At 32.0% G+C, this 55,359-nt stretch overlaps 4 protein-coding genes across 14 annotated transcripts; 3 read left to right on the top strand and 1 right to left on the bottom strand.

Moving 5' to 3' along the window:
- Positions 1–645: 645 nt before the first annotated feature.
- Positions 646–2,320, top strand: LOC113864292 (peptidyl-prolyl cis-trans isomerase). Its single transcript, XM_027497848.1, has one exon. It carries the CDS (start codon positions 698–700, stop codon positions 1,214–1,216), a length of 519 nt encoding a protein of 172 aa, XP_027353649.1. The 5' UTR covers positions 646–697; the 3' UTR covers positions 1,217–2,320.
- A 13,481-nt stretch (positions 2,321–15,801) lies between these two features.
- LOC113864443 (ribosomal RNA small subunit methyltransferase nep-1) lies at positions 15,802–41,978 on the top strand. Of its 4 annotated transcripts, XM_027498151.1 has the most exons (9): positions 15,802–15,806; positions 23,814–23,823; positions 39,455–39,734; positions 39,811–39,903; positions 40,076–40,220; positions 40,343–40,453; positions 40,690–40,772; positions 40,856–40,913; positions 41,563–41,978. In XM_027498151.1, exons 3-9 carry the CDS (start codon positions 39,489–39,491, stop codon positions 41,640–41,642), a joined length of 816 nt encoding a protein of 271 aa, XP_027353952.1. In that variant the 5' UTR covers positions 15,802–15,806; positions 23,814–23,823; positions 39,455–39,488; the 3' UTR covers positions 41,643–41,978. The 4 variants fall into 4 exon arrangements, with proteins under 4 accessions (XP_027353952.1, XP_027353951.1, XP_027353955.1 ...); XM_027498150.1 differs by lacking the exons at positions 15,802–15,806; positions 23,814–23,823 and having other exon boundaries at positions 39,432–39,734; XM_027498154.1 differs by lacking the exons at positions 15,802–15,806; positions 23,814–23,823 and having other exon boundaries at positions 39,432–39,734; positions 41,434–41,854.
- On the top strand, positions 25,678–28,546 carry LOC113864444 (peptidyl-tRNA hydrolase 2, mitochondrial). Its single transcript, XM_027498155.1, has 7 exons — positions 25,678–26,001; positions 26,087–26,145; positions 26,404–26,463; positions 26,545–26,614; positions 27,687–27,756; positions 28,015–28,041; positions 28,149–28,546. The coding sequence occupies exons 1-7, from the start codon at positions 25,768–25,770 to the stop codon at positions 28,196–28,198; spliced, it is 570 nt and encodes a 189-aa protein (XP_027353956.1). The 5' UTR covers positions 25,678–25,767; the 3' UTR covers positions 28,199–28,546.
- Positions 28,595–32,462, bottom strand: LOC113864441 (putative pentatricopeptide repeat-containing protein At5g59900). Of its 8 annotated transcripts, none has more exons than XM_027498149.1 (3): positions 29,963–32,395; positions 29,362–29,862; positions 28,649–28,995 (listed from the first exon to the last, which is right to left on the bottom strand). In XM_027498149.1, exons 1-2 carry the CDS (start codon positions 32,364–32,366, stop codon positions 29,849–29,851), a joined length of 2,418 nt encoding a protein of 805 aa, XP_027353950.1. In that variant the 5' UTR covers positions 32,367–32,395; the 3' UTR covers positions 28,649–28,995; positions 29,362–29,848. The 8 variants fall into 8 exon arrangements, with proteins under 8 accessions (XP_027353943.1, XP_027353945.1, XP_027353950.1 ...); XM_027498147.1 differs by having other exon boundaries at positions 28,651–28,987; positions 29,362–31,911; positions 32,104–32,436; XM_027498145.1 differs by having other exon boundaries at positions 28,685–28,995; positions 29,362–29,749; positions 29,915–32,395.
- Positions 41,979–55,359: the final 13,381 nt, after the last annotated feature.

Here is a 55,359-nt window from a genome sequence, read left to right as displayed (position 1 = left end):
TAACTTTTAGTTAAGATTTGTTGAAATAAAACAATGGTATTGGTAGCCTTATTTTTAATTAATATTAAATAAAGATATCATTAACAAAAGAAAGAAAAGAAAGGGTTTTTTATAAAAATCTAACAAGTTAACTGGTTTCAAGCTGACACAGAGGGAAAAAAAATGAATGGACAGTGTTGGGTCATGTCCAATCAAGATGGTCCCTCTAGAGATCAATCCTTGTCCACATTCATTTGGCCCCATCTTCCACTCTTCGTTTTCTCACATCAAGTAATTCTCACGCAATCTCCACCCAAAAATTAAAATTTCTCACCCAACGGATATATCGTAATTTATTATTAACAATTTTCTTCTGAGAAAAAGAGAGTCTTAGAATATAAACTTCTAATTTAATGAGAAGCATGAAGCGGCGTCGTTTGTTGGGGCCTTAAAAAAGTCCACACTTGCAAAAGGCTTCGGCACAATGACAAAAGCATATCCGTGACATCGGATCCGGTCACTAACCCTAGTCAACCCCTAACTCAACCGTAGTTAATTCACTTCACTCAGATACCGCCACGTGTCCCAATCGAACGGTCAGTTGCATAGATATTCAGGTGCACGCGCCACTATAAATATCTCTCCTCGTCTTTCCCGAAGTCCAAACCCTAATCCCCGTTCTCCTTCTTCAGTGTGAGCGAGCTTATATTGTGCAATTATGCCAAACCCTAAGGTCTTCTTTGACATGGCCATCGGTGGCCAACCCGCCGGCCGTATCGTCTTCGAGCTCTTCGCTGATGTTACCCCTCGCACCGCTGAGAACTTCCGTGCCCTCTGCACCGGTGAGAAGGGGGCTGGCCGCAGCGGCAAGCCTCTTCACTACAAGGGCTCAACCTTCCACCGTGTGATCCCTAACTTCATGTGCCAGGGGGGTGACTTCACTGCCGGGAACGGCACCGGCGGTGAATCGATTTACGGCGCCAAGTTCGCTGACGAGAACTTTGTGAAGAAGCACACCGGCCCCGGCGTGTTGTCGATGGCGAATGCTGGCCCTGGCACGAACGGATCTCAGTTCTTCATCTGCACGACGAAGACGGAGTGGCTCGACGGAAAGCACGTGGTGTTCGGCCAGGTGGTTGATGGAATAGACGTGGTGAGGGAGATCGAGAAGGTTGGATCAAACACCGGCAAGACCTCCCGGCCGGTGACGGTCGCCGACTGTGGTCAACTCTCTTAGATGGACGACGTTGACCATAAGGCTCTGTGTTCTGGTGGCTCTGAAATCTGTGTCTTCTATTCGGTGTCGTTTTGCATTTTCTCTTGTCGTCTTTAGGGATTGTGGTGTGACGCATCGTATGGAACCCTTCCCTTTTCATTTGTGTCAGTATGTGGTTCATAGAGTGGAGTCTGTTATAACAAACATAAAAATGATGAGCTACCTTCAATAATAAAATTAGGATTATTCGCGTAATAATTTTTCATTTTCGATCCATGTGTCTTTCTAATTATTTAATTAATAGCCACTTTAATCGATAATTTAAACCAAAAACATATAAGTGAGATTCACGCGCACCAGGCGTCCCAGAAATTTTGTATTTCAGTTTTTATATATCTTCTATGTTCTACTAAAGTTTATATTATTGGCGATTTGTGATGCAAGTCCACCTGGTTTGTTCTTTTGTCTTTTGACGCGACAAGGGAGGTTGTTGATTCAGTGTATTGATGGAGATGACACGTGCTAGTGTCTGGCTACATAGTCGTGTCAAGATTATGTGAACCTAGAGCATGGAACAGTTCAAAATATCTGGTACCACGAATAGATAATGATATAAAATAATAACTTCGATGAAATTGAAAACAGAAGGGGACGTGGCGCCCCACCACAGCACTTTTCCTTGCGTGAGCTTTTTATGATTGGTAGTTTTGTTATTGATATGGGACATGGGTGCACAGAAGAAAGTACTCATTTCTAATGCTTGGTTATATATATAGCTTTGCAATTCATTAAATATTAGTATTCCTGATATTCCTAATTTGAGTTTAGTCATGAATCTTTTGGAAACATGTTTGCATGTGATTACATACGAAATGCTTGTGCATAGTCTATACCCAGCTTATTTAGAGGAATAACAAGGATATATTAACCCTTGGTTTGAAAATGAATGAAACAAAATGGTAAACCTGTAATGAAACCCGCTGTCCCCTTGAATCGAAACAGTTTCTGTTTCCAATAGGTCATTATTAACTATCCAAGTTCTCCTTTTGTAATTAGGTACAGTTTGTACCGCTGTAAGTTAAGACATGTAATATCACACAATGATTATATCAGCTTTGCCCTGTTCTACTTTGACAAAATGGTGATTGTTGGTACAATTAATACTTTGTCCTAGGATTTGCTTGAATTTTGAATTGGGAGAACTCAGTCTGAAAGACTGACTTGTAGATTGATTTTGAAAATTTATGACACGTTGAAGTAGAAAATAATTATGTTACATATGCTTGCTACTTGAATTCTTGGTTGGTGAGGGTTGGTGGTTTCTTGTAAGCAAAAGAGTTGAAGGGTACAAACTTGAGATGAGTTATGGAGTCGGTGGTGGTCGTCAACTTGATCAGGAATAATAACCCTTCTCATAATTGCTTCCTCTTTGGAAATGTATATTTGTAAATTGTTTCACATTCATTCAGAGAAGGAAATTGCGTTACGGGCATGATTCTGCTTTTACTTTAAGTGTTCAGGCAGGTTCTGTGTCAGTGGCTAGCGCTCTTTGGCGAGATGCTGTGCTTTGTTTTTGGAAAGGTCCACAACGGGCGTTTGTCTCCTCATCATAGATAAAACCTCATTGGACAAACATCCACCCAACCTAGCTTTTATCAAAGGGATAACTGCAAGTAAACCATACTTATTAGTGTTGATAGCCCGTGCATATGGGAAAATATTATGTTTAAATAGAGATTTTAAAAAATAATAAAATATTATCAATAAACGTTAAAATAATATAAAATTGAGACTTAAAATACAAGTAGTATAAAAATGAGAAAAATATTTTTTTCAAGAAATTTAAATGTAAAATAAGATAATTTCTTCTATTGTAGCAGGGGAATTGAACTTTCACTTGTCATTAACATCATCATTTGCATGACCTTCAAGGATCTGAATATTCTCTCATTGTGATGAGAATTAAGATATTTTATTTTTATTTAAATAAAAATAAAAAATGACTTTAAAATTTTATAAAATTCACTTAAATAAATTTATGATTCAAGTGAATAAAAAAGCTTAGGCTAAAAATGAGAAGGAAGTAGGTGGAGAGAGAGAGAGGGGTATTGAGATGAGATTTAGCGTGAAAGGAGCAGTGCAAGAGGTGAGAGTTGGGCTGAGAGGAGAGAAGCAGGTCAGTATGAGAAAGGGGGAGTAGGTGGGTGTGAGGGAAGTGAGATGGGGAGTTGGAAGTAGGGATGGAGAGGTGGAATGAGAAGTGGGTGTGAGAGAGTGAGAGGCTCTATATAGTCGGGAAATGAAACATTTGCTTAAGCAAATTTATTTTTACTTAAATAAAAATAAATTTGGATATCAAATTCTCACTATTCTCGATATAATGAAAAGAGATTCAATTTGACCTTTAACAACAAAGTTTAGATCTCACGAGCTTGCAATTAACTTAACCTTCCTTTCTTTATAAGTAAGCTTCTTCAAATTATAAAAGCTGAAATATACAAATAATTACAACAACTTACTCGAGGACTAAATTTTCAAACCAAAAATTTTAAAAGTAAAACAAAAATATAGCAACATCCAAAATATATGGGACATGAATAACTGAAAATACAACCAAAACTAATCTAGCAATACGATCAAATTACAACTCTATTGCCTTTTATATTTGGGGTGAACAATTTACACCAAACTAAATAGTAATAATAATAATAAAATTCTACCAAATCTTTCCCTTTGCATTTTATAGTATAATGTTGAAAAATAAACTATATATACATATAACTAGAAAGCATTTAAATCATATTCATATCTAAAAACAATCAATTTTATGTAATTTAATGTCAAAATGAAAAAGAAAAAGAAAAAGTCAATTAATAAGTAATAAAACCAAATTATCATTTGTTAGCATATTATAACATTAAAAAAATAAAAATACAATTAAATTATCAGTACCCAAAAAATCAAAATCAATCAAATACTTTGTATGAATTTCAATTTACTAATAAAACATTCATAAACAAAAATAAATAATTAAATAAACCTTTCGTATGCACGTCTCTTTTTTTACCTTAGTGTTATTTTGCAAAAGTGCTAACTTAAAATGAATCCCTTGTCATAAGATTTGTACCATCATCTTAATGGTTGATCTTGAAACAACACTGAGTACAAATATAAGTAAGAATTTTTTTTTTAATACAAATACAACTTTAAAATACTTTGTTTAATGATATTAATAAAGATATGGAGAATATCTTACTTTTCTATTTAAAAATATAAGCAAGCACATTAAATAAAAGAAAATAAATTCAATTAAAAAAAAGTTATAGCATACAATCTTCAATAAGTGACTAGGAAGTAAGAATAAGTTTCAAAACCTATTGTAAGAAACTTAAATAATAGTCAAAATATAATATATTAAAACAGATCTAAATCTTTTCCTGTTGTGACCAGAATTGAATGTCCAATTCTATTTCTGTTTAAGTAAAAAGAGAAAAAAAATTCTATAAAAAATTCTTTCAATAATTTTTTTGAATCTAATCTTTTTAAAAAAGCGCGTATAGTACTTTTGTGTTTATGAGCCAAAGTTTTAATACAAGAAAGCTGAAGTATATATTTAATTCAATAATATTTTTTTTTTTGAGGATCCATCGTAATAATGAGAAAAATTTCTGCATATTCGTAAAAATCAGTCAATAATATCAAAATTAGATAAATCGACCCAGACCAACTTACTAAGGGGATGCCCCAATACATTACAAAATTTTGCTTTAACCAATGATCTAATTAAAAGAATAATTGGAACTCTTGTATCAAATTTTTTCATAACAATTTCCATTAGAAATAAATTTTGTAACATTTGACTCTATATCACTGAAAGATTTAGTTGCAAATTTTAAAAATAATCCAAAAAGTGAAATGAATGCTCGGATAATTAGTTTATATGGATCTTTCCATTGAGACCAAACATCAAAATGACATTGCCATAAATGGATAGAATAAGATTTCCATCTATTCATCAAAAGAGGCGTATTCTTTGAAACCAAAATTGATTTTTCTTGATATCTAACATAATGGATGAAAGGATCTTTAAAGAATGATAAAGTATATGAAAAATCCTTAACAATGACTTGTACAAGATTTTCTATTTTTGCAAAATTTATGCAAAATTTGTTTATGCAAATTTAGTTTGCTTAAGCAAATTTTGCATCTTATGAGAGAGAGTGTAATACCTTAACTTAATTTCAAAAATAATAAATTTCATAAAATGGGAATAATTAAAATTTTATTTAAATACATTTTTTCAATACAGAGTTTCATCAAAGTTTTTAAAAATAATAAGGGATTATAAGTTTTATATCAATAACTACTACAGGCCCAATTCAATTACATCAAATTTTTAAAATAAAATCTAAGCCCTATAGTAGTTTTATTTATCCCTTCACTCAGTCCAGTGCTGATCGTCTTAGTCACCTGAAAAATAAATATAAGGGTGAGTACTCTACACTATCCATCACACAAACAACATAAAGACTCACCTTGCACACTCACATGTATTTTAACAGGCAAAACTTTCAAGCAATTCATTTCAATTTACAACCGATGCACTCACAGCATCAAAGCATTTTACACACACATGCACTCACTACACATGACTACACTTATTGTGGCACTGTGATCATAAATTCACACCATGGATAGTTGCCGGTTACCCTCGCTTCACGGATATCACGTGTGCGGTCACGAGAGGTGTTGGTTAGAGGTCTAGTCAGGAGGAGAGTGTATGACCTGTGATGCACCCACGCTCACTATTGGTGTCACCACTACTCTATCTTCTCCAAGATATTTCTACCGTGTCCATCTTCCATACCTTTAGTGTATCGCTGAACCATTCATAGCATGTTCATAGCCGCATTTAACATGCTTCATTCACACATATTTCAATTGCACACAATATTCATGTTTGTACGCGACACACAGGTCCGCATTCATTCACAACACACAACATACAGGCCCATATTCATTCATGACACACGACACATAGGTCCACATTCAAATCACATTATTAAATTACCAATCAATGACATTTCACAATACACAATCACCCACAATGGGTTCAACTATCTCATTACACATCACACTGTATTCAAACACACAATAATTTTTATGAACACACATTTTCTACCCTCTATCTTAGCCACATTGTAATATTTAGCAAAATAAACGGTAAATCAAACACAATGAGATAGAGTAGAGTCTCCCCTTACCTCGAATCGAAGACCCAACATGATTTACCGGTACAAAACATTTTCCACACAAATTTCGTCCCTAAAACACATGAGAACTCCATGAAAAATTAAAGAGAACCTAGAAAACATAGAAGAGGGATGAAAATTAGAACCCTAACTATTAAAACTCACCTCTAAGCGTTCCCAACACAAATCTAACCTTCAATCTAGCTCATGAACGGTTAAACCTTCAACACAAATTGCACTCTGATTTTTACAGAATCTCGCTACAGCAAGACCCTCTCGCTACAACGAGACTGCTCTCAAAATTGCACCCTAAACTATCGCTCTCTCGCTATAGCGAGAGACCTCTAGTTACAGTGAGAAAGCGACAATTTCACGCCTTCCTCCTAGGGCCTTCTCGCTACAGCGAGAATACTTTGCACAAGACACTTAGCCAAATTTTCATCAATCAAACCAACTACAGTCTAACATTCTCAGCGCGCGCACACACACGTATATACTCTTATAATCGTATATTTATCCATACGCATTCATATACATCATCATTCAATATTCATCACGCATTCAAGTATAAATTCCAATATCCATTCACATTTACATATATATATATATATATATATAACAATGGGTGGGTGTGAGGGAAAAAGAGGGATGAGAATGAGTGGTATAAAGGTGGAGATGGGAGAGAAAGGGTAGAGGAGTTGGGTACAAGGAGAAAAGATGAGAGGTGGATATAGAGGTGGGGGTGGAGAGAGGAAGAGGAGAATTGAGTATAAGGTGTGAGTAAGGGTGGGAGAAAGAGAAAAGTTAAGTATGAGAGGAAGAGAAGGAGAGTTGGACATGGAGGTTGGAGAATGGGTGTTAGGGATGGGAGATAGGAAGAGGTGAAGAAGGTTGATGGAGAAGATACAAAATTCGCTTAAGCAAATTTTGCTAAAACATTTTTGGTCGTTTTTCCTATTTTTGCTTGATCGAAGCCATATTTGCTTAAGCGAAAATGGGATTGAGCATCTAGTTTCCACCATAACTAGAGAGGATCTGTATCCTATTAAAAGAGCATATATATGATGTTCAAGCTAGACGTTGACAACAACACAAAAACATAGATACAATGTAACAAAGATAAATTAAATACATACATTTTTAAAGAGCATACATATAAAAAAAATACCATACAATATAACATTCATGTATATTCATCTAATCATAAACCTGATGCATAGATTAAAAAAACTTAAATTGAAATGAAAATGAGAAAAAAGAATAAAAATAATTGAAGAAAATTATAGCACGTGACATTTCAAAAAAAAAAAAAAGTAAATAACAAAACAATCATAAAATTAATTATGTAGTTCAGTAGATATAAAAAAAGAAAAGAAATACATCAAACCTTAAGTAGGTCCTCTTCTACTTTCTTCCTAACTTTTCCTAAGATTCCATAGTTATAACCCTTAGTTATATAAATATGACCAACAAAGCTGAAACAATCTTCAATGGAGAAATGACGTGTATGATCTTTGCTAAGACTGATATCACGAGATTAACATATCAACAAACTTAAACTAATTTCAGTTACTGCTAATATGTTATTTTCATAACTAAATTTTGTTTCTATTACTTTTATTATTTAGTACTTGTATATAAATACATCATTTTGCCTCTTTTTAATTCAATGAAAATCATATAAAAAATTTCATACTTCTCTATTTCTATTTTTTCTTCGTTGCTCTGTACTCTCTATGGATGATGGAATGTTAATATGGTATCAGAGTTCTAGTCCATAAACACTTCCATGATTAAATTTTTTTTCTACGAACAAAAGGTCGTCATCTTGAAGAATTCACCTTTTCTTTATTTTTTCTTCTTCTTACAATTATGGTGTTAGTCATTCAAATGGAGCATTTGAACAATCCAGCCAGTGTATACTACATTCACCCTAACGAGAACCCTACATTGGTTTTTGTTCCTCAAGCTACTTTGCTTTCAGAGAAAATTTATCACACTTGGGAGAGATCTATGAAGAACACATTATTGTCAAAGAATAAATTCCGATTTGTCGACGATTCTCTTCCTCAGCCATAAATTTGTTCCATAACTTCCTCAATTGCTAGCTCTATTATGTAGATAAATAATGATGTTGAAATATGGCGAGACTTGCATGAAAGATTGTCTAGAGGTGATAAATTTCACATAGCTAATATTCAAGAAGAATAACATGATTCAAAGCAAGGAAACCTTAGTGTTTCTTTCTCCTCAATCACAAGGGCCACTGATCATATTTGTTTTTATAAAGATTCTTTCTCCTCAATCACAAATATTCCTAAGATCTAGGTATCTCTACCTAATGGTAATAAACTACGTGTCCATCTTGCTAGAACTGTTAAATTTTTTGAGTTTCTTGAGTTGAATGATGTGTGTTATACATTCTTCTTTCTCGATCAATCTTATTTCTATCTCAAGATTGACAAAAACAATGGGTTGTGTTACTTTTTTTTATTCTTCAAACTGTCTTATTTTTAAGGAAAAGCCATGGAGACTGATTGATATGGCTGAAAGGGTGAAAAACTTATACCAGCTCAAGACTTCAAGTATTTCTCATTCCTTTCACCAAGTTGTATGAATAGAAGTAGAAATACATATTATAATATGACCTTTTCTTTACATTGTAATAGGAATAAAGCTAGGATAGATTCTAAAAAAGCGAAAGTGTGGCATTGCTACATGGTATATGCTTTAGATGATTGCTTGAAAAACATTTTATTCCGTAATATTAATACTTCAATTTGTTATCATTGTGATGTATGTCACTTTGTAAAACAAAGGAAGCTACTTTCTTCTCTTAGCAATAAAAGTCTATAAAATTTCTTAGAAATGCTACATGTTGATATTTAGGGACCACTTAGAATTCCCTATGTAGAAGGTTACAAATATTTTCATACCTTGGTGGATAATTTTACTAGGTTTACTTCGATATGTTTGCTAAAAGGAAAATATGAAGTAAGAACAATCATACAAAATATTATAATTAAACTTGAAAATAAATTTGACAACTAAAAATCTTGAGAAGTGATAATAAACCTAAATTTTTTATGCATGAAATTTTCAACATAAAAGAATACTTCACCAAACTAGTTGTGTTGAGACTCCTTAACAAAATGGTATTGTAGAGCAAAAACACCAGCATATTATGAATGTTGCTTGTGCTCTCATTTTTCAATCAAATTTGCCTATAAATCTTTGGTCATTTGTGGTCACTCACGTTGTTCACTTCATTAATAGGACACTAACTCCTTTTTGAAAAATAAAACACCTTTTGAGATTTTACATGGTCATATAGCAGATCTTAACAATTTAAAAATATTTGGGTGCCTAGCCTTTACTAGTACCCTCAATGCTTCACGTGACAAACTTAATATAAGAGCCTAAAAATGTGTGTTTTTAGGACATAGGAAAGATACAAAAGGTTCTGTTCTTTTCATCTTAAAGAGTTGCAACATTATTGTTTCAAGAAATGTAATATTTCATGAAATATATTCTTCTTTGGCCATGTTAATAAAGACACATCAAGTGCTTCTCTTGAACTGGTGGACCACACTTTTATGAATTCTTTTCTTGAGATTCCCAGGGGTTGTCTTGTGATTCAATCCTTTGCCTCTACACCTAGCAATGACAATTACACTAACATTTCATCTGAGGAAACCATTGGATAAAATCATGTCTCAACAAGTTCAAACAATGAACCTACTAGCTTTATTCCTACTATAGAAATATAAATGGGTTCATTATGAAATGCTTCGTTATATACTTCTACTTACACAAGAAAAAAGCCCGAGTACTTTAAGAATTTTCACACAACTTTTCTCTCTCAATCTACTGCCCATTACTCTTTAGGTACTAAATATCCTATTTAAAATTATTTGTCTCCAATTAATTCTTCTCATTTATATTGTTTTTTGTTCTAACATTTCCTTTCAACATGAGCTCAACTATTTTGCTGAGGCATCGAAATATGATTGTTGGAAAGAAGCCATGAGTAAGGAGGTACTTTCTCTTAAGCAAAACCAAACTTGGTGTTGTTTGCAATCTAAACACTAGCAAGTGCACTAGGATTGCAGCAAGTAATGAGTAAATTTAAGATCCGAGTATCGTCTCCACAGGGAATTAGGAACTCAATTATCACTTCACAGAAAAATAACCATTTGAGCCATACAAATTTGGGAAGAGAGTTGTATCATATAAAAGCAATAATCAGAGCAATCAAAAGTAAAGAACTTGCAGAAAAACAGAGTATAAGATTTGTGATGAAATGAAATAGCAATGAAGGATAGTTAGGAATTTACTTCACAAGAATATCAATATCAATCCAATTAAATCCTCTGAACATTCAAGCAATTGAATAATTGACAATCAGTTTCACATATACCTAGCCAAAGGTTAATTCCTTAACTCATTGACCCTAACAATCCACTAAACCTCCCTAATCCCTTAGGTGAGATTCAATTTCAGGTTGCATTAAGAATTAAAACTATAAGATTGCAGAATTAGGTCTCCTTATCCCTAAGAAATCCCTAAACTCTGGTTGCCAATTCAGATCGGAGCAAACAATCCAATTCCCATTGGTAAAGATTCCTCTTGATTAATCAAATGAATTTCCATTCAAAGATTGCATGAAAAGCAGAATTAACAACTCAATTAATCCAAGAACTTAAAGTTCAGAAGATAAAGTCGAATCAATACATCAATTCGAGTTCCATAAACCCTTAACTATGGGAAATTAAGCACACATTGCAACAAAAACAGAGAAAGAAGAAGAAGAAGATGAAGAAGAATGCAGAGCAGCCATGGCCACGAGCTCCAATCCGATCCCTCTTATTGGAGCTTCAAGCTTCGACCCCAATATTCTCTCCACTCTCTCTCAACAAGAATCTAACTAACAAAACAGAAAATGAGCAAAAGACCCCTAGTTTCGCGCTTCAATTATGTATTTATAGAAACCCCAGTACTGCGCGTTGTCACTTTTCTTCACAAGAGTAACCACGCAGAAGCTTTATGGTTGCGCGTTAACACTTTTATGAGAAAAAGTGTCCACGCGCAACTTTCCTGATACTGAAGGCTCTGGAACTATCACTCTTGCTGATAAAAGTGACTACGCAGAGCTCAAGTGGTTGCGCGTGATCACTCTTATGAATAAAAGTGATTACGCGCAACTCGCCAGGTTGAAAGCTCTCTAGAACGTTCACTTTCGCTGATAATAGTGGTTACGCAGAGCTTTTCCTGATATTTGCCTCTCTAGAACGCTCACTTTTACTGATAAAAGTGATCACGCCCAAGCTTTCTTCTTCTTTGAACTATGGAGTGATCACTTTCACTGACAATAGTGATCACGCCCAGTCTGCATTTTCTTGTTCTTGTGTTTTTGGAGTCCAGACTTGCTTCTTTCCTCTTCCTTGTCATCAAGCCTCCATTTTCATGAACCTTGCTTGAATTATTCCTTCAAAAACAAGATTAAAAACTTAATTCCTAAGCAAAAATTCCACAATTGCTAAGATAACTACAATTTTAAAGAAAACTTCAATTCATTCTCTTTTTCTGAGTTTTTCTGCTTTCTTCATATATTTTTCTTATCAAATGTGTTAGAATTATGCTAAAATATCAGTAAAAATATGGATTCATCACTTGGCCCTTGGTGAATCTTTCTCTAGGAAAGCACCCAATTAGGTGCCAAAGGGTATACATAAATAGAGGCTTTGGACTACTTTGAAACTTTCTCTACAATGGCAAATCTCAATATTGTCTACTTTATTATATCAATTGCAACAACAAAGGGTTGGTTTTTAGAGCAACTTAATGTCAATAATGCTTTTCTTCATGGTGACCTGTAAGAAGAAGTGTACATGATTCCATTATTGAATTTACATCTTGATCATCTGCAACAAGTTTGCAAAGAACAACTAGTAGAGAATAAAATTGTAAACTTACCTCCACTCTTACCTCTTTGGAATTTATTCAAAATACTTTTCATTATTCTTTGTTTGTAAAGATTACAGGTTCCTCTTTGCTTTCTATCCTTGTGTATATAGATGATATGATACTCACTAGAAATAATCTAGTGGAGTTGAATGCTATCAAGAATCATCTAAATACCTTTTTTTTGGATTAAGGACCTTGGTCCTCTTCGTTATTTCTTAGGATTGAAGCTTTGTCCATCTACTAATGGCATGGTATTCAACCAAAGAAAGTATTATCTTACTTACTTTATTACAGTGGCTTGTTAGCTTGCAACAACCCTTAAGGATCCATCATGTATACTATGTGTTGATGAAGGAGGATTGCTGGATAATCCTTCTGAGTATCAAAGGCTAATAGGATATTTGATTTACTTAACTAATACTTGTCCAAACATTTATTTTGTTGTCTAACAGTTGAGTCAATATGTTTCTCAACCAAGGCAACCTCACATGCAAGCTGCTCATTGTGTTCTCAGATATTTGAAGGGTTCTCCTAACATTGGCCTCATTTTAACTTCACAAAATAATTTTATTATTCAAGCCTTTTCATACTTTGATTGGCCCCGTGATGAATCCATATTTTTACTAATATTTTAGTGTATTTCTAACCCATTTGATAAGGAAAATATATAAGAAAAGCAAAAAAATTCAAAAAAATAGAATGATTGAAAGTTTTCTTTTAATATGTAGTTATTTTAGCATTTGTGGAATTTCTGCTTAGATCTTAAAAAATTAATCTTATTTTTGTAGGAATAATCTGAGCAAAAGTCATGGAAATGGAAGATAAATGGAAAGGAAGAGGAAGAATAGTAATTCTCGACTCCAAAACACAAGAATAATGGAATGCAAGTGGGGCGTAATCACTATTGTCAGTGAAAGTGATCACTTTAGACATAAAAAAGGAATACACATTAGGCGTTAACACTTTTACTAGTGAAAGTGATCGTTCCAGAGCTTAAAAGAAGAAGGGAGTTTGGGCGTGGTCACTCTTACCAGCGAAAGTTAGTGTTGCAGAGAAGGCAAAATTTCAGCGAGCTCTGCGTTAACACTCTTGCTGGCAAAAGTGAGTGCTCCAGAGAAGGCAAAATTTCAGCAAGCTCTGTGTTACCACTTTTATCAGCGAAAGTGGATGTTCCAGAGAGAAATGTATCAAGGCAAGTTGTGCGTGGTCACTCTTGCTCTTAAAAGTGATCACGCGCAACCGCTTGACCTCTTGTGTTGCAACTTTTAGCAGCGAAAGTGATAGTTTCAGTTTCTAGAAACTACATGAGCTTCTGCGTGACCACTCTTATCATCAAGAGTGATAACGCACATAATCGAGATTTCTATAAATACCTATTTTAAGCTTAGAACTCGAAGTCTTTTGTTCATTTTCCATTTTTTTTGTTAGATTCTCGTTGAGAGTGAGTGAGAGAGAGGATTGGGGTCGAATTTCAAAGCTCCAAGAAGAGGCATTGGATTAGAGCTCATGGAGATGCCTTCTCTGCAATTCTTCTCTTCTTCTCCTTCTTTCTCTTTCTCTGTTACAATGTTTGCTTAATTCTTCGTAGTTAGGAGTTTATGAACCTTGAATTGATGTATTGATTCAATTTTTGCTTCTGAAATTTGAGTTCTTAGATTCATTAAGTTGTTAATTCTACTGTTATTGCAATCTTTGAATAGAAATTCGTATGATTAATCAAAGAGGAACATTTACCAATAGAAGTTGGGTTGGCTTTTCTGATCTGAATTAGCAACCAGAATTAGGGATTTCTTAGGGATAAGGGAACCTAATTCTGCAATCCTAAGGTTCTAAGCCTTAATGCAACTCAAAATTAAACTTCACCTAAGGGATTAGGGTGATTTAGTTGCTTGTTAGGGTCAATGATTCAAGGAATTAAACTTTGACTATTAATAAGAGAAATTGATTGTTAATATTGACATTCTTGTGAAATAAATTCCTAACTATCTTTCATTCTTGTCTCATCTCAACATAACTGTCATACTCTGCTTTTGCTGCTAGTTTCTTACCTTTTAATTGTTTTTAATTCTTACTTTCTGAATGATACAACTCTTTCAAAATTGTTTACCTCAACTGGTTGTTGTATTGTGAAGTGGTACTTGATTTCCTAATTTCCTGTAGAGACGATATTTTGATCTTAAAAATTACTCATTACTTGCTGCAATTCCTAGTGCACTTGCTAGTGTTTAGAATTGTTACAACAGCCCGTTGTCTTGATAGTAGGCATTCCATTACAGGATATTGTGTCTTCTTTGGGGATGCTTTAGTTTCGTGGAAGTCAAAAAAGCAAAAGACTGTCTCTAAATCCTCTTGTGAGGCAAAGTATAAAGCATTAGCCTCACTCACCAGTGAGCTCCAATGGCTACATTCTTTATGCACTAACTTCAGTATCTTGATTCCTACTCTTTTTGCAACATTCTGTGATAATAGAGCAATTATTCTACATTTCATGAGCGTACAAAACATGTAATAGTTGACTGCCATCTAATTAGAGATAAGCTTTAAGGTGGCTCCTTCACTTTCTACTCATTTCCTCTTACTATTGTCAAGTTGCAAACTTACTATTGAACCCTTCCATCCTTAAGTATTACAAGCAAATCTTTTCAAGCTAAACCTTTGCGATTCCCTAGGTTTAGCTTGCGAGAGGATCTTTGCTTAGACTAATATCACAAGATTAACATGTTCGTGGACAAATGTATCCGTAGAAAAGTAATAAAAAGTTTTAAATAAGCTCTTGAATTATTGTCCCACAAGGATTATTTTCAATTATCAGAAATTTTTTAGTTTAATTGTTTGAACTTAAAGTATGTGAAATTAAATGAAACAAGAATTCAAATATTAAAGAATAAAATATAATTAAAAATAATGCAACTTCTGACAATAAACTAATCAAGAAGAACCTAAGGTGTACGATTTCATCCTTACAATTGTTTATGTTCTCTTTTAGATTAATTTTAATTTTTGTTTTCCTATGGTTGTCAATACTCATACTAAATTTATTAACACTCAATAGTCATACAATGTTAACAGTCTTTTTCCTAAGCTATTACTCCCAATGGTCATGTAAGATAAAAAAATAAATAAAACATAAAGAGCCTATGAGTTGTTAATTTAATAACGATTGAAAGAGAAAGATTAGTTTGTTCCACCTAATCATTTATCTCATTTTATCTTATAGATCCATTAACTAGATGTGGTACGATCACTTACAATATAATTAATTATGATACATTTAGGAGTTGTCAATTTCAAATATACAAATAAGGTAAACACTAATTAAGAAAGAAAATGTGAAATTATTATTAATAAAAAATATCTCATAAAGTCATGTAAAGAATTTACCATAACCCTAGCTATGGGTTTAATCAAATATAATATAAAAGGAAATCAAAATAACACTAAATAAATCTATAAAACTTGAAAAGTAAATACAAACTAGAGGAGTCTCCAATGACGAAGAGACAACAAGAACTCTTGATCTAATGCGCTCTAGAAGCTCTAATAGTTGTCAAAAACTAGCTAATACTGAGGTTGGAAATATGAAAGAGATGTTTGAAAGGCGTGGAAAGGATGAGATGGAAACCAGATAAAAAATGAGATGTGTAAAGTGTAAAACTGGGGTCCTCAATCGTTGCCCCCGAAGTCTCTTTTATAGGGTTTGAAAATCTTAAAACTTCTTGATAGATGGGCTTCCTATAGGTGAGATTGTTAGTGCAGGGCCATAAGCACGACCATGCATGTGGTCGAAGCACTCTTGTGTTGACTGTTGGAGTCTGGGCATATTGACTGTAGCAAAGATCTATTTTTCAACCAATTTGGACAAAAAATGCACCAAAAACCCAATTGTAGCCTTCTTATATGAATATGCATAATAATAATAGAAATTAGTGTAAAAACCTAATAAAATAATAGTTACAAATAAATATATAGACTCTAAAAGCATGTTGATTTACAAACTTATCAATTAACATCTCAACAAACTTAAACCAATTTTGGTTACTACTGTTATGTTATTTTTATAACCAAATTCTATTTCTATTATTCTTTATTATTTAGTAATTGTATATAAATACATCATATTGCCTCTTTTTAATTCAATGAAAATCATATCTCAAATTTCATACGTTTTTATTTCTATATTTTCTTTGTTGCTTTGTACTCTTTATGGATGATAGAATGTTAATATACAATTAAATTTTGAAAATGAACACAACTAAAAATACAAAAATAAAATAACTAAAGATGCAATGTGCCTAGTTACATAATTAAACCAATCTTAGTAGATTGTAGAATGGTCTTTGGAACATGAAACAATTGGAATAAAGTCAAACACTATTTATCACAGAAAACTTTCAAAATTGCGAGTTAAGATTTCATAGCGTTTAAAATGTTATGTTTTAAAACTTTTGAGTGAACAAAAAGCATGAAGGTTATACAATGATGAAAAGTTTCATTAGTAGTATCGTTTGGTAATAGAAAGCAAAGTTAGCGTAAAATAGTTAGTTTAAATGCATATGTGGATATATCTTTCTATGTTTCTAATGAAATCTGTGTTTGTTCTAGAGAAATTATAAAGCAAGGGAGAAATGAGATTAACACACCATTCGCGAATCCACCTTCTTTGGTGAGCTTTACTTTCTTTGCCTTTCTATATCCAAATATTCATGGTCCTCTCAATGCAGAAAAATAATATGATGTTATATTGTTAAAATATTTTATTGATTTTTTAATGTAATTAATAGTTTCAATAATAAGAAATAATTATATGAATATTTAAAATAATTTAAATTTATAAGCAGTGAAAAATAAAAAAAATCTTTAAATGTAAGAAAGACCTCAAATAAAATAATTTTATAAAATTTTATACAAAATTAACAAATAAGTATTTCAACAAATTACTTTATTTCAACGTGTTATATATTTTTAAATATCAATAAACAAAATTTTCAATAATATACATACACATATTCAAATTATATAAATTTTAATATACATGATCATTAATACACGTATGTCTGTATTCTTTATTTTTATTTTTATTCAAATATATTTTTTAATTTATGTCTTAAATAGTATATTTTTTTATTATTTTTCATCATTTTTATTTTTTCGTTATTTCTATATTTCAACTCTACATGATATAATGTATATTTGATGATTTTGAAAATATAATAATTTATTTTTGACAAATTTAAGAGAATTTTTTTATAAATTATTTTAAAAATTTCTTTTATTTTTCTACACATGTTAAAAGTGTTTAAGACAATTAAATTTTAAGGTTGAACTATCAAGAAATAATTAAAAATCTAAAAAATTTGTTAATATCATTTTAAATTTGTTTGGTGTCTAAAACAATTTTGATTGTAATATTGTATATTTTTAAAAAATTAATGACTAAAAATAAGTAATTTTATAATATTTAAAATATGGATACTAAAATATATATTTTTTGTAAAAAATTATAAAAATACAAGAATTTAAAAATCATATTAATGATTTTTTTTGTGTAAAAGTAAAGATTAAAAATAAAACAACAAAAAGTTACTTCCTCTGTAGTATAATAGCATTGTTAGTGTTTCACGAGGCTCCAAGATAATTTATTTCCCTCTTTCAAGAAAAATAGAAAGGGAGGCGTCGTTGGAGTTCTCACCCTAACTGGCCTGAGAGTAAATGATCTAGTAAGAATGAGGGCGCGCAAAAGAGATTCGAAACCTGAATATTCTGAATCTAAGACTCTGGTCTAGAGGAAGTGTGTGATGTGACGAATTTGGCCACTTAGTTTACCTAATCAGAGCTTATAAATAGACTAATAAGATTCTGATTTAGGAGATGTGATAAAACACTTTAAGATTTTGAAACTTGCCAGAAATAAGAATTCTTGTTTTTAATTTCTCTCGAACTCTCTTATTTTTTTCTCATTCTTGTGTCGGTTAAGTACTTTAATGGAAGGCTAAACCTCTCGTTCAATCTGCAGAATCCAAAAGCTGCAATTCTGACTTGATTTATGTGTGAAATTACTCTAAGTTTGTTCTCTTTTTCTCTCTAATCTCAGAATTGTGTATTGCGATTGTGATTAACTTTTCTGTTGTTAGAATTCAAATTAGGACTAGATTGATGCTCAGATTTGATAATTAATGCGGATCAGGTTAAATGATTATTTGATTTAATTCGTAACTCCGTTCAATTAGGTTATTTAATTGAATTAATAATTGAATTGAGTGATTGTTTAAATACGGATTTAAATCTTTAGATACTATGATAGCTGGAGTTACATGCATTTGGTATTCTATGGATTGATGTTTCTTAATTCATATTTACTCAATTTTATTCTATTCATAATTCTATTCGATTAATTTACAATTGTCAAAACCCCAAAAACTTTATTTGCATTTTTAAAAGAAAACCTAAAATTGAATTTGATTGAGAATATGTCTCCGTGAATTGACATAGGTTTGGCTTTATACTATAAAATCTTTAAAAAAACTTAATTGTTTTAATAACGACTCGGCATCATCTATCAGTGTGAAGGGATGGAGTGGTATAAACCAGAAAAACGCTTAAACGAAGAGCTAGATCTGGTAAATCAAAGCACAAAAAAGGTAAAAATAGGAACGAAGGAACCTATGGAGGAACAAAAAGAAGTCATGCAAGAAGACCAACGACCTGTAGATCATAAGTCGTATTAGGTGTTTTCGAATCCTATCTTTATGAATCTTTTTTATATAAAGACAAGGTTTTAGAGTCAAAAGACCTAGACCTAGTTCTTAATGATGAAGAAATCATAAAATTACTTTTAGATGAATTTCATATCAACCTTGAAGCTAAAGATAATGACAAAATTAAATAATCAAAATCTTTGCCCTGATCTTAGAATACTCCTAGAAGATTATAAGGTATGGTGTTTTCCATGGAAGTTCACCCTTATAGTCAAACTTTTAAGAAAATACCACTTAATAATATATGAGGAGAAAATGACTCACTAAAAATCCTTGATTTAAATAATGATTTCCTTCTACTCAAATTTGAGAGTAAGGAAGACTATAAACATGCTCTCTTTGAAGGACCATAACTGATATTAGACCACTATCTTCTTGTTTAAAGGTGGAGACCCATGTTTAGGACTAAGGATTATAACATTAAAAATAATTGTAATGTGGGTTTATATATCTTCCACTGAAGTTATATAACAACACATTTCTTTGGCAAGTAAGAGCATGTTTGGGGTCAATGTTAAAAGTTGAATCCTAGACTCCATGTTATCTAGAGCAAAGCTAGTTCTAGCTTTTAAAGTCTTAGGACAAGAATTTACAGTATAATACAATAGCTTACATCTAATCTATTTTAAGTGTGGGAAGTATGAGCATAGACAGAAACAATGTGGGGCCACTATAAGGAATAATAAATTAGACAAGGAGGAGGAGGTGTCCCAAAATGGAAATCATATAAGTAATGAGGGAGATAAGATTGATATTACTAGTATGAATAAGGATTGGACTGTCGATGTCCATGATGACCAATTTGGCTCCTAGATGTAGCACAAAAATAATTTAGGAAAAAATTTAACCACCCTCTTTCTTTTGGAGCCTTCCAAAAAATTGAAAAAAAATAAGAGGACCTCCTCTTGGATTTAGATTTAACATACTTGAGCGACAAATCAGGAAGTAGATTACGATTCAGAACATGCAAACCATAAACTTACATAGTGCAATAAAAATAATGTTGTAACCCCTTACGAAATACGCTCCTAATAAATTGGATAGGAAAATTCCTAGTAGTAACAAACTAGATGAGAATACTAGAAAAATCCTTAAGGTTAAGTCTGCACCTTAAGCTATAAAGTTAGGAAAGGAGAAAGGTAGTTTTACACAGTGTGAAATCATTAGCAGTGGTGGGTATAAGCAAGATAATTACAAAAATAACCTAAATATGGAAAGTAAGAAAACTCTGAGACTCATATCTAATTTTTAGAAAAATATTCAAGAAAATTGTAAGAGGGGGTCATAATATTATGGATCTTATAGGCCTTAATCGTGAAGTTTTATGGAAAACCCAAGAAAAGTTAAACCAAATCCCTACAGATAAGCCCCCAGATTCCTCCCTAGAAATGGAAGTAGATAAAATAAGTATAGAGGACCTAAATAAACCTAAGTATAACCCTAATGGAATAAGAGATTCATAGATAACCCAACATTCTATTGATGCTTCAAAACCTTTTAACTAGTGTTACGAATTGCCTTTTCTAGAATTGTAGGAGAGTTTAGGGTAAAACCTTCCCCAAACTTATTAATGATTTCATTAAAATCTACAACCTAGACTTTATACTCCTATTTGAACCCAGAATTAGCTCAAATGATAAAGCTGATATGGTGATGGAAAGAATTAACCTTGATGGCTCTGTCAAGGTTGATGTTATAGGTTTCTTTGGAGGTATTTGGTATCGTTGGAATAGTAGCAAATTCAAGCTAATGTTAAAAAAAAAATAAGTACCTAATACACCTTAAAATAAGTAATGGTAAGAGAATATGGGTTCTCTCATCTATCTATGTCAGCCTCTAAGAAAATCTAGGACCTGAGATTTGGAAACTGTTGGTTGATTTTAGTTTAACTATAAATGATCTTTGGTATGTTGTTGGGGACTTTAATACTATTTTGTTAGAAAAAGAAAAATTTGTGGGTAGACCTGGAAATTTGACTTATTACCTGTGGACTTAATACCAATAGACTTCAAGATATGGGATTTAAAGGGACTCCTTTTACCTGGCATAGGGAAAACATTAAAGAAAGAATTGATAAAGTAGTTATGAATGACCTTTGAAAAATGCTATTCCAAAATAGTTCCCTTTTTCATCTCCCTATTCTGAAATCTAATTATATAGTTCTTTGGCTAAAAATTAAAAATGGGAATTATTTCAGACCCTATCACAAGAATTTTAAATTTTTGTCTCCTTGGCTATCTCATAAAGATTTTTGTAATCAAGTTCAAAAGTCTTGAGGAGAATCTAGAATCTAGATTGAAAATGTTTCTAGTTTTCAGAACAATATATCTTATTGAAATGTGAATATTTTTTGATATATTTTTAAACTTAAAAGGAGACTTTAGAATAGAATTAGGAGAATTTCTTGTAAATTAAATAATAAGGATAACCATTATCTCAGTAAGCTTATGAAATCCCTTTGGTTGGACTACCAGAAAATTTTGGATCAAGAGGAAATCTATTGGTTCCATCAATATAAATCTAGCTGAATTAGTTTGGGTGATAGGAACAACAACTTTTTTCATAGAATTGTCATCATACGCAAACAACATAAAAAAATTGAGGCCTTTAAGGATGATAACAATACTTGGGAATATGACCCCTTGAAACTTCAAAATCTTGCTGTAAGCTATTTTAAAAATATTTACTTTAATCCTTGGCCCACTGGAACCTCTTGTCCATTGTTGCTAGTTTTGCTCCCTTTAAGGAATCTGAAAAAACTATAATTGATTCTAATTTGACTCTTAAGGAAGTAAAAGCCTCTTTGTTTAGGATAGGAAACTTTAAGTCTCCAAGCCCTGATGGCCTTTATGCATTATTTTTCAAAAGCCAATGAGATTTGTTAACCCTTTTTGTTTTTAAGTTTGTCTCTAATGTGCTTAACAATCCCAAAAATGTTGCTACTATTAATGATACTATCATCACTTTAATCTCTAAAATTGATAACCTTGATCACATTAAGCAGTTTAGGCCTATATCACTTTGTAATGTTAGCTATAAGATCATAACTAAAATCTTAGCTAATAGAATAAGGGGGTCCTTACCTTACATTATCTCTATTAATCAAACTAGTTTCATCCCAAATAGATAGGGCATTGATAATATCCTTATATTGAATGAACTCTTTCACTCCCTTGATAAGCTGAAAAGTAGGACGATGATTATTAAGCTTGACTTAGAGAAAGCTTATGATAAAATTAGATGGAGCTTTATTGCTGAAACCATTTAGTTAATTGGATTTAATAAAAAAATTTCTAAACTTATAAACTAGTGTATTTCATCCATTTCTATAACAATTAATTGGAATAACAGTAGGACTAAGAGTTTTAACCCTAATAGAGGCATAAGACAAGGGGATCCTATATCCCCTTATATATTTGTGATATGCATTGAGAGACTCTCCTACCTAATCCAGGATAAGGTCAATAATAGTAACTAGACCACTAATTCTTTTAATAACTTAGGGCCTAAAATATCTCATCTTTATTTTGTAAAAATATAGTTTTAGTTGCCAAAGTTGATAACCATAATGCTGAGACAATAAATGCTTATTTTAAATGAATTTTATGCTACTTCTAGCTTATCTGTGAATAGAGAGAAATCATATGTGTACTTCTCCAAGAATTGTGACTTAATTGTTAGACAGAACATAAACCATATCCTAGGTTTTAGGAATTCTTCTCAGTTTGGTAAATACTTAGGAAAGACAGAACATAAACCATATTATTGCAGAGGAGAAGGAAAATTCTGGAAGCTATGCGTAGCTACTATCACATGCGATAGTAGTTACTTCAGTCAGGATAACACTGATAGTGGTTACTATTGTACTAGGAAGGCGTCAACTTTTTTATATATATATAGTTTTTACCATTTAGGGTTAGGAATTTTTTTTTTTGTAGAACCTTTTCCTTTAGATATTTTAGGGTTTTTAGGATACTTTTGCAGAGTCTAGGTCAGCTTTGGGTGATAGCCAGAGGTCCAACCTAGGGTTTGAATTCCATTTCTTCTTCACTTTTCTTTGATTTTTCATCTTGATGTTATTGATTTCTCTTTATTTTTACTTTGTAATGGTGAGACCCATCTTTATGAAGGGCTAAACTTTTTGTAATCCATAGAGTTCATTTAGATTCTTGAATTCCTGAGTTTTGAATGTTAATATAATTCCTTTTCTTTCATGAATTTCTTCTTCCTAATCTCTTGAAATTGAATTAATGATTGAACAAGGCTTAATTAACCCTAATTCATTTTAATGAGATTTTAAACTTGAATTGCTTAATTCTAGGTTTATTTCTAAGGTTGCATAATCTTGGGATGATAGATTAGAGTCTATTGAATTGCTTAATTCATATGAAAATATAAGGTTGATTTTCGCTTATTAAATTAACCTAATTCTGGGAGGAGAGAAGAATACTAAATCTTGAGAGGAATAGGAATAGAATCTACATGAATGAACTAGGAGTTATTATATTTTATTGATTGAACTTTATAATTTTGTTTCTTACTCTTTGTATTGAACTTGAAATCACAAACTCTCCATTTTTACTTGTTTTCCAAATACACTACACACCAAATGTTTAATATTTAGTAACATACTCAATGATTCACAAGAAGACGACTTAGGTTAGCACTCTAGTATTACATTAATTTTTTTTTATATTTTAATGAGGATTCGCGACAAATCTTTTGTTCATCAATTATAGGAGATGGATTAACAACCAAATTTTAGGATGATAGTTAGGTCCACAATAATCAAGTGCTATCCTGACTTGCTACTCATCCTATATTCCAAGGAAGAATTAAATGACCCTATTGCTTTTTATACCCATCAGGGCAGTTGAGACTGGAATATAATTAGGAACTTGTTCCCTAAGTCTATTTGTGAACTATTAGCCCATATTAATCTCCATGTTTTAATTAGTGGTAAGGACCATGTCTTTTGGAAATTATCTCACAATGGGATTTTCTTTATTAAAACTGCCTACAATTTAATTTTTGGTAATAATTCTATTAGTGTTGAGTATAGCAAACTTTTTAAACTGGTCTGGGATTGAGAGGGTCTCCCTAGGATCTTAACCTTCTGTGAAAAATTACTCATGGTAAGCTTTTAACTAATGAAGAAAGGTTTAACCGACAAATGACAACCTCTTCTTTATGCTCTAGATGCATAGAGGCCCTTGAAATAGTAATCCATGCTCCTAGGGACTATTGAGCTGCTAACAATATTTGGAAACAAATCCTTCTCCGTGGTAGTTGGTCTCTCTTTTTCAACTTTGACTTGTCCAATTGGCTGGTTCTCAACTTATTCAAGTAGAACTTTCCTTTATACCCTATGTGGACTAATTTATTTGGGATAGTGTCTTGGAATTTATAGAAAAACAGAAACTATATTATTTTTAAAAATAACTCTCTAAATAATAAGGATCTATTGAATAAAATTTCTTTGATATTGATTGTTTTTGTTATTATTGCATAACCACAAGAATAATGTTGTTGGTTGTTGGAGAGCCCAACATTTGGTGAAATGACAACCTTCTCTTGACAAACAATTAAAGCTTAACATTGATGGTTCAACTTCTCAATCTTTGGGCCTTGCCAACTGTGATGGCTTGATCTGCGACAATGCTGAAAGATTTATAGCCAATTTCTATAATTCTTTGGACCCTTGCCACTCTATTATAACTGAACTTTGAGCTATATATTGGAGCCTTTAGCTGGTCATTGCTAGAAATATCCAGCTCTTCTTTAAAAAAATTATTTCTTTAGTTGTTAATTTTAGTTGTAAACATCCTTTTTTTTTGTAATTAGCAAAATTAGGAAACTTTTCATATGTTTTCAGCTTGTTAAATTTAATCATGGTCGTAGAGAAACTAATCAGAATGTTGACTGATTAACTAAAATAAGACCTAAACTTAGGTTACCATCTTATATTTTTTTATAAGGCACAATTATCTTTTAAACCTTTCTTAAAGTTTGATGTTTTTGGAAATCTTTGGTCTAAACATAAAAAATTATTCTCCACAATTTTTTAAAAATTTTAAAACTACCAAACATTTAAATTATAAGTACAAACAAAAAATCGTAATTGATATTTTTTTTAAAATAATTCTTATATTTTTATAATTTTTCTCAAAATCTTGTATGTAAAAAAGCTAGAAAATAATTTAAAAATAAATTATTTTACTTTTATTCTTTTATAAAATACATTAACAACTTTAATAATATTAATATTAACCATTTTTCTAATGTATAAAAAAGTATAAAAAATAATAAATTTTGTGCTATTTAATATTATTAATATATTAAATTTTATAATTGTGGTTGAATTTTCATTTTATATATTTTTTTTCAAAGTTAAAGATTACAGGTATCCTCCATATCAAAGGAAAATTTTATAGATATCGAGTATATTGTTTAGAGAAATCGTCATATTAATTTGGTTTAAATAAATAAACTGCGTTTGCGTATGAGCAATTGATCAGATTCCAATTGGACCAGTGTGTGCGAATGCGATTCTTGCTTTCGTTGTTTCACTCTGAAACCCTAAATTATTGAATCTGAAATGGAACTAACATGGCTGAGTGCTATTCTGGTGGGTGCTGGTTATCTCGCTTTCGGTTACTTCATCGGTTCTCAATATCCCCCTCGTTTTCTCTTCTCTCATAGATTATTGACTAAACCTAAAGACCATTCACTTCTCAATGATAACGACACTAAGAAGAAGAATAGCAAGTCCAAACACAAAGACCCGCTTGAGATTGAACAGCTCGCTGACATTCTCGATGATTTTAAGATGGTACTCCTCAAAATTCCTTCTTTTTCTCCAAGCCCACGTGCTCAATTTTATTGGGTTGCTTCAAAAAGTTTTCCTTTTTATGCAGATACTTGTTGTCAGGAATGATCTTAAAATGGGTAAAGGAAAGATTGCTGCTCAATGCAGGTAGCCAATCTTTGATAATATTAAGTAGCTTTTGTTTATTTGAAACTTTGAATATGCTGAGAATCTGAGACATTAGGCCAACTACAATCTTCTGTAAGTTCTAGTCTTCTGGTTGTATTTGTGGAAGAGCACTGACATACAGTTGTTTTTCATTTATAATTTGTCATGCTGTTTATCTTCATACTTCATGTAGTGGACTTTTTTAAAATGAAAACCTGATCTATGATTCAAGCTCAATACTTTGTGTGTCTCTTTTAGTCATGCAACGTTGGGTCTCTATAAAAAGCTCCTTTATCGGGCACCAAAAGCTTTGAGTAGGTAATGCGGTATCCTTGTTTATACTTACTGATCATCTTACATTATATAACTTCATTCTGAAGTTTCACTGTCAATGTGTAGGTGGGAGATGTCTGCGCAGCCTAAGGTTGTTGTCAAAATTGAAAGTGAAGAAGATATGTTGGCTTTGCAAGTGAGTATTGTTTTGGACAATTCCGTGCTACATTAGCTAATTTATTGTTTACAATTGTGATCATGAAATGTAATTCGAGTGGAATCTAATTTACTTATATACAGTAAGATATGTTTGCTTCCGTTTAATTAATCTTGTAAAATGTGGTTGCAAGTTTAGGCAATTGTATTTGGCTCATCTAAAGGTAGGAACGCATCTACGACGGTGGAGTTATAGCTAAATCAATGGTTGAGATTATAATAAAATACATGCACGTGTAACAAATCATGAAGTTGTTAAAATTTCTATTATTGAGAATTTGTTCAATAGTTATGCTTTACTCCATAAGGTGAACACCTTACTTCATAGGTTTCAAATGTTGGATTTATACTCTTCTGCAACCTGCATTGCCTAGTCATTTCGTGAGAAAATATGTTAGACAAGGTCGAGCAACGAGGGAGCAAATAGAAAATACATGTCCTTTTTGACATTTGAACTAGCAAAAAGGAAAACAAAATGGAAGTAGATTTGGGTTGGGTCAGTTATTTTACATGCTGGAACTTCCTGAAGCCAGTTGTCAATGGATGCAACAGAGTGGAGGACTACTGGAGAAAAAGTTAGTGTTCATGGAGCAACGCAAGGCAGTAAAGTTTGGGCTTTACCGGGGAAAATAGTCTTGCAAAGTGCAAACATGAAAGCTAGAAAATTTGTCTCCATGCTTATCGGCAGCTGCAAATGTTGTGGATAATTTTCTGAGGAACATTTTGGAAAAGGGAAAAGGATGTTCTTGGTGATTGTGAACACAAAGTGAGAGATCTTAACTAATAGTGTGTTATTTGGGCTGTACACGATAAGTGCATGGGGAGAGAGTGGGGGAAATTCATACCATTGATAAGCAAAAGGGAAAAATTAGAAAATCCTGTAAATTTATTAGGTTGAAATGCTCATTTGAATGGCATAATTTGACTCATGTTTGGACTGGAGATGCCATTGCTACATGTTTTTTCTGCCCAATTATTGAGTTTTTTGAAATGCATGATTCTTCTATCTAAAGTTTGTGTTGTTTTAGTAAAATTGTTGTTTGATGTGTTAGGAAAGGGCTAAATCTCTGAAGTTACCCTCCCATATCACAATCGATGCTGGGAGGACACAAATTGCACCAAGTGAGTATTTGAAACTTTCCTCCTTGATTTGTTTTTACTAGATTCTATCTACTGTCCAGCACATAATTGAAATTTTTACCAGTGTTTCCATACATCCCAAATGTTGGTTCATGCGTGCATTTTAAAGAAAAGAGTCACTCGGTTGATGAATAACTGGCTTTTCTTTCATTATTTGATACATATTCTACTTGTATCTGGACAAACGTTTATTAATGATTTTGATAGTTAATTTACAATAATTTTTTCCTTTTTTTCTAGATTCCAGAACGGTGATGGCAATTCTTGGTAATACTCCTGACACGAACATACGCTTTTTGTTATGCAAATTTAGCATTTCCTTAATTATTTTCACAGCTCGAATTAGTTAGATTTGATCTGATATTGATGTGCAGGACCTGTTGAAGTGGTAGATGAGGTAACAGGTGGACTGAAGCTTCTATAATTGTGTCCAATCAAGATGGTCTATTGAATTGTTTACCATTAACCCCTGAACGTTTCACGAAGGATAACAGATTGAGCAATATTAGAACTTCCCGTGAAGATTTGCCATGTTCTTTGCCCACAAAAAGAATTGCATATAATCTTTAAATGACAGTAATGATGATGACGATGATGACATTTCTTTGGAGACACTCACCAACAAAAACTGGAATGGCGTGCAATTCTGTTTGTATGAGATATTTTCGGGTGATTCAGGGTTTGTTGCCCAAATTTTTTATTCACGGTGCTACCATGATTGGTTTTGGAAGGCATATGAATATTTTCAGCCATCGATAATAAAATTAGTATTCGAAAATATTGGGAATATATAAAAAGCATTACGCATGGATTTAATTTCATGATGAATGCCATGGATTTCAAATACTTACCTATTCCTAATAGATATATGTGCATATAAACCGTTTCTCATAAAAAAATTGTCCTTTGCATACAACTTAACAATAAAACAGTGTTGCGAACTGACATTTACACCAAGCTTTACAAATAAAGGCTTGGCTGATTGTCAATACTGCGAGACAACACCTGAATTGTAAGGAATTGGAGAAATAAATAAATCAAGTTAAAACCATGACTGATTAAACCAAAAGAGCGGGTTTAGTGGTGCATGAACAAGTGATGTGCTCGTAGGCACAAATCATGGATTTAACTCTAACCATAAATGATTTGTATTCGGCCGGACCGGAGAGGTAATCAATCAAGGCACGCACAAGTTGGCTCAAGCATCATTTAACTGCAATTCTGAAAATGAAAATTGGTGACTACATAAAATATAATAATTTAATATTGGGTTAAAATGAGTATAGATTTTGACAGCTATATAAATTTTGCACACTTCATGTTCAATCAGTCAAACAAATTTTGTATTAATTGCTTCATAAGCAGTCTACACTTCAATGGAACTCCATACAAACACCAATCTTGACAAGAAACATAACTGCTTTGCATCTTCATGTTGTAAGTAAATTGAAAATAACGTTCAATAAAAGAATTTTCAACATACAAAATTAGGCTTGCAACTAGTTTCAACTGAAATTTTAGTTTCATATGAAGTTTCATTGCTTAAAACTAAATATAGAACATTTGTTCCACTTTGCAAGTACTAACCTTTTACGGGGTTCTTATGATTTGGATATGACACTGTATCATAGAGTTACTTACGCAGTGCAGCACTTTCACATTCTCAGGCTTCAGAAACCACTTTAACGTCAAGCATCAATCTCTTTCTCTGAAAATTCAGCTTCAAGAGATTCTGTATATTTTGCCTTCGTTTCACCCTTCTCAACATGTCATCATGCAACTGAAAATACCATGCTGGGCTTTCCATCAACACAGCACCCATGTAAAACAGGCTCTAAACCGTTATTTTGAGCATGTTGTACCACAATTTAACTGCTGCTCCTATATTAACCCTTTTGCAATGCTGGTAAATTATGTCTTAGCTTCACCCCTCTCCTCAACATGTCATCACGCAATTCAAATGCCTTGTTGAGCTCTCCATTAACACAACAACCATATATTAGCAAGTTATATGCAACCAAATCTGGCTCAAGACCTTTGCTTAGCATGGTATCCCATAATTTAACTGCTGCTCCTACATTGCCACTTCTGCAATACTCATAAATTAAAGTTGAATAGGTAATACAGTCGGGGAAAATACCATTTTCAGTCATTTCAGAAAGAATGTTGGCAGCTTCATGAAATCTACCTAATTTGCAGAAGCCACGGATAACAATGTTATATGTTACAGTGTTTGCTAAAAGCCCTTTAAGCATCGCATGGTGAAGTCCTATAGCTTCCTTCATATTTCCCTCCTTTGTAAGATGATCAAGAAAACAGCCATATGTGATTGAATTGGGAGGGACATTTGCAGCCAGCATTTTTTCAAAAAGAAGACCTGCTCGGTCGATTTTACCTGCTTTGCATAAACCATTCATCAAAGCAGTATAAGTCACAACATTAGGAAAGCATTCCTCAGTAACCATCAAATCCCAGCATCCAAAAGCTTTCTTGAAAGATCCTTCTTTACTGTATGCATCAATCATACTTGTATATACTATACTATCAGGTTTCAATCCTTGATTGTGCATTTCTTTCAAGAGAGAAAACAATGTTTTCCTGTCTGGCTGCTTCAGAGCACCATCAATAAGAACAGCATGGCAAACCAGATCCATGTTGATTCCTCTTTGAATCATTTCACAAGAAGCACTCAGCGCATCCATCAATCTTCCCTCCTGGCAATAACCATGTAGAAGTGCACTATAGCACATTTCATTTAACTTTACATTCTGCTCGTGGAGACCATCAATAAAATCTTTAGCTTCAGAAATCCTACCAGTACAACAAAGGCCGCTAATAAGAGGTCTGTAGGTATATGTGTCAGGAACAAGGCCCTTTTGGAGCATGTCTTCAAGCAATTCAAAGGCTTTATCAACATTACCATGCCTACAATATCCTTCAATCATAACATTATATGTCACCTCAGTTGGCTTGATTTTTCTTCCAACTAATTCATCAAAAAGTTTGGATGCTTCAGCCATATTACTTGCACCACAAAGCCCAGAAATAAGTGCAGTGAAAGTATAAACATTTGGATTAATTCCTCTCTCAATCATCTCATTATACAGCATAAATGCCTTTTCTAGTTGTAGGTATTTGCAGTACGCACTAATCAATGAGGTAAAGGTTGTGGCAGTTGGCTCCACCCCTTTAGTGATCATCTCAGTAAACAGAGAGTGGGCAGCACTCAAATCCCCAAACTTGCATTGGCCATTTATCAAAGAGTTGTAGGCATATACAGTTTCTCTTATACCATCAGCTATCATTCTATCAAAATAAGATACTGCAACATCCAACCTCCCCCTTCTGCAGAAGGAATCAATGAGAATAGAATAAGTAATATCATTGGGACGCAAGTTCATCAGATGCATATTATTATAAAGAGACTCTGCCTTATCGAAATCTCCACCTTTACACAAAGAGTTGATTAATGCATTATAAACAAACAAATTGGGCATAAAATAAAGTCTTCCTACCCTAACTACCAAATCATAAGCATCATCAATCTTTCCCTGCTTTCTCAACCCTTCCACTAACCCTGATACAGCAGCCTCAGTTGGAGCAAACCCCAACTCAACCATTTCATCCATAAGCTGTATTCCAGCCTCAAACTGTTGCACCCGACAAAAACCAAGTACTAATGTACAGTATGTAACCACATCTGCTTTCAGACCCTTTGGCTTCAACGATCTTTTAACCTCAACAGCTTCCCAAACTCGATTACCCTTACATAGCCCATGAATCAAAACATTATAAGTTACAATATTCATATCAAACCTATTAAATTCCATCCAGCGAATCTTTTCCTCAGCTCTAAAAAAATCATTCAATTCACAGAAACTCCGTACTACAGCAGAGCAAGTATAAGGATCAGGTTGAACCCCCGCATTCACAGACTCATCAAACAATTCACAAACCATTATAAATTTTCTAATTCTCAAAAGCCCGTTCAAGAGGGCACTTAACGTTCTAACTTCAGGCAATAAGGCATTGGCAAGCATGAGTTTTAGAATAACCACAGCATCAAAAAATCTTGAATTATGTAGGTAACTCTGAAGCAGCAAATCGAAACCCAAAGTAGAAGAAAACTTACATCGGCTGTGAGAATCAAGAAAGTGTGAAAAAACAAATTTTGGGTGAGACCCACGAAGGAGAAGGGTGTGCAAAAGGGAATTAGCGGGCCAAAAAAGCTTAGAGTGCACAAGGGCGTGAACCAAGATGGCAAAGGAGGTTGTGGAATGGTTAATGTTTTTGTGCAAACCCAGAAAGTTGAAGAACCTCAAAGCTAACCTGGAATCGTCCAAGGTGTTGATCAAAACTTGTTCAACGTGATGGGGCTTCAATGTCGACGAAATGGAAAGGTCGTTGAAAGCCACCTTCCAACTCTGCTTTCCTCGAACGATGTCGCATAAGAGAGACACAAAACGAGCGTCGTTTTGGTCCTCCAACTTGGATATGGAGAAGGGTCTATGAAGAAGAGGGGTGGAGGCTGTGGCTGTGGCTGTGGCTGTGGCTGTGGCTGAGAGTGGCGTGCGACCAAGCTGGAGCTTCATCGGAATTCATTCGCCACCACCACACCTCACATTGGGTTTTGGTTTCTACTCTTTAATAAAATACGCCATTAAAAAATATTTTTTTATTAATGCTTCAATTTTGAAAGAAAAAAAATGTTGAAATTTATTAAAATGAAACTTTGAAGTTAATTTTTTAAAAAAGAAAAAAAAAAAGACAAAGTACACGTATAATGAAAAAATACAGTTTTAATTTTAGGATAAAATCAGAGAAAGAAAATTACATGCTCTCTTCTAATAGATGAATAATTAATAATTCTTTAATAAAAATTATGAATTTTTTTTCCATATGTTCTCATTTACATATTTGAATTGGTGTTTTAAAAACTAAAAGACGAGGTCTTTGCGGTGTTTATAAGCTGAACATATTCAAAACATGGCGATAACATGTAAGAAAATTTTCATAAATACACCATTGCCTATGCCTGTAGATGCAGAGATAAGAAAATTCTATTTCCCTTATTTTGATTTTTATAATGCCATATTTGTTTGATGTTGAATGATCTTTTGGACTTTCAACCCAAATTTCTAAAGTTTTTTTCAATTATTATTATTATTTTAGTTAAATTAGTAGATTTCACTCTTAGATTTTGTTTTCATTTAGTTTTTCAATGTTAATTCTATTAATAAATTATTTTGACTAATATATTACAAACAAAATTTCAATTATTTTATTATTCACACGTCTATAACTCGTTTTTTTTTTTTTAAAGTTTTGACACATAAAATTCTCTATTTTTTTTTCTTTTTACCCATGTTCTTCTAGTAAAATAATTTAAATATTTTAATAAAAATAAAATTATAATATAATTTATTTGTAAAATTATCAGAATATGAAATTTTAAAAAAATTTATTGATAATTTTTTTATGAAGTAAAAGAAAAGTTACATTTTTAAAAACTTTATTTATGTGACTTTGATTAGATAAATGTCAGAAAAGTTACTATTAACAACTTTTGACTTGTAACACATCAGCAATAAGCTGAACATTATTGATAGGTGTTAGAGGTCCTTAAAAGTTGTCATCAACGACCTTGAGTTAAAAAGTCATCTATCTTCACTATAGTAAAACATGTTTATAATAATCTTTGATTGTTCTATAAAATAGTCATTAACAATTTTAGGGTTAGAAATCTCTATATTTTCACTGTTAAGGACAAGTAGGAGCATTGAAGAAGATAAAAATTGTCATTGATGACCTTTGATGTCATAAATTAAATCTTTAGGTGCATTGGGAAGTTATGCACATGGAAGAAAGGAGAGAGAGAAGTTTGAGGTAGAAAAAGAGAATGTGTTGAGATAATATAAGATGAAAAATTAGAAAAAAATGAAAAAAAAAAGAGTGAAAAATTAATAATTTTAAATTAGAATAGAAAATTAGATTAAAAAAATGGTTAAGGATTTAACTATGGATTCAATGATGTGTATTTTAAAAAATATTCACAATTTAAATGCAAGTATTCTTTAGTTAATTTTTATTTTTATTTATAATTTATTAAAATTGTTAAATATTTGTAAATAGTTTTTTTTTTTACATTTATTAACATATTTTTTAAATTTTATAACTTTTAAAAAATAACGTAAATATATTTATTTTGGTATAATTAGTTAGTAAATATAATAAATTATAACATATTTATGCTAATGTAATAATTTGTTATATTTTTAATTATTGTTTATGAAATTGATAAACATTTTTGTCTTGATTAGTATTATCTTTATAACAGGAAATAAGAAAACTACGTTGTCTTCACTTTCTATAATGTCACCTAAGGAATAAATAAATAACATATTATATGATGCTGAATTTGATCGGGTTTTCTAAATTTGTCAAATGCAAATTAATAATCATCTTGTTAATGCACTGTTTGAATGATGAAGACATAAAATACACACATTTTATTTACTTTGTCAAGAATGTATTATTACATTAAAAGATGTTTGTATATTGCTTGGACTTCATATTGATTGTCTACTAGTAATTGACTCTACTAATACATCAAAAGGATATGTATCGACCACAACATATGACACCAAATATGAGACTATTTATTAGGGAATATTCTCACTAGGTGATCAATGGTCCATGCCAATGATGCCATGAGATCTAACACAACAAGATAGAACATTTACCAAAAGCAAGAGCAAGAAACTGATGAAGCCATACAAAAAGGGGTTATAGGTGATGATGCAGATAAAGGAGGAAGATGTAGGAGATTTTTTTTATGTTTGTTACGTCTTTTACCCAAGCCCTCGATAGATATAGCCCATCAAGAAAAAAAAAATGGCAAAAAAGATAGTCATGTAGTTATCTGTAATTGTAGTTTGTTTGCTTACTTCCTTATGTAATCTAATGGGATGTTATTTGTTGTTTTAATTTAACATATGTACTTTGATATGTAATATAATGGGATGACAACATAACAACCAAACCATATTGGAAACATAAAAAGACAACATTAATAATTAAAACAACAACAATCATAATAAAAACAACACCACCAAATGAAGGAATTTCACCATATCATTATAAATAAACATTATGATCTTAGTCCCAAATCATGAGAATATTGCCTTCGACTATTGCTTAAGGAAACGATTTTATTTGGGACAACCTTTAATTATGTGCTTTAAGGCAAGATTAGGACAAAATCTTAATCCTCTATAACACTGCCATGTGCTTTCATTTCCAATCACCCTAAACTCCTTCTTATAAATTTTGTATATTTCATTGATTGTATAAACATCATCAACATAATTACGTCAATCAATGTTTTTACTACAACATGAAGCAATCATATGACGACACAATTATCTATCAATATGCATATCACTATAGACACCTTTTGTCTCATATCAACTTTATATTCTTGTCTGTTAGATAAATCATAAATATGGAAAGTTTCACTTCATCTATCAAATTAAGTAATATGCAAGTTTATGACGTCTACCTCATTTGATTGAAGTTGAGTCATCATAGGTTCAAAGAAAATATGTTCAACCTTTTTCCATGCATATGCTTCACTCCTTTTATGTGCAAATAACTGGGCCAGTAGAAAGTAAGTTGCTCTTAAAACTGCATTGATTGAAGATTTCAAACACTTTTTAACACTGAATTAATGCACTTAATCAGATTTGTGGTTATGTGACTCCACCTACATGGCCTCTGTCAAATGCTAGAACACATTTCTCTCATAGAATTTACTCTTAGAGATTTTCATTGTCCATTGCTTCTTCTTATTGTTGCATTAATTGACTCATACCAATCAAAAATTATGTCAACACCTTCTTGGGTGACAAAGTGTTTGAGTAAATCATCAAGAAAAAAAAGTTAGGCATCTATAGTCTCACTCTCAAAGATAGCAAAAGCAATTGATAATATATTTTCATTACCATCTTGTGCAATAACCACCAATAGAATTTCCATATATTTTCTATATAAATGTGTCCTATCAACCTGCACCAATGGTTTGCAGTATCTAAATACTCTAATACACAGATCAAAAGTTTAGAATACTTGACAAAATATTTTAAAATTTGGAACTAGCTCATCATCACGATAGGCCTCTCCAGCATCCAACTGGACAACAAATCCTCGAACAATGTCGCACATTGCTACACATTATTGTGACAAAGCTTCAAATGAGGCTTCCTATTAATCAAAAACTTTTTCGATTGCTTTTTGTTTTCTTATCCATGTTTTTTGATATGTTGTCGTGTATTCATACTGAGACTGAATCTCACTAATTACAGGTTTTATCTTAAATGAAGGGTCATACTTAATTATTGACTTTATATATTTTACAATTGTGTCTTAATCCAATTTTCTATGATCCTTAGGAATCCTTTCTCTTGTGCTTGTGTGTGGGTCATTATATTTTCTTGTCTCCCAAATATACTTGTTCTTTTTAAAAGTAGCACGTAGAAGTCATCCATAATATATTTCATACCTCACACATTTACAATAAAACGTATTTGATTATGACTCGACCACTTTGTAATCCACTCTATTTGATATATTGTAACGCCTAATTATTCGTATAACGATTTCTTTATTGTTGGATTGCTTTTTAACATATAATTTTTCATCACAATAACCTATCAAATGCAAATATAAACATAAAATAATTAAAAAACTAAAATTTAATTCATCAATAATATAATTGAAAATAACACATACCTAAGTTTGCATACTCTGAAAACTTAGATGCATGCATGACATCAAGATTTAATGAAAGCATGAAGGATGACTCCTCAAACAGATGTTGTCCAACCACTATGTTTAACAAACGAGCCTCGCCATAATCACCATTATCATTTATATCCTCATATTCACTATCTCCACCATTTATATATTCTCTTCCAAACTTATTTTCATCACTTTCATTGTTATTTTGTTCTCATTCTACATCTCTATTTGGCATAGTGTTTGCATATGCTTCCTCATCATCTTTTTCACCAATGCTTACTGCAACTTCTTTAAAACTAACATACAACTCAATGATAGGGTTTGAAGGATGACATTATTGATGTATTCGAAACATTTAAAGAATATCGTCATCATCATTTGTTATTGGAATAGTATGATATTGCATGAAACCACCAAATATAGATATTGTACACCTATACACAATATTTTCCATTGTTTTTGGAAACTCAACCTTAATATTTTGAGTAAATCAATACTTGAATTCTCCAAATGATACATTATTTCCTATATATACATGTTGACTTTTTACACCTAAATAATACACTTTTACAAGTGTTTGTAATAATTTCACTGTTAAAGTATATTAATATTTATATACTCATATTTCTCTCCATAACTCAACTTACCTTATGTCTAAAAAACTTCTTTTCATTTCACTTACAATTTACAAAGAATGAAATACCTAATATTTATAAACACATATATTAAAAATCATGAATAACAACTTTTTTTTTTAAAATGCCATCAACAACTTTTAGAAATTTCTTATTATTTTCATAGTTGAAAAGTTGCTAATGACGAATTTTTATAATTTTTTTAAATATCAAAAGTCGCCAATAGTGATTTTATTAAGTAAAAAATGATTTTTTTTTAATTTTAAATCTTGCTAATGACAATTTCTCACACTAAAAATTTGTTTTTTTAAATCTCACCATTAGACAACTTTTGGTTTTGATTATAATTCTGACACATAAAAATGTCATTGAAGACTTTTATAGAAAAATTATATTAATATAATTTTCAAATAAAAAATTATATACAAAATCTCTTCCTCAAGCTTCAACAAAAAAAATTATTTATTTATTTATAATAAAAATATTATTTTGATTGATAAAATTTTCATTTTAAATGTGTGTTGTAGAGAGAGATTAAACTTTTTTACATACAATTATTTTTTTTATGATGCATGGTAAATGATTATATTCAATTAACCCAAATCTATAATATTAATGGAGCACTGGAGCTTTAAAAAGAGTTATGAGTAAAAAATAAACTATTTTTAATGAGGAATCTGAAGAGAGATAGCCTTTTGAATTGAATAATATTTCATAATATTTTGTAAAAAAAGAAGAAGATTTTATTAGAGTTTGAAAAGAAAGAAGTAAGCGGAAGAAGAGAAACTATAAAATTTTTATTAGAATTGAGACAAGAAAAAAAATAGATCAAAAAATACAAATGAAGTGACTAAAGAAAACAAAAGAAAAAAAAAGATACAACTAAAAGATTTGTCAAAATATAATTAACTCAAACAATAATCTTTGAACGAAGTTAATCTTTTATAATATAATAAAATATTTATTTAAAACATTTTTATAATTAAAAAAATGAAAGATCATACTAAAATAAAAATTAAAAGATAAAAAATCAATTTATTAATTTATTTTGATATTTTATTATCTTTAACTTTATACCTGTTTGTATATATTATTTTTTTAAAATTTAACTTTTATGTGATTTTGTTATCTTGTTTGTAGTTTATATTATTAAAAAAAATATTATTTTTTTCTTACAAATTTATTGTTCTTATTTTTCTTTGTTCTCACACTAGTTTACATTTCTATCAGATTTTATTTTATTATTTTAATAATATCTTTTAATAAGTGATTAATAAATTGTTTGAACAATTACGAAATATTTTATAAAATTATTATAAAACTTACGTTGTGTTTAAAATTTTAAAATTTTTAAAATTTATGTATTTAAATATTAAAAGTATTTTTAAAAAACTATAAAATTTTAATTTGATAATATTTATATTAAATAAAACAAAATTCAAATAACTTATTTTTAGAAACAACTTAAAATTTTTCTATTATGTTCAACTTTTTTATATTTATCATTTATAATTCATAGTTGACTTTTGATTTTAAGCATTGCTAATTATTATATTCATAGAGTTTTAAAGTTTTTTTTTATATCTAGATATAACCTTAAAGCATTACAACTTTTAATGATAAAAGTAAATACTTACAATTTAAAATAAATTTGCAATTATTCATAAATATTGTGTGCTGTATGAATAGAAACCATTAAATATTAAAAATATATAAAAACAAATAAATTTATGAAAAAATAAGATGAAAAAATATATTTTATTTATTAATGTACGTGTTTAATGACTCTATGTTTTAAAAAAATTAAAAATAAATTTTAATACTTAATTTTAAATTAATTTTTATATAAAATTTTTGATATTTTAATTTTTATACAAATATCTTGTTATGTTTTAATTTTTTTATTATATCAGAACTTAACTTTATTAACGATATAATAATGTTAAAGATAAAATATTCATATAAAAAATAAAATATAATTTTTTATTATAAAAATTAATTTATAAGTGAGTGTTAATTATAAAAATTCAATATAAATTTTAATTATTTAACTTTTACAATTTTTAATGTTATTTTTTTAATCTTCAATAAAGTGTAACAAAATAAGATAAAGTGATGGTTTGTAATTATTTATATAAAAACAAAAATATTTTTCAAACGAAACAAAGATGTATAGAAACTAAAATATAATTTAATTTGTTGAATAATATTCTTATAATTAAGAGTCCCCGCGTCAGCAGAACCCTAGAAGCAGCAGTGGGTGGAGCTAAGAACGAAACAATGACGCGACATTACAGTGTGAAGGGGCGGAAGCGAAAGCACGCAGAAACCAAATACGATCGCGAAGATGAAGAAGAACCAAAGCAACTTGCAGTGTCTCACGAAGAACGAACACCAACACCAACACCAGCTGAAGAAGATGAACTCAGCGGCATTCCAATTGCACCCAGTGAGAACAACAGTGACAAACCCAGCGTCATTTTCATTCTCGAAAGAGCTACTTTAGAAGTCGCCAAAGTTGGCAAGGTACTCTTCATTTTCTTATGCCTTTCTCTTCGTTACGTTTATTCAATTCGTTCACTTTGCTACTATTACTCTGCAGACTTATCAGCTTTTAAATTCCGATGACCATGCCAATTTCCTCCGCAAAAATAACAAGAATCCCGCTGATTACAGGCCTGACATCACTCATCAGGTTCCTCCAAAACCCTAATTTTAGTATGCTGATTCGTTGCAGTTAAATTGGTTATGTACACAACACAATGAAAGTGTACTAGAACTTTATTATCGTGTTACAATGATAGTTTTGGTTTTTTTAAATTAGTATAAAAATTGAAATATGAATTTATGTTGAATGTTGTTTTCAGATTCTTCTGTCTATTTTAGACAGCCCTCTGAATAAAGCGGGGAGGTTGCGAGTAGTATACATAAAGACTGAAAAAGGTGTTCTTATAGAGGTTAAGCCCTTTGTTCGTATCCCAAGAACATTCAAACGCTTTGCTGGTGTCATGTGTAAGTTTTAGTTGGCTATTTAATTTGATTTCCTAGGCTGGTGTTGTGTGTGCCTGTTACTTTCTTTCTAAGGAAAAAGAATAAACTCTCATTTGTTGCTCCAAAACTTTACTACCCTGCAGTGGAATTGCTTCAAAAATTGAGCATATCTGCTGTTGGCAAGCGCGAGAAACTGCTCCGGACTATAAAAAACCCTGTAACACAATATTTGCCTGTCAACTCACGAAAAATAGGTGCGTTGTGTTTTTGAAGATGGTTTAATGGTTACACAACTGCTCTGAAGGGGATTATTTGTTAGCCATATGGAGGAAATGAAGCTGGTGTTCATTTCATCTGTTTCCCTCTTTCTTTTACCGTTGAAAGGATTCCTGAATACTAATAATATTCATTTTTGTGTTTATCTTGTTTAATATTTTTTTTAATCAAAATGTTCAAAATAATTAAAGTAACTGCTTCTTTTGAATGTTAGGTCTATCGTATAGCTCAGAGAAGCTCGTAGATATGTGTGACTACGTATCAACTATTCCCAGCAATATGGACCTTGCCTTTGTGGTACTTTCACAAGTTCAACTTTTAAATTCTATCCCTATTTTTGTCTCAGCAGATGCTTAATATTTAATATATTCTAACATCAGGTAGGAGCCATTGCCCATGGGAAGATTGAGACAGATTATACAGATGATTATATAGCAAGTATGTTTGTCTATATCTACTCTTACCTTCTCTTCTTAATAATTATATACATACTCATGGTAATCACTTTTGGCTCCATTGATTTCCTTTTGTTGGGTCTTCTTAGATGTGCGACTGCTGATTACCAATCTTCCTTTATCTATAAACTTCGTACTTTTTTCAATTGGGGATCATTACTGAATATTAGAGGTTCTGCATCCATGTTTATTTGTTTTATTTAAATTTTAAAACAATGAATGAAGAGCTTCATGAAATTTTGTGAAAGTTAAAACTTGTTTGGCTATGTGATCTTCATTCATCGCTGACTTCCTTTGTTAAAAAGTAAGATATTTTATGTTAAGCCTAATTTAAACTACTAAATCTACGTTTATGAACAATAGCAGTGGTTGGATTAGACTATCTTTATAAATATTGCAAATACACGGATCTGCTTGGCCAAGCGGAGCAGTATTTCACTTTTATTACATTTTATGAAGAATAAATACAATCTTGCAACTGAATAGCTACATTTTTATAATAGTAGGGCAACATACGTAACCAAAATGGGATGTTTTCTTTAAAGCCAAACAATCAACCCCCCTCAACTATGAATCATTTTCAGCTCTACAAAGAATTTGTTGCGACCAATCACTGTGTTTCCTGATTGCAGTTTCGGGATATCCTCTAAGTGCTGCTTATTGTATTACAAGGATTACTGGTGCTCTCGAGAGAAAATGGAAGATATTGTAATATAACATCTTCAGTTCATGCCCGAGATATAATTTACTGATTTGAGTACCACAATCAATTTATGTAATATCAAGGATAGTGTCTTGCCTAGCAGTCATGTAGGAATACAAGGTTAGTTAATTGCTTCTGACATTTTTTTAAGGGTTTGATGTCTTGGACAGAGTGATGGCTCAATGTTATATTTGAATTAAATATGGCCTACCATACTTGATATATTACTTTGTTAGAGGATGCTAAACAAAGTTCGATCTAAATGTTCCTCCGAGAGCTGATATATGTGGTTTGGGAGTCGCCACATTTTTTTCTTGTTCAAACTAAATCGACCATTATTTTTTTGACAACTTGCTTATGTTTAAAATATTTTCATTTAAGTTTTAAATTCAAACGGTAGACCTTATTTTAAAGTTGTTTGAAGAATTGAATAGTAATTTATAGATGTATATTTTTGAAAATGGCAAAATGTTTACAAATTAACAAATAGTACGAAAGATAGTTAAGTCAAACAAAAATTTAAGGGAAAAAACACTTATAAAGTAATATTTTAACACATACTTTTAAAATAAGACTTTAACGCTTTTAGCTTCTTTTTTTTTTTTTTTTCAAATCTTGAAATTTAATAACAACTATTTAATAGTTAATTTTTCTTTTGTTTTAAAATTTTAAAAATTATAAATTTGTTATGTTGTTTTAACTTTATATTTCAAAATTTGTTATAAATTTTAACTTAAAAGTAGCTTTTGAATTTTAAAATAATAATTGTTCGGATGGAAAGTGTACTTATCGAGAAGTAATAAAGGGTTCTTAAATTAAGTTCTTGAAATATCGTCCCACAAGGATTGTTTTTCAATTATTAAGAATTTTCTAATTCAATTGTTTAAGTTTTAAAGATACGAGATTAAATAAAAACAAAAATTTATAAAATCAATTATAAAACTAAGGGCAAGGAATACAATACACGTTTTGGTTAAACTTATCAAAGAGGAACCTAGGGCGTATGAGTTTTCTCATTCAATCCTTTATGTTATTTTTCTGTTTAACTCTAAATTCAATTTTTTTGTGATTATCAATCATTCATACAAATACTATTAATACTCAATAGTCATGCAATATTAATATTCTTTTCTCTAAATTAACATCTCAATGGTCATGCAAGACATCAATTAAAGAAAGCCTAAGGAGCCTATAAACTTGTTAATTTAATAACGATTAGAAGAGAAAGATTGGTTTGGTTCATCTAATCCTTTGTCTCGTTTTACCCTATAGATCTATTAATTAATTGAGGTACGGTCGCCTGACGATATAATTAATTAAGATTAAGAAAGAAGCGCAATAGGATAAAAGCTAATCACATAGCGGAACTCAAATTCAGATTCAAACATCAAAATTCCATAAATTCATAAACAATAGTTCCCATAGCCCTAGCTATGGACTTAGTTACTCATGCTAAAGAAAATACCTAAAACAATATGAACAAAGACATAAAGAAAAGAAATAGAAAACTAGAGTGTGAGATGTGTTCATAGTCTTCAAGTACGATCGCTCGAAGCTCCAAGTCTCACCAAGAGTGTGCCAAAGATCCCGTGCAAGAGAGACGAGATGAGATGTATCCCAGAGTCAAAGACTAGATAAAAACGGTGTGTAAAAGATATCTTCAATGGTGCATCAGGTCTTCCTTTAATAGGGTTTGAAAACCGTAAAAACTCTTTATTATTGGGCTTTTCGCAGATAAGCACGGCCGTGCAAGGCCTTAAGCACAATCGTGTATGGGCTTGAAGCACCCCCGTGCTTGTTTAAAGGGGCTGGGCATGCTGACTGCTGCAAAGCTCTAATCTTCTATCAATTTGGGCCCAAAATGCGCCCAAAATATACTTGCGGCCTCTTTATACAAAACTGCACAATTAACAAATAAATTAGTGTAAAACCCAAATAAAATAAAGATTGAATATGAATATATGAGTTATAAAAGAGAGCCTAATTACAAACTTATCAGTAATAATAAACATGAAACACCCCTAAGTAGACTTTTTTTTATTTAAATATTGTTTTTTTAAAAATAATTTTTCAATTTATTTATTTTTATAAATTTTTTTATCTGAAGTGAATTTTATCACGATGCAAATATTTTGTCCCCACAAAAGTTATATATATATATATATATATATATATATTGATTTTAAATAATTTTTTCCTCCAAAAGTGTGATACTGCAGAGATCATGTCATGTGTCAAGCAAACAAAATTTTTGTCACACAAAAAATAAAATCTTAAACCCTAAAAAAAATTGTCAAGAGATGACATGTTTGTAAAAGTTTCACCAAAAAAAGTGCAAAAGGCACGAAAAAAAGATAGTTTAAAATAAACTATTAAAGAGTTTTTGAAATGCATGTCAATATCTTATTTGTTTTGTGGAGTTCATGAAAAGAATAACATGTGTCATTATTGTGATGAAATTGTGTTATTTGTTGACATGTGTCAAATCATATAGTAACCTTTCAGAGCTCTTTTTCTCTCTTACATTCTTCTTCTTCCTCTTGACGTTGCTGACCTTATTTTTCTCTATTTTTTTCTTTGAAAATTTGTGAACAAAACTGATTTTGGGTGAATTTTGGCAATTTTGAATATTTATCTAAGGTATTAATATTTTATATGTATTTTTTATATTATTTTGTTTTTTATTTTTTTAATTTCTAAAAAATAATAATATATAATTTTATAATTTCTTAACAATTGTAGGTTAAAAGTTGTGACTTTTTTTTGTAGTTGTCCAGTGTTAGTATGTATTGCGCAACAAAGGTTAGTTAAAAAAATTATTTTGTTTTAAATTTTTGATATTTTAATTTACATTTTGTTTATATTTAGAAAAATTATTAATTTTGTTTATAAAAAAATAAAGGTAAAATAGTCTTTTCATCCTTTGACTTAAAGGTAAAAATTGGTTTTATTCTCTAACTTTATTTTTATTCATTTTCATCCTTAAAGTTCACTTTTTTTTTTCACGTTAGTCTTTTCTGTTAATTCTATTCCTATGCGACACTAAAGTGACCTTAATGCCATTTATTAATCTTGTTTGAATTTTTTTATTTTAAAATAATAAAAGAAAGTTATATTATAAGTCTTCTCTTTTCATACGAGTCAGGACACATGAAGTTAGGGTTCTACGTCTCTTTAAAATAACAAAACAAAGGTGGAGATTTCATTCCCATGGATTCACAATCTTTGATTGCGACGTCTACCCATAGAGGAAGGGTTAGGCATCCATTTGTTTATTATGGTGTGAAAAGTGTTCATCGCATAGCAACAACAACAATAAATATAGGAAGAAGTTTTTGGAGATCTAGAACCTATGAGGTAATTTTGTAAGAATAAATAACTGAGTTTTATTTTTGAATATAAAGTTCAACTAATTTGTATTACTAATTTATTGTATCATTTTTTAGTTTGGTGAGAGTTGTGTATTTTTCAGGTGGAGAGAAGACAATGAAGTTAAAGATAATGAAATTATTGTACCGAGGCAAAGGAGAAAAATTTTGCATTATTAGAATTCACTCAAAATTAGCAAGAAAAAAATTAAGATTTTAAGTATTAGTATGATTATTAATGTATTAATAATGATGTTATTTTTCACGTTGTTTAGGGTTTAGGGTGTAATTTAAGGAATGTAATTTTTGTAAATGCACTATGAAAAAATGCTTTGATTAAGTCATGGTCTTGCTGTTTTACTATTATTTTATATGAATTTTTCTATCTTTAATGAAATAATATTTTCAGCATATGTATTATCTTGGAATATAAATATAAAAGTAAAAAAGTACAATGGGAATAAAAAGATTGATTAAAATATACGATTATGATAATAACAAAACAACAGGAAAAAAAAAATACAAGCCCCACAAAATATGTCATCCAACCAAAAGCATAAAACGTAAAGTAAAATAATACATTGTCCCTATATAATACATTTAACTATTTTGACGCCTTAGAGTACACATCTTCCTCCTTGTTTGACCATCAATTGAAACTTGAGAATTGCTTAAACTTTGAGTTTGAGTTGTTGATGCTTCTGTTCCGGTAGACTTTATAACTTTGCAAGTAGCTTTTTTATAGTCACTTACTCCATATTTGTTACATTTAATAGTCATTCCTTTCCTATTCAATTTGTTTCCCTCAACAACCTTGCCAGTTGCATCTTTATTCCTTTACTTTTTTAGCCTCTTAGGTTGTTTCTTTATTAGTAGGGGTAAAATGTCAGGGTAGTCAGTAGATTCCCAACAATTGGGTCCATTTGTTGAATATACGATAAATTGGTAAATTGCTACATAATATTGTTTCCGATAATAAGAGTAAGTTGTAATTTTAATTATATTAAAGGACTATTACACTTGATATAAAATATTTAAAGACTAAAATGAACCATAAGAAAAATTTAGAGGACTGCAATGAACTATTTTTATATCTTAGAGGACTAAAATGAATCATATTAAAAAGTTGAAGTATGATAAAAGTAATACCTTGACAACTACCATTTTGATTCAACTTGATGTTAGTAACCTTTTCTGTATATTTGTCAATATGTCTCCAGTCAACAATGTAGCCTTTTTTCTATTCTCACCTCATCTTTCCATTAAATACACTCTTATGTCTTCCATCATAAATGGGCTTTTCTCTAAGTCCCATAATGACACTATTAGATGTTTTAGACATGTTGTTTACAACTACATCAGTCTTAGATTGGAAAGAAAACCTTGACTTACTTCAATATCTTGGGAGAATCTTCAAGAGGTGCTTGAATGACTCTTTATTAATGTTTCTCATTTATTTCACATGCTTTTTCCACTCTTGTGGATAAATTGTTTTTGATATCTTCCACATAAGTTTTTTTAATTGTTTCCCTGAATATACCTTTCTGAAATTATTATACAAGTGCTTAATACAGAACCTTTGTTTTACTCTAGACCATAATTCCTTAATGGTTGGTAATAATCCCTGAAATAAAAAATATTCAATGTTCTACACATAAGTTAATCAAGATAAAATACAAGGTGTAGTGGTCATATCTTTTGTTGATTAGACATAAAGGTGAGTGCCTTGTACACTCTCATATCCCCTAAATCAGAAACAAGTATTTGAAAAACCATTGTCACGAGTCCTTATTTTCTCCTTTCATAACTACAATTGCTAATGATAATATTTGCTCATTGGAATCTCTCCCTATAGTAGTCAAAATTTTCCTATCATAATATCTTTTCAGAAAATAGTTATCCAATCCTATGATGGGTTTGCCCTTTAAAAAACTCAGGGCAAGCACGAAAATAAAAATATAGTTTGTAAAAAGTGGAAAAAAGTTGTCTTGAGAGATTTTCACCTTCCTTAGTTGCATGACTAAGTTGCTTAATTGTTAATTTTATAGTTGAACTAGTATTTGACCTTAATATCTCATGGTAATAACTATACAACTTTTTTTATATTACTCTTTAAAAGACCCATCAACAAGGTCTATTGCTTTCCTCCTAACTCTCTATGTTTTTCACTTACTCTAATATTCTACTTTTTTCGTACTTTTTATTTAATATCATTAATCTTTATATTGAGATTTTATCTTAGACCGTCTTTTAATATTTTACTCAACCAAGTTGAACTTAATAACTTTACCTTATACTCCTCGGTTCATGTGTGTTCATCAACAATTTTCTTCAGTTGCCAAGTGTCTTCTCTCGATAACTGGACACAAAATGCCATCCACTTGCATTACATATCATTCTCACTCTTTCATTATTATTCTTTTGAATCTTTAAGTCCCTACTAGAGTGAATAGCATATGTCTTCACAACTCTTTAAAATCTTCTCTAGATGCAAATAACGTGTCTAGCTCCCATTTGTAATCAATCTTCTTTGATGGCATCAGATGAATCCACATTTTATTAGATTTTTACTTATCTTTTTAGTATTCTTTAATAGAAAAAATAGACTTAGGAAGTGTAAATAACATAGAAACACCATTTTTGTCAAATATCATAAGTTTCTTAATTTTTGGTTAATTTACATTGATTTACATAGATATAATTTACAATTTTGATCATTTGAATAATTGTGCAGGAATTTCTAAACTTATTCCATGGATTTTTAGCATTTGAAAAAGTTTGAGTTGAAAGTGACCACTTTAGATTCCATAGTAGACACTGCAGCAAGCTATATCCAGAAGGGCAGACCAAAGTGATCACTCTGATTCTATAATAGACACTATAGAGACCCCAGTTTGAAAAGGTGATGCGGGTAGCTACTTTGATCCCATAGTAGACACTCGAGGACAGACCAAAGTGATCACTCTAATTTCAAAGTGAACACTCCAGAGAAGACCAAAGTCACCCAGACCTGCGCATAACCACTATGACCCATAGTAGACACTCCAGAGAGGGTCAACAAAATGGTGACCGACACGTAATCACTATGAAACCATAGTAGCTACTATAGGAGTTCTGCGCGTTATCATTATAAACCATAGTAACTACTATGGGAGAAAATCTCTGCACTATAAATAGAACTTTAGAAATTAGGGTATGAGCTTTTACACACTTTTAACTTCTTTTGCCATTTTGGGGAACACTTTCAGAGCTTAGGTCATCCTTGGGTGACAGCCAAGGACCAATCCTAGGGTTTGATTCACATTTTTTCTTCACTTTCCTTTAATTTTTACATTGATATCATTGATTTCCCTTTGTTTTCATCTTAAATTTGTAAGACCCATCCTCATGGAGGGCTAAACTTTCTTGTAATCCTTAGTGAGTTCATGGATTCTTGAATTCCTGGATATGAATGTCAATATAATTCCCTTTCCTTTATGAATTTATATTTCCTAACTCTTTGAATTGAATTAATGGTTGAATGAGGGGGACATTGCTTAATTAACCCTAATTCGTTTTAATGAGATTCTTAACTTGATTTAATCCTAAGTTCATTTTTAAGGTTGCGTAATCTTGGAAAAAAGAGTTGGAGTCCATTGAATTTGCTTAAATTCGTATGGAGTTTTAAGGTTAATTCTCCCTTGTTGAGTTAATCTAATTCAGAGGAAAAGTATTAAATCTTGAGAGGAATATGGATAGAATCACATGAATGAACTAAGGATTGCTACATTTCATTGATTGAACTCATTAATTTCATCATTTTCCTTTACATTAAAATTGGAATCACACAAAACCCCCTTTTTAATTGCTTTCATAGTAAATGTTTATAACATGTTTAATGTATGTTACCAACCAAAGTCATTGGAGACAACCTAGGCTTGCATCCTAGACTACATAAAAAATTTGCATATTTTGATGAGGATTGACGACAAATCTTTATGCAAACAAAAATCGTATCATCAAATTGGCGCCGTTGTTGGAGACTTTTGGTGTTAATTTTGCATTGAACTTGTTAGTTACTCTGTTTTAGTGTTTTGTTTTGGTTTTTTTGCAGTTTATTCTCTGTTTCTGCTGCATAATTCTGCAGAATTCTACAGAATTTGTTAACTTTATGCGGTGTTTTTTCTTGACATAATTTGTAGTTCTTTTCTATTTTTTGTTGCTTAACTTCTTTACTTTATTTTACTGCACTTAGACATTAGTTTTCTGCATAATTGTTATCTGAATTTTTCTATATTTTTGTTGTTTCATTTAATTTACTTCTTTCCATTATTCATAGTTAGTTTTTAGTGTATGACCAGATCGAATCCTGGAGACCTGTATCCACTTGATTCAAAGATTGATAGGACTTTTCATAGTAACATTAGATTACATAGACATAATTCTGAACATTTTGAGGAATCTTCATCTCCTTCATCTATATACTCATCACCACATTATTTAAATTCTGAATTAGACCAAATGGCTGATAATGAAAGAACATTAAAGGAATTGGCTACACCTGATGTAACATATAAACTTTATGCATACAGTATCTTGACATTGATGCTTCTTTTGTTCTTAAGATTAGACTAATACATTTGTTGCCTAGATTCCATGGTCTTGCAGGTGAAGATCCACACAAGTACCTTAAGGAATTCCACATAGTTTGTTCGACCATGAGGCCACAAGGTATGCTTGAGGAGCATGTCGAATTGAAAGCCTTCCATTTTTCTCTAATGGATGCAGCCAAGGATTGACTCTATTATCTCCCTCCCAGATCTATTACCAGTTGGGACAACTTGAAGAGGCTTTCCCTAGAGAATTTTTTTTCAGCATCTAGAGCTGCATCTATAAGAAAGGAAATTTGTGGGATAAGACAGTTGGAAAGATTCAAGAGGTTGTGTGCTAGCTATCCCCATAATTAAATTAGAGACCAATTGTTGATACAATACTTTTATGAGGGACTGCAGCCTATGGACTAAAGCATGATAGATGATGCAAGTGGAGGGGCATTGGTAGACAAGACTCCAGTTGCAGCTCGCAACTTGATTGAGAACATGACTACCAACTCCCAACAATTTTCAACAAGGCAAAATTCTTGTGTTATCAGAAATATAAGTGAAGTGCAAGTTGCTGAATCTAGTAAGCTGGAACACAAGTTTGATGAATTAGCATCCATGGTGAAGCAATTGGCTTCTATGCAAAAGAGTGCTGCTGCATCTTCACCTCCTCCACCATCCATTCCAGCCATGCTGTGTGACATTTGTTCTGCTACAGACCATTACACTGATAGCTGCCCCACACTACAAGAGTCTGACACTCTAAAAGGTAATCCTTAGGCTTATACTGCAAACATTTACACTAATAAATTTTCTTTTCCAAATTCGTAGCAATAGCCCAATTGGGATCTATCTTCCAATAGATACAACCTAGGCTGGCGGAACCATCGAAATTTGAGATGGGGGAGCAATTCTCAACAGCACAATCAGTAGCAAGGCACTCAATATCAAGTACGTCATGCTAGCCCAAATAGATCCCATCAATCCCAACATCAACCACAACAAGCCCAATACCATCACCAACCATCTTCCTCACAACCAAGTGCATCTCAGAAAAATGAATCATCATTGGAGGAGCTCATGAAGCAATTGACCATGAACAACATCACTTTCCAGTAGAGAACCGAGGCTAGTATCAAAACTTTGGAGAATCAAATGGGACAGTTAGCCTTCTCTCTGAACCATATGCAATCTCAAGGCTCAAGGAACCTCCCTGCACAAACTGTTGTAAATATAAAAAATGTGAGTGCAATTACCTTGAGATCTGGAAAAGTGATGAAAGAGCCCACAATGCCCAAGGAGAAGGAAGACTCAAGTTGTACTCCCACTACAGTTGGTCAAAATGGAGAGGAAAAGACTCAAGAATAACCAGAACCTGCACCTGCCTAACCAAAGGTGGCAGATAATGTTGAAAGAGCAATTCCTCTACTATTTCCTCAGAGAGTTATCCAGCCAAGCAAAAAGATTAAAGAGGCTGAGAAAGAGATTTTAGAGACCTTCAGGAAGGTAGAGGTGAACATACCTCTACTAGATGCAACTAAACAAATACCCAAGTACGCCAAATTCTTGAAAGATTTGTGTACTCACAGGAGGCGTCTTAAGGGTAATGAAAAGGTAAACATAGGTAGGAATGTTTATGCACTTTTTGAAAAACAAAGGTCCATAATGCCTGATCAATGTAAGGACCCAAGAACATTCACCATTCCATGCATCATTGGTAATAATAGGATTGAGAATGTCATGTTAGATTTAAGAGCATCCATAAATGTCATGCCATTGTCCATTTTTACTTCACTATCTCTTGGCCCTTTGCAGCCTATATGTGTAGTTATTCAGTTAGCCAACAGGAGCATAACAAACCTAGCTGGGATTGTTGAAGATGTGCTAGTCAGAGTAAATGATCTTATCTTCCCAGTTGACTTCTACATCCTGGATATGCAAGAGGAAGAGTCAATAAAGAGTGCTACACCAATCATCCTAGGAAGACCGTTCTTGAAGATTGCAAGAACGAAAATTGATGTGCACGCTGGGACACTCACTATGGAGTTTGGGGACAACATTGTGCACTTCAACATACTTGATGCTATGAAACTCCCATCTGAAGAACATTCTGTCTTCCAAATTGATTTATTTGACGATTTGATAAATGAACAATTTTTTGAATTTTTAGAAACAGATTTTTCTTTTAATTTTTCTGAATGTATAGATATCCCTATTTGTGAATATTGTAATACTTCCTCTTTGTGTGACACTTGTATTTCTGACTTTTTGAATGTGAATTATGCAACTTCTAATATTGAAGAGATTGACAAATTAATAGGGGAAGAATGAGATATTTTGAGTTTAGCAAGTACAATTGAATCTAACCTCTTTGATTTGAATGTTACAGAGATTTCTTCTACTAAGAGTGCTAAATCACTTCCCTCTGTGGAGCAACCTCCGACACTGGAGCTTAAACCCTTACCAGAACATCTGAAATATGCCTATCTAGAGACAGATGAAAAGCTCTTAGTGATAATCTCCACCAAGCTGAATGTTGAACAAGAGGAGAAACTCCTGGAAGTGAGAAAGAGGCATAAGAAAGCTATAGGCTGGACCCTCGTTGATATTCCTGCAATCAGCCCCTCTTTGTGCATGCACATAATACTTTTAGAGGAGGGTGTCAAACCAGTGAGGCAGCCTCAGAGGAGGGTAAATCCCATCATCTTGGACATGGTGAAGAAGGAGGTCACCAAGTTACTACAGGCTGGGATTATCTACTCCATCTTAGACAACACTTAGGTTAGCCCGGTCCAAGTGGTCCCAAAGAAATCTGGACTCACTGTGGTGAAGAATGAGAAAAATGAACTAATACCCACCAGAATTCAGAATAGTTGAAAAGTCTGCATAGACTACATGAGACTAAACCAAGCAACTCAGAAGGATCATTTTCCATTACCCTTCATTGATCAGATGCTGGAGAGGTTGGCTGGTAAGTCTCATTATTATTTTCTTGATGGTTTTTCTAGTTATTTTCAAATTTGCATAGCACCTGAAGATCAGGAAAAAATCACTTTTACATGTCTTTTTGGTACTTTTGCTTATAGGAGAATGCCTTTTGGCTTGTGCAATTCTCTATGAATATTTCAAAGATGTATGTTAAGTATTTTTTCTGATTTAGTGGAGCATTGTATAGAAGTCTTTATGGATGATTTCACTGTATATGGTCCATCTTTTTCTGCATGCTTGGTTAACTAGGAAAAAGTTTTGAAAAGATGCATTAACACTAATCTTGTGCTGAATTTTGAAAAATGCCATTTCTTGGTAGAGTAAGGTGTAGTGTTAGGTCATATCATATCTGGAAAAGGAATTAAGGTAGATCCTGCAAAATTAGATGTTATTGCACAATTGCCTTACCCCTCTTGTGTTTGAGAGGTTCTTACTTTCCTTGGCCATGCATGATTTTATAGGAGATTCATTAAGAACTTCTCCAAAATTGCCATTCCCCTGTCTAAGCTTTTGCAAAAGGAGACTGAGTTTAATTTTGATGAAAAGTGTAAAGAAGCATTTAATATACTTAAGGAAGCCCTGACCACCACACCCATCATCCAACCTCCAGATTGGACCAAGCCATTTGAATTGATGTGTGATGCATCCAATTTTGCAGTAAGGGCTGTTTGACTAAGCGGGTTGGTAAGTTTCCCCACATCATTTAATATGCTTCTAGAACCTTGGATCCAACACAATGTAATTACACCACAACTGAAAAAGAATTGTTAGCCATAGTCTTTGCACTAGACAAGTTTAGATCATATCTGTTAGGGTCAAAAGTCGTGATTTTTACTGATCATTCTGCCTTGAAGTATTTACTGAAAGATACATAAGATGGATGCTCTTACTTCAAGAGTTTGATTTGGAGATCAAGGATAAAAGTGGAACTCAGAATTTGGTGGCCGACCACCTGAGCAGGATAGAGGGAGTTCTTGACCCTATTCCTCTTTTAGATGCTTTTCCTGATGAACAACTCTTAGAGTTGTATGCTTCACAAGCACCCTGGTATGTTGATATTGTCAACTTTCTTGTTGTAGGGGCCTTTCCAGCAGGTGTACTAGAAGCTAAAAAGGATAAGATAAGGAGTGACGCCAAACACTACGTTTGGGATGACCCTTGTTTATGGAAGTTCTGTAGTGACTAAGTCATCAGAAGGTGCATACCTGATGAAGAGGTTCCATCCATACTACAGTTCTGCCATGCCTCAAACGGAAGAGGTCATCAAGGACCTCAAAGAACAGCAAGGAAGTGCTAGATGCAGGACTGTACTAGCCTTCAATTTTTAAGGACTCATGGCAAGCATATTTCACCTGTGAAAGATGCCAAAGAGCGAGAGGAGTAATTACCTGGAGACAGGAGATGCCCCAACAGTCCATCCTGTATTGTGACATCTTTGATGTTGGGGATATTGATTTTATGGGACCCTTCCCTTCCTCTTTTGGCTTTCTTTATATACTACTTGCTGTTGATTATGTCTTAAAATGGGTGGAAGCTAAAGCCACCAGAACTAATAATGCTAGAGTTGTTGCAGAGTTTGTCTGTAGCAACTTATTTTGCAGATTTGGAATCCTTAGAGCCATTAGTAGTGATCAAGAAAGTCTCTTCTGCAATAAGACTATGGAAGTCTTATTGAAGAAATATGGAGTTGTACACAAAATCTCCACTGCCTATCACCCATAGACAAATGGGCAAGTTGAACTTTCTAACAGGGAAATCAAGAAAATACTTGAGAGAGTTGTGCAGCCACATAGAAAAGACTGGAGCCGCAGGCTTGATTATGCCTTATGGGCACACAGAACTGCATTCAAGACACCCTTAGAAATGTCACTATATAGGGTGGTCTATGGAAAAGCTTGCCATTTGCCAGTTGAGGTGGATGATGAATCCATATTTTTACTAGTATTTTACTGTAGTTTTAATCCATTTGATAAAGAAAATATGTTGGAAAAAGCAAAAAAACTCATAAAAATAGAATGATTAAAGGATTTCTTTAAATACATAGTTCTTTTAGAATTTAGGAATTTTCTGTTTAGAAATTAATAATTCAATCATGTTTTTGTAGAAAAATCTGAGCAAAGTTCATGAAGATGGAAGATCAATAGAAGGATAGAAGAAAAGTAGCAAAACTAGACTCAAGGAACAAGGTTAATGGAGTTTAAGCTGGGCGTGATCATTATCGCTGGTGAAAGTGATTGATCCAGAGTTTAAAAGTGAAGTGGAATCTGTGCGTAATCACTCTTATCCACAAGAGTGAGTGTTCCAGAGAGTTTCTCAGAAGAACACAGATGCGCATTGTCACTTTCGCTGGTGAAAGTGAACGTTCCAGAGGGACTTCAATCACAACATAATTGCATGTTACCACTTTCACTGATGAAAGTGAATGTTCCAGAGAAGCTTCATGCATAGCGAGTAACGTGTGATCACTCTCTCCTACAAGAGTGATTGTTTTAGAGAGACCTTCAGCATTACAACTTGTGCATGGCTACTTTTGCTCATGAAAGTGACCACGGGCATAACTCGACTTCCAGCGTTGCCACTTTTATGAAGGAAAGTGATCATTCCAGTCTTACATAACACCAGATAAGCCTCTGCGTGGCTACTCTTATAAAGAAAAGTGATAACGCACAGATGACGGGAAACTTATAAAGTACAGAAAAGCTTAGATCTTTAAATGGGGGGATTCATTTTTCGTTTCCATTTAGTTTCTTAGTGTGTAGAGAGTTTGAGAGAGCGATTGGGGATGAACAC

This window comes from Abrus precatorius, unplaced genomic scaffold (genome assembly GCF_003935025.1).
Source record: "Abrus precatorius isolate BTA unplaced genomic scaffold, Abrus_2018 Scaffold4, whole genome shotgun sequence".
In the NCBI taxonomy this organism is placed as follows: domain Eukaryota; kingdom Viridiplantae; phylum Streptophyta; class Magnoliopsida; order Fabales; family Fabaceae; genus Abrus; species Abrus precatorius.
The sequence above is the reverse complement of the archived record's forward strand: the minus strand, read 5'-3'. Positions and strand labels throughout refer to the sequence as shown.

What these genes read in the sequence shown, in the direction of transcription:
- LOC113864443 (XM_027498151.1), top strand. Translation starts at nt 39,489, where the DNA reads ATGACGCGACATTACAGTGTGAAGGGGCGGAAGCGAAAGCACGCAGAA. An exon ending in ATATGGACCTTGCCTTTGTG is followed by an intron (nt 40,773 to 40,855) that starts GTACTTTCACAA and finishes TTCTAACATCAG; the next exon opens with GTAGGAGCCATTGCCCATGG. An exon ending in TACAGATGATTATATAGCAA is followed by an intron (nt 40,914 to 41,562) that starts GTATGTTTGTCT and finishes TCCTGATTGCAG; the next exon opens with TTTCGGGATATCCTCTAAGT.
- LOC113864444 (XM_027498155.1), top strand. Translation starts at nt 25,768, where the DNA reads ATGGAACTAACATGGCTGAGTGCTATTCTGGTGGGTGCTGGTTATCTC. An exon ending in TTCTCGATGATTTTAAGATG is followed by an intron (nt 26,002 to 26,086) that starts GTACTCCTCAAA and finishes CTTTTTATGCAG; the next exon opens with ATACTTGTTGTCAGGAATGA. An exon ending in AAGATATGTTGGCTTTGCAA is followed by an intron (nt 26,615 to 27,686) that starts GTGAGTATTGTT and finishes TTGATGTGTTAG; the next exon opens with GAAAGGGCTAAATCTCTGAA.
- LOC113864441 (XM_027498142.1), bottom strand. Translation starts at nt 32,366, where the DNA reads ATGAAGCTCCAGCTTGGTCGCACGCCACTCTCAGCCACAGCCACAGCC.
- LOC113864292 (XM_027497848.1), top strand. Translation starts at nt 698, where the DNA reads ATGCCAAACCCTAAGGTCTTCTTTGACATGGCCATCGGTGGCCAACCC.